Here is a 60,948-nt window from a genome sequence, read left to right as displayed (position 1 = left end):
AGTTCCCTCATCTGTAAAATGGGGATGAAGACTGAGCCCCACGAGGGACAACCTGATCACCTTGTATCCCCCCAGTGCTTAAGACAGTGCTTGGCACATAGTAAGTGCTTAACAAATACCAAGCTCTGCCAATTGTCAGCTGTGTGACTTTGGGCAAGTCACTTCACTTCTCTGGGCCTCAGTTCCCTCATCTGGAAAATGGGGATGGAGACTGAGCCCCATGAGGGACAACCTGATCACCTTGTATCCCCCCAGTGCTTAAGACGGTGCTTAGCACGTAGTAAGCGCTTAACAAATACCAAGCTCTGCCACTTGTCAGCTGTGTGACTTTGGGTAAGTCATTTCTCTGTGCCTCTGTTACCTCATCTGTAAAATTCATTCGTATTTATTGAGCGCTTACTGTGTGCAGAGCACTGTACTAAGCGCTTGGGAAGTACAAGTTACCAACATAAAGAGACGGTCCCTACCCAACAGTGGGCTCACAGTCTAGAAGGGGGAGACAACAAAACATATTAACAAAATAAAATAAATAGAATAAATATGTACAAATAAAATAGAGTAAAATGGTGATGAAGACTTGTGTGAGGCCCCCGTGGGACAACCTGATCACCTTGTATCCCCCCAGAACAGTGCTTTGCATATAGTAAAAGTTTAGTAAATGCCATCAATCAATCAATTGTATTTATTGAGCGCTTACTGTGTGCAGAGCACTGTACTAAGCGCTTGGGAAGTACAAGTTGGCAACATAAAGAGACGGTCCCTACCCAGCAGCGGGCTCGCAGTCTAGAAGGGGGAGACAGACAACAAAACATATTAACAAAATAAAATAAATAGAATAAATATGTACAAATAGAGTAAAATGGTGATGAAGACTTGTGAGCCCCCCGTGGGACAACCTGATCACCTTGTATCCCCCCAGAACAGTGCTTTGCATATAGTAAAAGTTTAATAAATGCAATCAATCGTATTTATTGAGCGCTTACTGTGTGCAGAGCACTGTACTAAGCACTTGGGAAGTACAAGTTGGCAACATATAGAGACGGTCCCCAGTGGGCTCACAGTCTAGAAGGGGGAGACAGAGAACAAACCAAAACATATTAACAAAATAAAAATAATAGAATAGATATGTAAAAGTAAAATAATTATCATTATTATTATTATCCACCTCTGGAGGGCTTCGAGGGGAAAGCAGGCCCGCGAACGGCCACCGCGCGCGCGCCTCCAGCCCTCGCCCTCTAGGGGGCGTTAGAGAGGGAGACAAAGGCGCCTTCTGATTGGCTGCCGTCCGCACGAGCCACGCCCACCGCGCCCCTTCCTGGGAGAGCGGGCGGGCGGGCAAAAGGGATGGCGTGGCTGATTTGACGTGCGCGCCTGACGTGACGTGCGTGCTGGCGTGACGTCCGGCGCCGCGTGACCCGGATGTGGCTGGCCAATCGGCGGGCGGGAGTTCAGGCCTGTGGCCCGCAGCGGCCCGTCAGTCAGGCCAGTCAGGCCACTCAGTCAGGCAGGCCAGTCAGTCAGTCAGGCCAGTCAGTCAGTCAGGCCAGGCAGTCAGTCAGGCCAGTCAGTCAAGGCAGGCAGTCAGTCAAGGCAGTCAGTCGGTCAGGCCAGGCAGTCAGTCAGTCAGTCAAGGCAGTCAGTCAGGCCAGGCAGTAAGTCAGGCCAGTCAGTCAGTTAGACCGGTCAGTCAGTCAGTCAGTCAGGCCAGTCAGTCAGTCAGGCCAGTCAGTCAAGGCAGGCAGTCAGTCAGGCCAGTCAGTCAGTCAGGCCAGGCAGTCAGTCCAGTCAGTCAGTCAGTCAAGGCAGTCAGTCAGTTAGGCCAGTCAGTCAGTTAGGCCAGTCAGTCAGGTCAGTCAGTCAGGCCAGTCAGTCAAGGCAGGCAGTCAGGCCAGGCAGTCAGTCAGGCCAGTCAGTCAAGGCAGGCAGTCAGTCAAGGCAGTCAGGCAGTCAGTCCAGTCAGTCAAGGCAGTCAGTCAGTCAGGCCAGGCAGTCAGTTAGGCCAGTCAGTCAGTTAGGCCAGTCAGTCAGGTCAGTCAGGCCAGTCAGTCAGTCAGTCCAGGCTGTCAGTCCAGGCTGTCAGCCCAGTCAGTCAGTTAGTCCATTCAGTTCAGTCAGTCAGCCCAGTCAGTCAGTCAGTCCAGTCAGTCCTGTCAGTCAGTCAGTCGGGGCCATGGCCGCCGTCCTGTCCTACGAGAGCCTGGTCCACGCCGTGGCCGGCGCTGTGGTGAGGAAGAGGGAACCGACGCGGTGGGGCGGGAAGAGGCGGAGTTATTTAACTTGTACATAGTCACTATTCTATTTATTTTATTTTGTTAATATATTTTGTTTGGTTGTCTGTCTCCTCCCCATCTCCTCTCCCTCCCCATCCCCCCCCGCCTTACCTCCTTCCCCTCCCCACAGCACCTGTATATATGTTTGTACAGATTTATTACACTATTTTACTTGTACATATTTACTATTCTATTTATTTTATTTTGTTAATATATTTTGTTTGGTTGTCTGTCTCCTCCCCATCTCCTCTCCCTCCCCATCCCCTCCGCCTTACCTCCTTCCCCTCCCCACAGCACCTGTATATATGTTTGTACAGATTTATTACCCTATTTTACTTGTACATATTTACTATTCTATTTATTTTATTTCGTTAACATATTTTGTTTGGTTGTCTGTCTCCTCCCCATCTCCTCTCCCTCCCCATCACCCCCGCCTTACCTCCTTCCCCTCCCCACAGCACCTGTATATATGTTTGTACAGATTTATTACTCTATTTATTTTACTTGTACATATTTACTATTCTATTTATTTTATCTCGTTAATATATTTTTTGTTGTCTGTCTCCTCCTCCTCCCCATCTCCTCTCCCTCTCCATCCCCCCCGCCTTACCTCCTTCCCATCCCCACAGCACCTGTATATGTTTGTACAGATTTATTACTCTATTTTACTTGTACATATTTACTATTCTATTTATTTTATTTCGTTAATATATTTTGTTTTGTTGTCTGTCTCCTCCTCCCCATCTCCTCTCCCTCCCCATGCCCCCCGCCTTACCTCCTTCCCCTCCCCACAGCACCTGTATATATGTTTGTACAGATTTATTACTCTATTTTACTTGTACATATTTACTATTCTGTTTATTTTATTTTGTTAATATATTTTGTTTTGTTGTCTCTCCTCCCCCTCCCCATCCCCTCGGCCCCACCTCTTTCCCCTCCCCACAGCACCTGTATGTATGTTTGTACAGATTTATTACTCTGTTCATTTTACTTGTACATATTTGCTATTCTATTTATTTTATTTCGTTAATATAGTTTGTTTTGTTGTATGTCTTCTCCCTCTCCCCATCTCCTCCCCCTTCCCATCCCCCCCGCCTTACCTCCTTCCCCTCCCCACAGCACCTGTATATATGTTTGTACAGATTTATTACTGTATTTATTTTACTTGTACATATTTACAATTCTATTTTATCTTGTTAATATATTTTATTTTGTTCATTCATTCATCCAATCGTATTTATTGAGCGCTTACTGTGTGCAGAGCACTGTACTAAGCGCTTGGGAAGTACAAGTTGGGAACATATTGTCTGTCTGCTCCCCCTCCCCCATCTCCTCCCCCACCCCATCCCTACCCACAAAGAACTTACACTCTAGTGGGAGAGACAAACATAAAAGATCTATGAAGAGGGTAATCAGAACAAATAATTGTACTTCTATGCCCAAGAGAGGGCTTTGAATGCAGAGAGAGCTACGGTCTGTCACATTAGGGTGGGGAGGGATTTCTGGACTGATGGAAGTAGGAGCAAAAACATGGAATCAGGAGGGTTGAGAGCGAGTTGGTTAGGTGAGTTTGGGTGGAATAAAGCCAGCTGCGGAGCTAAGGGTAAGGAGGCCTGATGAGGAGGGTTGGTGGAGAGCCTTGAAGCAGATTCTGCAAATCAATCAATCAATCGTATTTATTGAGCGCTTACTGTGTGCAGAGCACTGTACTAAGCGCTTGGGAAGTACAAGTTGGCAACATATAGAGACAGTCCCTACCCAACAGTGGGCTCACAGTCTAGAAGGGGGAGACAGAGAACAAAACCAAACATACTAATAAAATAAATAGAATAGATATGTACAAGTAAAATAAATAGAGTAATAAATACGTACAAACATAAATACAGGTGCTGTGGGGAAGGGAAAGAGGTAAGATGGGGGGATGGAGGGGGGGTGAGGGGGAGAGGAAGGAAGGGGCTCAGTCTGGGAAGGCCTCCTGGAGGAGGTCTGAAAAGTACCTTTCCCCCTCCCTCACCTCCGTACTCTCCTACACAGTTTGTTCCACTAATACCAAAGTACTCACTGTACCTAGATTTTGTCTATTTCGCCACCGACCTCTCGCCCACATCCTGCCTTTGGCCTGGAACTCCCACCCTTTTCATATCCGACAGACGATTACTCTCCCTACCTTCAAACCTCAGTGAAGGCATATCTTCTCCAAGAGGCTTTCCCTAAGCTCTCATTTCCTCTTTTCCCGTTCCCTTCTGCTTCACCCTGACTTGTTCCCTTTATTCACCACCTCTGTCCCCAGCCCCACAGCACTTACATATATAATGATGGCATTTATTAAGCGCTTACTATGTGCAAAGCACTGTTCTAAGCGCGGGGAAGGATGCAAGGTGATCAGATTGTCCCACAGGGGGCTTACAGTCTTAATCCCCATTTTACAGATGAGGGAAGTGAGGCACAGAGAAGTTAAGTGACTTGCCCAAAGTCACACAGCTGACAATTGGCAGAGCTGGGATTCGAACCCATGACCTCTGACTCCAAAGCCCGTGCTCTTTTCGCTGAGCCATGCTGCTTCTCTGTATATATCTGTAATTTATTTATAGTGATTTCTGTCTCCCCTCCTTGACTGTAAGCTTGTTATGAGCAGGGAACGTTTCTGATATATTGTTGTTTGTACTCTCCCAAGCATTTAGTACAGTGCCCTGCACACAGTAAGCACTCAAAAAATGCTGTTGATTGGTGTGGAGGGATATTGCAGGTGTAGTGGTTGGCAAAGTAGTCATATTTTTTGAGCATTTAATGAGTGTCCTGCACTGTACTAAGCTCTTAGGAGATTCAGTGGAAACACAGGACTTGTTCCCTGCAGAGTCAGAGGAACTAATTATTTTTATAATAGTCATGTATTTTGTTAAGCGCTTAATCTGGCCAAGCACTGGAGTAGATACAAAATAATCAGGTCCCACGTGGAGCTCCCAGCCTAATTAGAAAGGAGAACAGGTATTAAATCCCCATTTTGCAGATGAGGGAACTGAGGCACAGAGAAATTAAGTGACTTGCCCAAGATCACACAGCAGACAAGTGGCAGAGTCAGAATTAGAACCCAGGTATACACTGAGTCTTCAGTGACCTTTAAGATTAGTCTACTATAAGGGATCCAAGACAAAGTGGAATCTTGATTTAATTCTCTAAACCTCAAAAGCTCCTTTATTAGAAATCTCCATTTTCTTTTTAAGTTTACATTTTCCATATAACCATTTTGGTAACAGGATGAGTGCAATTGCACTTTTCTGTGGGGCCCATTTTTTCTTAACAGAGATTCCCTAGGCTCTCTCTGTGGAGGTTTAGACCCCAAATCCAGTTCATTTCCATTTCGAGCCCACTGTTGGGTAGGGACTGTCTCTATGTGCTGCCAATTTGTACTTCCCAAGCGCTTAGTACAGTGCTCTGCACATAGTAAGCGCTCAATAAATACGATTGATTGATTGATTGATTGATTGATTTCCTTTTTACTGTGCTGGCCAGTCTGAACAGTAGGCTTTTTAGGTCTCTGATGTCCCAATAGGAGTGACACACCCAGGGATAAAACAAAACTCCCTTTCTTCTTAGCATGTGCAAACTAGAATGTGCTTGTAAGACAGACCCGGAATATAAGTTTGGGAAACTATTCCTCTTCAACTAAGCCAATTTTGAACAGCTTATTTCTGAGACATTGACCCCGGCACAATTTAAAAAAAAAAAACGAAACTTCTAATGTGACTGTAATTTTGGTTCAGTCTTCTTCCTGCTCTTTAGCTCACTGCCACTGGGATTCAGCTGCCCTTTATGATTGCCGACCAGCCTTCCCATCAACACTTAAAAAAAAATAAAACTAAGCCCTTACACAAATACATCTCAGCATCAGTTCAGTCCAGAAGCCTAAATAAAAGCACCCAGCTCCCTTTATTCATTCAGTCGTATTTATTGAGCGCTTACTGTGTGCAGAGCACTGTACTAAGCGCTTGGGAGTACAAGTTACACAGGCATTTCAGTCCTGAATATTACCTTCAACAACCCTCCCCGCATCTCTCAGGGGCCCATTTTAAACCCTCAGAGCCGGAACAAAATAACCTGTTGCTGGCACATGGGCTCTGATCGCTTTCCTGGAATTAAGTTTTAAACCAGTCTCTCTCTGACATTTATTGAGATCTTAGTGAGTGTTCAGGACTGTACTAGGTGCTATAGAGTGGAGGAGCATCAGGAGCAATTGGGTAGGTGGGAGGTGGTATAGCTGTGAAGGAGGCAGAGCTTACCATCAAGTTTAAAGAAGACAATTCAATCAATCAATCGTATTTATTGAGCGCTTAAAGAAAACCACGCAGCAGATAAACAGCCGCAGAGATTTAATAACTGTATTTACTATTTGGCTGCAAAACTAATAATAGTTTAAATGTAGTGAATTCATCTGATAGGTCTATTTATTTTATTTTGTTAGTATGTTTGGTTTTGTTCTCTGTCTCCCCCTTTTAGACTGTGAGCCCACTGTTGGGTAGGGACTGTCTCTATATGTTGCCAATTTGTACTTCCCAAGTGCTTAGTACAGTGCTCTGCACATAGTAAGCGCTCAATAAATACGATTGATGTTGTTGTTGATAGGTCGGATTGTTAATGAAAATTTTAAGCACTCTGTAGGGTGCCATCATCATCATCATCATCATCATTATTATTATTATCATTATTATTATTATTATTATTATTATTGTTACACAATGTTCTGAGCACTGGAATCATTACAACAAAATCAGATTGGAATTGGACACAGTCCGAGGCCTACACAGGGCTCACAAGTCTGAAAGAGAGAGAGAACAGGAGTCGTATTCCCATTTCACAAATAAGGAAACTGAGGTACACAGATGTTAGGTGACTTGGTCAAGTTCTCACAATTGGTAAACGGTGGAGTCAGGATGAGATTCCAGGTCTTGTGACTCCCAATCCCGGGTTCTTTCCACTAGGCCACACCACTTCATCAACCTTCTCAGAAAATATAGGTTTTTTGGTGTGAACAGAAGTGTCACTTGTGAGATTAATTGTACAATCTGTGCCTTTCCCAAAGGGTGTCCCTTTCTTTGATCAGAGGGTTTTCCTTCTGGAAAAAGATGTTTGAGATTCTTATGCTGTGTTCAGCCGCAGAACCCGTGCTCAGAGTGTTAGAATTCCTGGGTAAGTGCTCTGCACACAGTAAGTGCTCAATAAATCATCAATTGTATTTATTGAGCACTCACCATGTGCAGAGCACTGTACTAAGTGCTTGGGAAGTACAAATTGGCAACATATAGAGACAGTCCCTACCCAACAGTGGGCTCACAGTCTAAAAGGGGGAGACAGAGAACAAAACCAAACATACTAACAAAATAAAATAAATAGAATAGATATGTACAAATAAAATAAATAGAATAAAAAATATGTACAAACATATATCCATATATACAGGTGCTGTGGGGAAGGGAAGGAGGTAAGATGGGATGGAGAGGGGGACGAGGGGGAGAGGAAGGAAGGAAGGAAGGAATAAATATGATTGAATGAATGAAGAATGGGTGTATTTTTATAGTTTTTACTAGAATATGTGTGGTATAGATTGCTGTCAGATAATGTGCTTTTATACCTTACTAGCAGCTGTGTGGTCTCTGCCAATGTGAGAAAGGTGGCTTCCACCTCCTGGCAAGTCTGCCCTGGCTGGTCCTCCTCTGACCCTAATCCCACCCCCTCCACCTTGCCTTTCCTACTGTCCCTTGGGTGGGGGACTCCCAGGGAGGGATCAATCAATCAATCGTATTTATTGAGCGCTTACTGTGTGCAGAGCACTGTACTAAGCGCTTGGGAAGTCCAAGTTGGCAACATAAAGAGACAGTCCCTACCCAACAGTGGGATCACAGCCTAGAAGACTAGGGATGTTGGTGGCAGTGGCAATAAATTCCCTTGAGAAGCGTGAAAAGCAGCATTGCCCAGTGAATAGAGCACAAGCCTCGGGGTCAGAAGGTCCTGACTTCTATACCTGGCTCTTCCACTCGTCTGCTCTGCGACCTTGGCCAAGTCACTTCGCTTCTCTGTGCCTCAGTTAACTCATCTGTAAAATGGGGATTAAGACTTGTGAACCCCACGTGGGAGAGGGACTGGGTCCAACCCGATTAGCTCGTACGTATTCCAGCACTGAGTACAGTGCCTGGCACATAGTCAGCACTTAAGCACACAGTAAGCGCTCCATAAATACGATTGAATGAGATACCTTTAAAAAAAATGAGTGGCAGCAGCAGCTCAGGGGGCCAGTCCTCAGCTGCACCCCACATTTGACCTCAGGATCCTCTCCTCTGGGGCCCCAGATGGGGTGCATTGCTTCGGGAGCCGCGGTGCAGTCTGGATTGCTTAGTACAGTGCTCTGCACACAGTAAGCGCTCAATAAATACGATTGATTGATTGATTGATTGGATTGGCTGGTTGACTCTGGGAGAACACACTGGTCTTGGGCTAGGGCTTGGAGCCAGCCACCTTGATGGCAGCGTGTCTTATTTTTCCTATGTGCATATAATGTTTACCATCTAAATGCGTACATTTATGGGAACAGATAATAATCTGGAAAAACCCAAGACATGCATTTTAACCAGTGCTCGTGTTTAGCCTGTGGGGTTTTTTTTGTTTTGTTTTTTTTCGGAGGGGTCTTTTAGCTTTAGCGGGCACAAGACTAGCGTGGATAATCTGGACACTTTGAAGCAATAATGCAGCAGTCACTATCAGAATTCAGCAACTGTTCTGATGCATTTGTTTTTTAAAGCAGGCATAATGTGTTCCAATCAATCAGTTAATCAGTGATATTTATGTTCACTGATCCTTATTGGAAAGGGGGTTTTGAGCAAGCGTTATGAAGGAAGAGAGATCTCACAACAAGCTTCTTTTTAGGTTAGGAGTTTCTTACGTTTCTTTTATTCTCTTCTTTTTTGTCCTTACTCTGTTTCCTGTCTTGAGCGCTTTGCACATAGTAAGCGCTTAGCAAATACCAACATATTATATTATTACAGTACTTGGCACATAGTAAGCATTTAACAAACACCATGAAAGAATGCCGCAATTATTATTCCCCCTTCTAGACTGTGAGCCCGTTGTTGGGGAAGGACCATCTCTATATGTTGCCAACTAGTACTTCTCAAGCGCTTACTACAGTGCTCTGCACACAGTAAGCACTCAATAAATACGATTGAATGAATGAATATTCGTAGGCTGCTTTTGCATAGATATGTTGGGTAGTCTGCGCGACTGAGGCCCGGAAATACTTGTTTTTAGGAGCTACATAGGAAAACACAACAGGCTGGATTTGTTTTTCTTTCTTTTTGGTGGCCTTATATATTTTTCATCTGCAAAGTTGTTTTACCCCTCAAGCAGAAAACATCAGTGTGCGGTAAATACTGTGTCAGGTGGGCTCCAATGTTAATTACCTAAAACCTTTATCTGTGATTGCGAACTTGCTGAAGCACAGCAATCGATCAGTGGTATTTATCGAGCGCTTACTGTTTGCATAGTACTGTGCAGCACTTGGGAGAAAGCAGTTCAACAGAATTGGTAGGTACATTCCCTGCCCACAGGGAGTTTACAGAAGGAGAGGACAATTTGATCCATATATAAGTGCTGCTTGTCTTGGTGTTCGGTTGGAGCACCTCTGAGCTGTGTGGGACGTTCACGGAAATAACTTCCTTGAAGTTCTCGCTCACCTCAGAGTGAATGTTTTGTCAAGCCGTTGAAGCTTTAGTGGGTATATGGGGCAGGGGGCTTTTTTGACATTTTTGTGGAGGGTTACGGTGTGGTCTGTATTTTGGGAAAGTGGATTCTTGTGCATAAATAGAACTAGAGGGGCCTGCTCCCCTTTGTAAAATAAAAAATAGATTTTATGGAACAAGTTGACTTTTTAATGTTCCTTCCAGTGGCGTGGCTCTATATACTAAGGCTGCAATTGCAGCGCTGGTAGTCTGCTCAGTTATGCTCAACATCCGTGAGCCCATTGTTGGGTAGGGACCGTCTCTGTATGTTACCAACTTGTACTTCCCAAGCACTTAGTACAGTGCTGCGTACACAGTAAGCGCTCAATCAATAACGATTGAATGAATGAATCTGACTTGAGACCAGTGTACATGGAAATGACTGGATTTCTTTTTTATAAATGCTTCTCTCCACAGCTGAAGTTTAACTGACGCTAGTCATCTCATCCTAAAAGGTGCCTAGAGAGCCGCTGGAGGAATGGTTTACGGGGAAGCAAGTCTTGACCCGTCTTTAATAAGGAACTCCTGTTTGAGGGAAGCTCCACTCTTGGTTTACGTGACCAGGTAATAACTGAATGTTCTCTTAACTCTTGCAGGGAAGTGTGACCGCAATGACGGTGTTTTTTCCTTTGGATACAGCAAGACTTCGACTCCAAGGTAAGAATTGTATTCTTTTGTGGCTCTTATGCTCTTGATCTCTGGGGAGTCTGTCAGTTTGCTTGTTGGGCCAATAAGTGGCCCTTGGTAAATTCCCGAAACTCTCTCAGCTTAAGACAAGGCGAAGGCCTTCTCACGTGAGTGGATGAAGGTGTGGGGTCTGGGACAGTGGAAAAGGACAAGGAAGAGGAGAGAAGCAACGTGGAAAGGACATGGGCTTGGGAATCAGTTGTGCTGAGTTCTAATCCTGTCTCTCCTATGTGTCCTCGGGCAAGTCACTTAACTTCTCTGTGCCTCAGTTACCTTGTCTGTAAAATGGGGATTAAATTCTTCTCCCTCTTAGACCGTGGGCCCTGTGTGGTTCAGGGACTGTGTCCAACATGATAAGCGCGTATCTACCCAAGCGCTTAGAGCAGTGCATGACATAAAGTGAGCGTTTAACAGATACCATGGAAAAGGTAGGGGAGAGTGCAGGAATCTTGGTGAGGATGGCAGGAGTCATGGCTTTACCTCAAGACAGATTGGCAGGAACAGCAGCATGGGTGGGTGGAGAGACAGGGGTTGGGTAATGTTTTAGAGCACCTCTTCCCTGGCCCCCTCAAACAAGTCTTCCTTCCAGAGCCCCCCAGCTGTCTATCTCCAGCTGCGATATTACTGTTTAAGTGACCGGCATCCATTCCACATTAATAATAATATAATAATTATAATAATAATATAATATAATAATTGAGAGAGGATAGTAGAGCAAGTAGAGATGAACCCTGCCCTCAATGTTAGCCATTGATTCCATTTCTTAATTAGAAGGCGTCAGTTGTTTCTAAGTTAGAGGGAAGTAGATTATGGTTGTATTAATTTCATGTTGCTGGTCTTGCCAATGCAAAAGGAACAAAACTGACAGAGTCTTCCCAGGGGGAAAGCCCTCCTCAGAGCAAAAGGAGAAACAGAGAAAGAAAATTACAAAGCAAAATTCGTTCATAGAATTGTCTAATCCTCTCATATAAATGTAACCGCCTCAGGTGGCTCTGAAATGGCACCCTGTCCTTTTGCAGTCCCTCTGATTTTCTTCACTGAGTGTTCCCAACTAGACACCCTAAAAGCTGGTAGTCCACTTGGGTTGTGGTTGGACTAATAAGAAGGCCTCAGTGAGACTACTGAATTTATTTTTTGGTGGTTAGCTCCAACTTTAATTCCAAGGTTTGTAATGCTCTCAAGTGGTTTTTAAAGAATGGGGCAGGAAAAGGCAGAGAAATTAGGGATGCTAGAAGGGTTTCTTCCTATGGGAAAGGCTGGCAAGCACAGAATTCCTCATCGTTGAGCTATTAAATGACCTACCTCCTATTACTAGGTGATACTTAGAGAAGCAGCATGGTCTAGTGGAAAGAGCACAGCCTGGGAGTGAGAAGACTTGAATCCTAATTGCAAGTCCACCAAATTGATTTCTGGGTAACTTTGGGCAACTCACTTAATTTCCCTGTGCCTCAGTTTCCTCATCTTGTACAGTGGGGATTCAGTACCTTTTCTCCCTCCTCCTTAGACTACGAGCCCCTTGTGAGACAGGGACTGTGCCTGACCTGATGAACTGGTATTTACCCCAGCGCTTAGAACAGCGCTTGACACATAGTAAATGCTGAACAATGTAATAGTGATAATAATAATGCACCTTGTAAGCATTGACATTCTCAGTTGTTAAACTGGTTGATGTTCTTCAAGACTGAGTGTGAGGACTTGGGTACTAATCTCAACTGCCGTGTGATCTAGGGCATGTCACGTAACTTCTCTGGACTTCAGTTCCCTCATCTGTAAAATGGAGATTTGATGTCCGTTCTGCCTCCTGGGGCGTAAACAGTCATCGGAGGAAATTCCGTGAGCTGAGTTCCCGACTCGTTGCGCTCTTGAGCATCAGGGCCCAGGAAGAGGGCTTAGTACATTATCTCAAATCCCGTCTTCATTGGCACATTAGAGTGGAAGCTCCGTGTAGGCAGGGAACGTGTCTTGGACTGCAGTTTTACTTTCCCAAAATGCCCAGTACAGTGCGTTGTACCCGGTGGGCGCTCAATAAATACTCCTCCTCCTCCTACTTAGGCTGCGGGACAGGGACTGTATCCAATATCTTTTATCTACCCCAGCACATAGTTCAGTGTTTGGCACATAGGAAATGCTTAACAAATGCAATTATCACTTATTATTTCTGAGTCTGCTATTATAACTCATAAATAATTTGGGGAATCAATCAGTAGTATTATTGCGAGCCTATTATGTGCAGGGCACTGTACTAAGTGCTTGAGAGAGGATAGTAGAGCAAGTAGAGATGAACCCTGCCCTCAAGAAGCTTACCGTCTAACAATAATAATGGTATTTAAGTGTTTACTATGTTCCAGGCACTGTACTAAGCAAGAGGGTGGAGACAAGGAAACTGGATTGGACACAATCCCTGTCCCACATAGGGCTCACAGTCACAATCCCCATTTTACAGATGAGGCGACTGAGGCACAGAGAAGTGAAGTGACACAGTTACACAACAGACACGTGGCGGTGCCAGGATTAGAACCCGTGACCTTTTTACTCCCAGGCCCTTCCTCTATCCATTACGCCATGTTGCTTCTCTAGCAGGGGAGACAGGTACTAAATTTTACAGCTAGGAGGAAAGAAAAAAGAGGGTTCTGTACATGAATGAGAACTTTAATGATGGATGTAAGGTATTTGCAAAAATGGGAGGTTGTGAGTTTACAAGTGCTCAGAAAGTGCTGAGGTGGCAGTTGGGGAAGCTGCAACCTCAGAAGGGGAGAAGCGGGGTGGTCTACTGAAAAGACCTCAGTGGGAGGACCTGGGTTTTAATCCTAGCTCTGCCACGTACCTGTTGTGTGACCTCGGGCAAGTCACTTAACTCCTCAGTGCCTCAGTTACCTCATTTGCAAAATGGGGGTTCAGTACATGTCCTCTCTCCTTTTTAGACCGTGAGCCCAGTGTGGGACCCAGTTATCTCTTACGTACCCCAGTGCTTAGTACAGTGATTTGACACTTAAAAAATACTACAGTTATTATTAGGAGAAAGTAACCGGGGAAAACCTCCTGGAGATGTCATTTCAGTAAGACTTTGAAGATGGGGAGATTTGTAAGATTGGAAGAGGAAGGTAGCTCCAGGCCAGGGGAAGGATGTGGGCTGGAGAGGCAAGAATTAGGCCTAGTGAGTGGGCTAGCTCGAGAGGAGCCAAGAATGCCAACTCGGAGAAGAGGGTGAAAGAATAGGAAGCAGAAAGTTGATTGAGTGATGTCAAGCCAATGGGTTATGAATTTTGACTATGGAGAAAGAAAAGAAACATGCGGAGAGCTATGTGCAGAACAGCGTTTTAGATGAAGCAACCAGGCAGCAGAATGGAGTGGGGGAACTCGGGGCAGGGAGATCAGCAAGGAAGCTGATTCATTCATTTGTTCAATTGTATCTATTGAGCGCTTACTGTTTGCAAAGCACTGTACTAAGCGCTTGAAGCAATAGGCAGTCTGGGGTATGACGAATACCGGGACCAGGGTGCTGGCCCTCTGGGTGGAGGAGCAGAGGTGGATCCTGGAGATGTTTGGGAGGAGAAACTGACAGGATTTGACAGCAGATTCAATGTGGGGGCTGAGAGAGAGGGAAGATGATGCCAAGGTTGTGGGCTTTGGGAAGATGGTAGCAAGTTCCACTATGATGGGAAAATTAGGGAGAGGTGATAGGAAGGTGAGGATGTTTTGGGTAAGATGGTTTAGTTCTCACCGTGGCTGGTGTTCCTTGAAGATGAGGGCAGTTTGTCAATGTCTGTCTGCTCCTTGAGCACAGGGACCATGTCGCATCTGTTTTATTTTCCAAGATGATTAGTAGAGGGCTCTGCACTTAGTAAGTGCTCAATGACTAGTCAGAACCAAGAGCGGCGATTGGGTAAATGGCTCTTCAGTCAAATTTTCTGAAGTTGAGCGTTTTTCTACAGATTCGCTAATTGTAAATACCTCTTCTTTGATCTTGCAGTGGATGAGAAACGTAAATCCAAGACCACGCATACAGTGTTACTGGAGATAATTAAAGAAGAAGGCCTGTAAGAATTACTTCAGTTAATTTGAAACTAAGTGAAACAGCCATTTTGGAGTAGTATTTACCCGCATGATTCACCATCATCTTTATCCCATCAATCTATAAAGCCCCAGAGACGTGACTTGTTAATAATCTGACCCCATTATACATTTTCACTACTTAGGGCCCGTGTAAATAGCTGTGATTGCTCATTTCAGCCAGCAATTTCTTTTAGATCCCACAGACAGCCATGGTAGACCACTGGAACTATGAAACACATTTCTCTGTTATATAAACCTCCAGCTGAAGTGCCTTCTCTGTGATTAAGGATTTTATTTTCCTCACTGGTATCCTGACCTTGCTTAAAGCTTCTCATTAAGATGGATTTCCAACTTCTTAGTCAAAGCAAGGGTTTAGATGAGGGCTTCACAACAGAGGAAGAGTGAAGTAGTTAAAAATCATTTGCATCAGTTGCACTGCAGTTCATTTCTGTATCTTAGCTACGTCTCTCCCGCACTGGGCTCTCCGCTTCAGTGGGCTCATTGTGGGAATGACACCACCATCTTGGCAATTGCTATTAAAATGCTTGCGGTGACTCCTTAATAAAATGAAATTGACAGTCAAGACGCTGGCACAGTCTTCGGGGTCAGAAAGTTATTTTCGTGCGCTCCTTTTTCCTTATTGAGGAGCAAGCCACTTGGCAGTTAGGATGCATTGGTATGGGATTTCATCTGTCAGTTACGTTTGGGTGTCGTGAAGATGGGAGGGCTGGGACCTATCAGAGAGGCTTGATTCCAGGTTCTGGGGAGCACTTGGAATCGATTTTAATCACTTTTGACTTTGGCTCTGTCTTTTATTTTCCCTCAGCCTGGCCCCCTACCGAGGGTGGTTTCCAGTCATTTCCAGCCTCTGCTGTTCAAACTTTGTCTATTTCTACACTTTCAACAGCCTCAAAGCGGTCTGGGTCAAAGGTAAACGTTCGACCACGGGAAAGGATCTAGTTGTTGGATTTGTTGCAGGTAAGAAGACTTTCTGAATGTTTCTACAGCTCCTGTCAATGTAGTACTTTGGCATTTCAATAAGGCGATTATGTAATGACCAGCTAGTGGTTGAGGTGATTGCTGTTTGGTTCATCAAGTTACTTCCCATTATATAGTTGTAAAACCTGAAGGCGGAAGCTAAAGGGTGGTCAAGTATAGTTCTTTAAACGGTAGTTTCTTTTCTTCTTGAGGTCCAAGAAGAATATGTCATCTTGCATATGTCATCTTATTTATCTTTGCTATCTTTGGGAAGTGGGTAGGAGCACACTGCTGGCCTAAGGGGCTACCAAGGTGGCATCTCCCAAGGCCACTGAAGTTGGCAGGTGTCAGAGAATGGGGGTCTCTGCCCATGATCCTTCAACCTGTATTCTTAGGGCGAGAGCCAGTCCAGTTACTTAGAATAAGAGCAGGGCTTTTCTGGGTCAAACCCATGGTTAAACAAGCTAGTTTCCAGGAACCGGGTTTGTGTTTTGGGAAAAAAAAAATGATACACCCCAACAACCAAAGTGGCCTGCTCCTCAGTCAGAAACAGTTATCTTTTGGAGAAGAAGGGAGGTCACAGAAATCACATTCAAACCCAAAAGATAGTGCCAGTGTCTTTATTGTAAATTTTGTTGATGGCAGCCCAGTAAGGAGTCACCTCAAGCGTTTCAGTAGCAGTTGCCAAGACGGTGGCCTCATTTCCTCACTAAGCCATTGAAGCAGAAGTGAATGCAGGTGAAAGATGTTGGAACAGCCAGAAATGGTACATTAAAGCCATCAGGAAAGGAAAAAAAGCATCCGGGGCAATCCAGGCTACACTGAACAATGATTACCCATCGAGAACCAGCTGCAGCCCACACTCTCATGGGTGAAAGTATGCCATCTTTGGTATTTATGAACGCTTAATGTGTGTGGAGCACTGTCCTGAGCATTTGTAAGCATACAGTAAAACAGAGATGGTCATCCTATTCCCTGCCCACAGGGAGCCTATAATCAAGAGGGGGAGACAGACATTAATAATAATAATAATGATGGTATTTGTTAAGCGCTTACTATGTGCAAAGCACTGTCCTAAGCACTGGGGAGGTTACAAGGTGATCAGGTTGTCCCACGGGGAGGCTCACAGTCTTAATCCCCATTTGACAGATGAGGGAACTGAGGCCCGGAGAAGTTAAGTGACTTGCCCAAAGTCACACAGCTGACAGTTGGTGGAGCCGGGATTTGAACCCATGACCTCTGACTCCAAAGCCCGGGCTCTTTCCACTGAGCCACACTGCTTCTCTTTTTATACATTAGTATAAAAAGAAATTATATAAGCACTGTGCAGTTGCAGGTGGGGTGAATAAAGGATGCAGATGGGTGTGAGGGTGATAAATAATAATAATAATGATGGTATTTGTTAAGCGCTTACTATGTGCAAAGCACTGTTCTGAGCGCTGGGGGATACAAGGTGATTCATTCATTCATTGTCGTATTGAGTGCTTACTGTGTGCAGAGCACTGTACTAAGCACTTGGGAAGTACAAGTTGGCAACATATAGAGAAGGTCCCTACCCAACAATGGGCTGACAGTCTAGAAGGTGATCAGGTTGTCCCACGTGGGGCTCACAGTCTTAGTCCCCATTTTACAGATGAGGAAACTGAGGCACAGAGAAGTGAAGTGACTTGCCCAAAGTCACACAGCCGATAAGTGGCGGAGCCGGGATTAGAGCCCATGACCTCTGACTCCCAAGCCTGTGCTCTTTCCACTGAGCCCCGCTGCTTCTCTGATGTAGATGTAGAAGGGGGGGGGATGTAGAAGGGGATGAGAGAAGAGGAAATGAGGGCTTAGTTGGGGAAGGCTTCTTGGAGGAGATGTGCCTTCAGTAAGGCTTTGAAGCAGGGGAGGGTCATTGTCCGTCAAATATGAGGAAGGAGGGGGTTCCAGGCCAGGGGCTGACGAGGGGTCAGCGGTGGGATAGATGAAATCAGGGTGAATTAAGCAGGTTGGCAGGTTAGAACAGTGTTTTGCACATAGTAAGCGCTTAACAAATGCCATCATTATTATTATATCTTGTATCTACCGCATCTTGTATGTATCTTGTATCTACCCCAGCGCATAGTACAACACTTGGCACCTAGTTAAGTGCTCGTGGCCTAGTGGATAGAGCATGGGCCTGGGAATCGGAAGGACTTGGGTTCTAATCCCGGCTCCGTCGCTTGTTTGCCGGGTGACCTCGGGCAAATTAGTTATCTCATCTGTTAACGGGGGATTAAGACTGTGAGCCCTACGTGGGACAGGGACCCAGGAGGCCTTCACCTCCTCCAGGAGGCCTTCCCAGACTGAGCCCCTTCCTTCCTCTCCCCCTTGTCCCCCTCTCCATCCCCCCCATCTTACCTCCTTCCCTTCCCCATAGCACCTGTATATATGTATAGATGTTTGTACATATTTATTACTCTATTTATTTTACTTGTACATATCTATTCTATGTATTTTATTTTGTTAGTATGTTTGGTTTTGTTCTCTGTCTCCCCCCTTTTAGACTGTGAGCCCACTGTTGGGTAGGGACTGTCTCTATATGTTGCCAATTTGTACTTCCCAAGCACTTAGTACAGTGCTCTGCACATAGTAAGCACTCAATAAATACGATTGATGATGATGTTGATGATGATGACAGGGACTGCGTCCAACCTGATTAAGTTGTATCTACCCCAGCATTGCAGAGAGGCAGCGTGGCTCAGTGGAAAGAGCACAGCCTTGGAAGTCAGAGGTCGTGGGTTGGAATCCCTGCTCTGCCACTTGCCAGCTGTGTGACCTTGGGCAAGTCACTTAACTTCTCTGTGCCTTAGTTACCTCATCTGTAAAATGGGGATTCAGACTATGAGCCTCACGTGGGACAGCCTGATCACCTTGTATCCCCCCAGTGCTTAGAACAGTGCTTTGCACACAGGAAGCGCTTAACAAATACCAACATATTATATTATTACAATACTTGGCACATAGCGTTTAACAAACACCATGAAAGAATGCCGCAATTATTATTCCCCCTTCTAGACTGTGAGCCTGTTGCTGGGAAAGGACCGTCTCTATATGTTGCCAACTTGTACTTCCCAAGCGCTAATCGCAGAGGAGCAGCGCAGCTCGGTGGAAAGAGCCCTGGCTTTGGAGTCAGAGGTCGTGGGTTCGAATCCCGGCCCCGCCAACTGTCAGTTGGGTGACTTCGGGCGAGTCACTTCACTTCTCTGGGCCTCAGTGACCTCATCTGGAAAACGGGGATTAAGACTGTGAGCCCCACGTGGGACAACCTGATCACCTTGTATCCTCCCCAGCGCTTAGAACAGTGCTTTGCACATAGTAAGCGCTTAACAAATGCCATCATTCTTATTATTCTCTGGGCCTCAGTGACCTCATCTGGAAAACGGGGATTTAGACTGTGAGCCCCCCGTGGGACCTGATCACCTTGTATCCCCCCCAGTGCTTAGAACAGTGCTTTGCACATAGTAAGCGCTTAATAAATGCCATCATTGTTGTTGCTCTGCACACAGTAAGCGCTCAATAAATACGATTGAATGAATGGATGAATTATCGTCAAATGGGAGCTGCTACATCCCACCTTGGATGCTTTCAGCTAGGTTCCAGCAAATTTCCCTTTACCTGAAGGATGACTCTTAGAAAGGAAAGGAAAGGAATTGTAATGGTGTGAAGAAGGAGAAGATTGATTGGCAACTTAATAATCAGCCAATAATAATGATAATAGTTGTAAAACACTTACTATGGGTGAAGCACTTTTCTAAGTTAAATACATTGAGCGAAGTCTCTATCCCACATGGGACTCAGTCTGAAGTAGGAGAGAGGACAGCTATTGAATGCCCATTTTACAGTTGAGGAAACTGAGGCATAGAGAAGTGACTTACCCAAGGTCACACAGCAGGCAGGTGCAGAGCTGGGTTTAGAACCCAAGTCCTCTGACCCCTAGGCCCGTGCTCTTTCTACTAGGTAACGCCACATCTCTATTGGTATTTATTGAGCGCTTACTTGTGCAGAGCACTGTACTAAGCACTTGGGAAAGAGTACAAACTTAAGTCTTCAAATCTGTGAAGGATTGGTAAGTGAAAACTCCAATGCCTAGCTGATCTCCAGGCACTCCACATTTACTTCTGTCTTGAGTAAATACACTAGGATTGCAACAGGTCCAGGACACGGTAGAACTTGTTAAACTGGGTTACTCAAGATGGTTGCGACCTATCTTTCTTGGAGATTTTACAGAATAGATCCCCGTCCGTTTAGAATAGTTATATGGCTCCTTTTATATATTTATAATGGCATTTATTAAGCGCTTACTATGTGCAAAGCAGTGTTCTAAGCGCTGGGGGAGGTTACAAGGTGATCAGGTTGTCCCACGGGGGGCTCACAGTCTTAATCCCCATTTTACAGATGAGGTAACTGAGGCCCAGAGAAGTGAAGTGACTTGCCCAAAGTCACACAGCTGACAATTGGCGGAGCCGGGATTCGAACCCCTGACCTCTGCCTCCAAAGCCCGGGCTCTTTCCACTGAGCCACGCTGCTTCTTGAACTCCCTTTCAGCCCCTGATCACCTGAAGAAGACAAGTTAGGGAAGAGGGACTTGAATATCTGCAGAATTGTATATGAGGAAACAAAGCCTTAAAGATTTAATTCCTTGTTTTTTAAATTATCTCCCAGCCCGAGTTATTTGTTTTCTGGGGACTCAAACTTGTGGGTCGCTTGAATAATCGGTATTTTAGAGGGGATACCCTATTTTCCTTTTTTTGCCAGAGTGATTGTTGAAATTACCTCTCCCGACAAATTTAAACACTGTTTTCCTTGTAATTTTGGAGAGTTTGAATGGCTGAAACATTGTGTTGAGAACTGTGGATCGCAGCACCTTCCCACTGCAAGTGTCTGAGCAGAAAAAGAAAATTATGGTACTTGTTAAGGGCTTACTATGTGCCAAGCAGTGTTCTAATCAATCAATCAATCAATCGTATTTATTGAGCGCTTACTATGTGCAGAGCACTGTACTAAGCACTTGGGAAGTACAAATTGGCATCACATAGAGACAGTCTCTACCCAACAGTGGGCTCACAGTCTAAAAGGGGGAGACAGAGAACAGAACCAAACATACCAACAAAATAAAATAAGTAGGATAGAAATGTACAAGTAAAATAAATAAATAAATAAATAAATAGAGTAATAAATATGTACAACCATATATACATATATACAGGTGCTGTGGGGAAGGGAAGGAGGTAAGTACTGGGGTAGTACAAGTTAATCAGGTTGGACATTGTCCCTGTCCCACATTGGGCTCACACTCTTAATCCCATTTTTTACAGATGAAGTAACTGAGGCCCAGGGAAGTTGTGACAGCGGACAAGTGGCGGAGCCAGGATGCTGCTCAGCCGGGAGGCCGTCTGAGCCCGGCCAAGTGCGGGGCCTAGTAGATAGAGCCTGGGAGTCAGAAAGACCTGGGTTCTAATTCCAGCTCCGCCACTTGTCTGCTGGGTGACCTTGGGAAAGTCATTTCACTTCCCTGTTCCTCAGCTACCTCATCTGGAAAATGGGGACTAAGACTGTGAGCCCAGTGTGGAATAGGGACTATGTCCAACCCTATTACTTTGTATCTGCCTCGGCGCTTAATACAGTGCCTGGCACATAGCGCTTAACGAACACCTTATCAATAATTATAATAATTATTATTATAAGAATGTAAATGGTAGGTGCTCAACTAAGCAGCAGGAGAGCAAAATAATAATAATGATGATATTCATACTAATGTCTGACTCCCCCCTCTAGACTGTAAACTTGTTACGGGCAGGGAACGTGAATGCTAATTCTGTTGTACTCTCCCAAGTGCTCAGTACAGTCTTCTACACATAGTGTTCAGTAAACACGATTGAGTGAGTGATTGATGTTCGTCCTTTCAGTTGGGGCATTTTGTTAACTCTGCTCAGATTATAACTAAGAATCATGCAAAAGAGAGGAAAAGAAAAGCCACAGGCACATTTCTACCCACTGAACATCTTAAACCGTAACTAAATTTATTCTGGAAGCGTTTCACGATGCTTTAGTAAATACATCTGCTACATAAATAAAGCACGGTACTATTAAACAGTACCTTTTGGGAGCCCTCCTCTGAATCGACGCTTTGCGGCAGGAGAGTTTGTGTACCCCAGTGGAGCTTAGAGCTACACCATTGCGAGATTTTCTCTTGCCAGGATTACCCATAATGGAAAGGTGTAAGCCAAAGCATGGAAAAGAATAAAAGGCAGATCATCAATCGTATTTATTGAGCGCTTACTATGTGCAGAGCACTGTACTAAGCGCTTGGGAAGTACAAATTGGGAACATATAGAGACAGTCCCTACCCAACAGTGGGCTCACAGTCTAAAGGGGGAGACAGAGAACAAAACCAAACATACTAACAAAATAAAATAAATAGAATAGCTATGTACAAGTAGAATAAATAAATAAATAAATAAATAGAGTAATAAATATGTACAAACATATATACATATATACAGGTGCTGTGGGGAAGGGAAGGAGGTAAGATGGGGGGGATGGAGAGGGGGACGAGGGGCAGATGATCAAGTGATCAAAATGTTGATCAAAGACAATGGCAAAGACTTAAGTTTTTACTGCACGAAAGACGACAATGGTAAACTACTTCCATATTTTCTACCAAGAAAACTCTATGGATAAAGTCCAGAAGGTCATTATGAATCGGAAACGACTCAACAGCATTTGATGATGACCTTTTGAAAGAGCAACTCAGACCATTTACCAAAAGGCTTATAAGCAGTCCCCTTAGTCTCCCGGATGTCCTTAGGCAGAAGGAATCAAGAATTCTGCCTTCCAAATAGAGGCAATAAAAATAAGAACTGAATTTGAGTATCCTTTTCTCTCAAAATGGTGACCAGAACTTGCTGCCCTTAAATAGAAGCATTCTATACCCACGTGTCATTCAGTATTTCTGGAGAAATGAATCTTTTTGTTCTCCATTAGAGAACCTGTTGTTCAGATTAAACATAAATATTCCCAATTGTATTTTCTCGGTTTAGTGCTAGTGAGGGTTACTTTCCTGGAGCCTGATGTTTGGGACTGTTACTGGATGACATTTTAAAATCTAATGGTTTTAGGACTCTGGATACTAGACCTAAAGCTATTAACATTTTTTTTTTAAGGCAAATCTATAAGGTCAGAGTCTCCTAGCTAAAGCCTGGAAGGATCTCCCACCTTTTAACAGTGCTCCAGTTTTCTGTGGCAGCTCACAAGGCCTGCTTTCAGGCTCCCTCAGAGAGAGAGAAAGAGAGAATGAGAACAAACAGGAGAACACACACATTCTGCCTGCTGGAGTCTTGATATATAGCCATGAGTTAAATTATTAATAATAATGCTAATAATTAAAGCAGTTTAATAAAGCACTTGACTGGGAACGAGAAGCTCACAAATTCTACCCCTTGCACTGCTATTGACTTCTTGGGAGACTACATCCCGCTTATTTGCCTCATGAGGAAATGAAGCCAGTGGAATGGATATTGCCTTACAAAAGAAAGCTGTGGGGAGGAGTGATTAAAAAGAACAAATCAGAAGTGCTTGGAAAGCATGAAGTGCTTTGATAAATAATGTAAAAGATGTCTAGTTTCTTTGGGTGCCATAGAAAACGCTGCGTAGGTCGTTTCTGTGAACTGGCTTTTTGTGTGTTTTATATTTTATAGGTCAGGCATATCATTGTTGACAGGGCTGACGATTGGTTTCATTAGTCATGCCATGTGTTGCACCACCTTGAAAGTCTCCTCTAGATACAAAGAGATGACACACCCCAGGACTCTTATGTACATTAGTGCATATTTATTACGCTATTTTATTAATGATGTGTATATAGCTATAATTCTATTTATCTACTCTGATGGTATTGACTCCTGTTTACTTGTTTTGTTTGGTTGTCTGTCTCCCCCTTGTAGACTGTGAGCCCGTTGTTGGGTAAGGGCCGTCTGTATATGTTGCCCATTTGTACTTCCCAAGCGCTTAGTACAGTGCTCTGCACTCAGTAAGCACTCCATAAGTACGATTGAATGAATAAATAGGCTGGGCAAAGCTATACAGAGAAGGTAGAACTCTCTCTGCGGCTGATGGGGGTCTCGAAGACTTGGTGGGGCTGACAACCCGTGTGAAGGAATTGATTACATTGTTAGTGGTGTGCACGGCTCCTCTCGTCCCCGACCGTCACGTTTTGGCCGGGACGTTGGCCACAGCGAGCAGGTGGGCAGGCAGAAGGGCAGGACTTTGCCCAGGGCATACAAGAATTTCAACTTTAAAACCCATTTAGAGCCAAAGACCTGCTGACTGGTGCCACTGCGGGGCCACAGCACCACAGACCGGGAGGCAGTTGCCAGGGTAGCTGCCTCGGGAGCCGCCGCAGCCTTTGCCGCCCAAGTTTGCCAGTTGGTGTTTTTTTTAAATGGTATGCGTTAAGCGCTTACTCTGGGCCAGGCGCTGTACTAAGCACTGGGGTAATAATGACAATAATAATAATAATAATAATAATGACATTTATTGAGCACTTACTATATGCAAAGCACCGTTCTAAGCGCTGGATAGGAACAAGCTCTTCAAGTTGGACACAGTTCATGTCCCACAGTTACTTTCAGGGTTCGAGCTGAGCCTTCCCAATTTGGCAAATGCCCTAGGTGGTTTTTCCATCAGACCATCACTACCGGGGGCGTAATCCCAGTGGGCATTCCCTCTTTCTCCCTGTTCCCCACCACTGCAGTGGGGTTGGCCTAGGGCAGGACTTTTATCTACTCTGGAGCAACACAGTTGACTTAAATTGTCTTCCCTTTTCTCTCTCTCTCTCTCTCACGCTCTGTCTCTTCATTTTTCTTGTTTTGTTTTGTTTTTTAAGGGGTGGTAAATGTACTCCTGACCACTCCGCTATGGGTGGTAAACACCCGCCTGAAACTCCAGGGCGCAAAGTTCAGGAATGAAGACATTGTGCCAACAAACTACAAAGGCATTATGGGTGAGCATTGCACAGCACTTTCCTGGTTACTTGTTTCCATCCCTGGAATTTTATCTGTGCCTTAGGGAGGCCCAAAAAAAACTGGACCTGATTTTTGAAGTAAAATAAAAATTCTGTGGTTTGGGAACGAGAGCAACTTTAGACCAGTAACCCCTCCAGGCCCCTAGTCTGTCTCTCATAATGGTATCAAGGAATGATTAAGGGAAGTATGAAGTTGCCCTCCTTTGGAAAAGCAGCGTGGCTCAGTGGAAAGAACCCGGACTTTGGAGTCAGAGGTCATGGGTTCAAATCCCAGCTCCGCCAACTGTCAGCTGTGTGACTTTGGGCAAGTCACTTAACTTCTCTGAGCCTCAGTTCCCTCCTCTGTAAAATGGGGATTAAAACTGTGAGCCCCCCGTGGGACAACCTGATCACCTTGTAACCTCCCCAGTGCTTAGAACAGTGCTTTGCACATAGTAAGCGCTTAACAAGTACCATAATTATTATTATTATTGTTTAACATGCTATTTCAGGATTAGTTTTCAAACATCCCTTCTCTCTTGAAATCCTGAAACCATCACCCCAAACTTAAACCCCTCTAAACCCCTTTAGACCCCTTTAAACCCCTTTAGAGAAGCAACGTGGCTCAGTGGAAAGAGCCCGGGCTTTGGAGTCAGGGGTCATGGGTTCGAATCCTGCCTCTGCCAATTGTCAGCTGTGTGACTTTGGGCAAGTCACTTCACTTCTCTGGGCCTCAGTTACCTCATCTGTAAAATGGGGATGAAGACTGTGAGCCCCCCCGTGGAACAACCTGATCACCTTGTAACCTCCCCAGCGCTTAGAACAGTGCTTTGCACATAGTAAGCGCTTAATAAATGCCATCATTATTATTACTATTATTATTATAGAGCCCTCTACCTTTGTTTAATTTTCCCTCTAGTGATCTGTTACAAATCTCTCATCTATGATATTAATGTACGATGAAAACTGAAAAGTTGGGGTAACTCAACTTTGATTTTGAAACCAGTGCTAGTTTTGAAGAGCATCTAATCAATCAGCGGTATTTTTTAATAGTAATAATTATGATATTTGTTACGCACTTACTATGTGCCAAGCACTGTTCTAAGTACTGGGGTAGATACAGGGTAATCAGCTTGGACACAGTCCCTGTCCCACATGGGCCTCACAGTCTTAATCCCCATTGTACAGATGAGGTAACAGGCACCGAGAAGTTAAGTGACTTTCCCGAAGTCACACAGCAGACAAGTGGCGTGGCCAGTATTAGAACCAACATCCCTAACTCCCAAGCTCATGTGCTTGCTAATAGGCCATCCTATGAGTAGAGCACTGTACAAAGTGCTCGGGAGAGTGTGATATTTAAGCACTTACTTTGTGCCAAACATTGTTTTAAGTGCTGGGGTACATACGGGACAATCAGGCGGGCCACAGTCCCGTTCCCATATTGGGGCTCACAGTCTAAGCAGGAAGGAAGGATTTAGTTCCCATTTTACAGAAGAGGAAACTGAGGCAGAGGAAAATATAGTGACTTGCCCCAGGTCACATACCAGTTTTGTAAACTTGTCTTACAGCAGTCTGTGCACAGTAAATGCTCAATAAATTTCATTGATTGTTGGAAAAGGAACTTCCTCTAATAATGAGAATAGTTTTCTTAGGTTGTTGCGTAGCCTTCTCAGATAAAATTCCCCTGGAAACACTATTAAGTGATACCCGATGCCTAGAGAAGCAGCGTGGCTCAGTGGAAAGAGCCCGGGCTTTGGAGTCAGAGGTCATGGGTTCAAATCCCGGCTCCAGCAATTGTCAGCTGTGTGACTTTGGGCAAGTCACTTCTCTGTGCCTCAGTGACCTCATCTGTAAAATGGGGATTAAGACTGTGAGCCCCCCATGGGACAACCTTATCACTTTGTAACCTCCCCAGCGCTTAGAACAGTGCTTTGCACATAGTGAGCGCTTAATAAATGCCATTATTATTATTATTATTTGTCACTTACTGATGTGGCCATATCCTAAATTGTTCAAAAGCATCTTGTGGAAACAAACAAGGCCAACCCCTAGCTGCTAGGAAGAGTCAAACCTGGGTTGGTGAGAAATACGGTACTAAGCATTGGGGTACATAATACCCCATACGTAATAATAATGATGGCATGATAATCAGATGAGACATAGTCCGTATCCCACTCAGAGCTCACAGTCTAAGTAGGAGGGAGTATAGGTTTTGAATCCCCATTTTACAGATGAGGGAACTGAGGCTCAGAGAAGTGAAGTGATTTGCCCAAGGTCATCCAGCCGGCAAGTGGCAGAACTGGGATTAGAACCAAGGTTCTCAAACTCCCAGGACCCTGCTGTTTCCTCTAAACTACGCTGCCGCCTCTCTCAGAAATGCCCAGACTTCTCGTTTAAATGAATAGTAGTATTTTTTTTAAAAAAAAGATTTCTTTTTCTCGTACCTCAGATGCATTTCATCAGATCGTGCGAGATGAAGGGGTCCTGGCTTTGTGGAATGGAACATTCCCGTCATTACTCTTGGTCTTTAATCCTGCCATCCAGTTCATGTTCTACGAAGGATTAAAGCGACAGCTTTTAAAGAGGCGGATGCAGGTGAGACGGGCCGGAAAGCAGAGAGTTAAGAGCAATTTCCATCATCTCTCTAACTTATAGACTTGGCTGTGTCATCTTTTGGGGGATTATCGTAAATGCTCTAAATTTTTTTTCCCCTTCCCTTTTTTCAACAGCTTTCTTCTTTAGATGTGTTCATCATTGGAGCGATAGCCAAAGCAATTGCTACTACAGTCACGTATCCCATGCAGACAGTGCAGTCAATCCTGAGGGTAAGCATTAGTTTTGTTAGAAATAAACAATGCGGACAATGGCAGAGGGTATTTTTTTTACAGAGCAAACAGGATTCCTCCATTCCCTCCCTGATGAAGCCTTCCTCTTCTCCCACTATCTTCTGGGTCGCCTTGACTTGCTCCCTTTATTCATCCCCCCCCCCCCCCCCACCAGTCCCACAGCACTTATCTGTAATTTTATTTATGTTAATGTCTGCCTCCTGCTCTAGATTGTAAGCTCCTTGTGGCCAGGGAATGGGTCTGTTATATTGGACTCTCCCAAGCGCTTAGTACAGTGCTGTGCACCCAGTAAGCGCTCAGTCATCATCATCATCATCAGTCGTATTTATTGAGCGCTTACTATGTGCAGAGCAATACAATTGACTGACTGATTTCAAAGCACATGACTTTTTCCAAGCATTTCACCCAGTCTCAGTTCCTTTCACAGTACAGGCAAACCTGCAATAGAATGTTGCTCAAAATAATAATAATAATGATAGCATGTATTAAACGCTTATTATGTGCAAAGCACTGTTCTAAGCGCTGCGGAGGTTACAAGGCGATCAGGTTGTCCCACGGGGGGCTCACAACTTCATCCTTATTTTCCAGATGAGGGAACTGAGGCACAGAGAAGTGACTTGCCCAGAGTCACACAGCTGACAATTGGTGAAGCCAGGATTTGAACCCATGACCTCTGACTCCAAAGCCCGGGCTCTTTCCACTGAGCCACGCTGCTTTTCTTATATGGGGCAAAAGAATGTATTTGCCCTATCTTGACTCTGAGGATGCCCCAGTTCACTCTCTTGTCAGAGGACATGGAAGCTGACCCCTCTAAGAGAAAGTCTGATGCAGGGCCCCCAGCTACAGTGATTTGTAGTAGATAATGATAACGATAATTATTGTGTTATTATTTGTCAAGCGCTTACTATGTGCCAAGAACTGTACTGAGCGCTGGGGCAGATACAAGATAACCAGGTCCCACATGGGGCTCACAATCTAAATAGGAGGGTGAGCAGATACTGAATCCCCATCTTACAGTTGAGGAAACAGAGGCTTAAAGAAAGTGAAGTGACTTGCCCAGGATCACACAGCAGACAGGTGGTGGAGCTGGGATTAGAACCCAGGTCCTCTGACTCCCAAACCCGGGCTCTTTCCAGTAGGCCACGCTGGTGATGGGATGCTTTCAGCTCCTCTTCCACCTAATGTCAGCAGGGTGGGAGGTTTCTGGCTACCCAGCGTAGATTAAATGTCCCATGTTGAATTTGGCTACTTCTGAACCGGAGATAGATGTGCAGGGGAGCTGGGACCTCATACCGCGCTCTGTGAAATCGTGTCTTCGGAGTGGAGTAGTTGGGAAGCCATTAGTCATTTGTTCTGCAAGCACAGTTTCAAAAGACCTCCACCCTTTGCAAGAAAGCAGCTGCTATCTCTGTGGGTGTTTTCTAACCTAGCAGGTGGCTTATCAGTATATACGTTTGCACATATTTATTACTCTATTTATTTACTTGTACATACCTATTCTATTTATTTAATTTGGTTAGTATGTTTGGTTTTGTTCTCTGTCTCCCCCTTTTAGACTGTGAGCCCACTGTTGGGTAGGGACTGTCTCTCTATGTTGCCAACTTGGACTTCCCAAGCGCTTAGTACAGTGCTCTGCACACAGTAAGCGCTCAATAAATATGATTGAGTGATTGATTGATTGATCATCAGAGAGCACCTGAAACTTTAGGAAAGATTCCTATCTAATCATTCTCTCATTTTTTCCCTTTGAGAGGGAAACAGTGTTGGCCTGTGAGCATTCTTTAACTTGGTCCCCTACTGTGGTTCTAAGACTCTCCCCAGCCCAAGTTTTGTGGGGTTTTTTTTAGGTTTTCTTGATTTGAGGATCCCAGCAAAAGGGTATAATTGGCAAAAGAGTCAAAAGAGCCCTTAATCCTAGTTCTCCAGTTGGTCAGGTAAAGGACATGGAGCAAATCAGGTTTTCTGTGCCTCTGGAAGTGTGTAAGATTTAGTGAATTGGTCCATGAAAACACATACACACACATACACGAGTTGGTGGAGCACTTCACGTGTGTGTTTGTGTGTGGGTCCTCAGAGTACATAAGTGCAACAATCAAGCAGGGTTGTGTTGTTCACACAGCCATCTTTTAAGCCATACTAGTACACGTAGATAGGATCTTGCCATCAGACGTCTCATCTCTGAAAGCAGCAACTGTTTAAGAAACATAACACTTTTCTAAAGTACTGCTATATCCCACTTAGCACTCTTAATTGGACCCTTGAAAATGTTAGACGAAAGTGTGTTAAAGAATAGTTTCCCATAGGAAATAACTTAGAAGTGCATTAGTGCCCTCCAAGATCATAAAAATTGACCAAAACTTATACGTATATTAAAGTATAATGAAACAAAATTCCTCATAATTGAATGAGAGGTTCATATATAAATATTTGATTTTCAGTTATCTTTTGGTCCTATTCGGTGAAAAGTGGCCTGTGCTAGCCCAGTAGAAATCTATTTGCCCTGCTAAATAGATCTACCATCATCTACTGGTATGTTTAAATGGGCTTTAATCATTCTTGGTTGGTTGTAATACTTCAGAGGTTGAGAAGAGGGAGGGAGATGTTTCCGCCAATACGAACATTGGATTATCTCTGAAATAGGAAATATTAAAAGTCAACATTGAGACCATGAAAACATGCTAATAGAAGTGCTGTGTGGTTCCAAAAGCCTTTTTGAGTTTGGTGCATGAAAGATGCTGCTTAAATGTAAATAATTAGTACTATTTGTATGACATCTTCATAGTGGTATGACTTTTTTTAAACAGATTCTTGGAACAAGAATTGATAAGCATAAAGGGGAAACGATTTAAACACTTTATATGTTTGAATCAATCATATTTAGCATGAGTTTAGTCTGTGGAGGTCTGAATTGATTATAGCTTTTCAATAGCACCAAACCTGAAGAGCTGACAGTGGTGAAATATATTCATCATCTTGCCAGTGGAGATGGGATGTCCACTCGGTGTTCTACAAAGTGAAAACAACCTATTTTTTTACATGTTGAAGATTAATGCGGACACAGCAACTGAATAAAGCACTTGAGGAAAGGTGTATTTAAATCACTCCATTGTTAATTGTTATGAAGATACTACCCTTGCTTTATTCACCTTTGGTCAGAAGTTAGGCTGAATAAACCAATAAATAAATAAGTTTTTCTTCTCTTCCATAGTTCGGGCATCACAGACTAAATCCAGAGAATCGAAGATTAGGAAGGCTTCGGAACATTCTGTATCTACTGCATCAGCGTGTGAGGTGAGCTTTCTTTTTTCCTTCCTGAGTCCTGATTTTGATTTCCCACACTCCAGCCCTCTGCTGGGGTGGGTTGCCTTTCTGAGTTTTCTTTCCTTCACACTTCAAAGACCCCAAAAAACCGCTCCGGTTCCCTTGGCCCTTTTTCATCCTTCCTCTCTTCCACTTTCCCCAGATTTGAATTCTTGAATTCCACAACCTCTGTTGAAGATGATGGATCAAGCAATCGGAAGTATTTATCGAGTGCCTTCTGTGTACAGAGAATACTATATTAAATGCTTGAGAGAATAGACTAGAGGTCCAAGACCTTTTTGCTACCTACAAGTAGCTTTTTATCTAGCAGAAACTACATAAATAGAAGTTAGCACTTAGATCAGTGCTTAACACCTAGTAAGCACTTAAATATCATACTGGCCACCTTCAACCCCACAGCACTTATAAACATATTTTAAAATTATATATTATAAATGAAGGATGGATGTTAATGTCTGTCTCCTCGTCTAGGCAGTTAGCTAATTGTTGGCAGGGAACGTGACTGCCAATTCTGTTGTATTGTACTCTCCCAAGCACATAACAGTGCCCTGCACGTAGTAAGTGCTTGTGTATTTCTTTACCAGCTGTGTAAAGAAGATGTTTTCTCTGTTGCCTTCTTCCCCGGGTGCTGCCTTGTCCTGGAATTTAATGAAAGTCAGTTCGGTTATTCACCCTGTCCTCATGTTTTTGAAGACTTAAGGCCCTGCTCAGCCACCTTCTTTCCAGACTGAAGAGTCCTACCTTTTCAGCGTGTCCTCAAATACAGAAAGAGGTTGCTCCGACATTAACAGACCTTATTCTTTTTCTTTGAATGTCACAAAATTAAACTACAGGGCTTGGGCTGTATGACACTGTGGGCAGAGCACAGAACCTTAAATTCAGGGGCTCTGCGTTCCAACCCTCATTTTGTGTCCGGCTTCACTGAGGTCCCGCGCCTCGCCCCGGGGCTCACAGTAAACGGCCTCGGTTTCTTCCGCCGATGAAAGGGAAAAGGTGTGGTCTTCTGGGACGTCCGGAGGATCCTGACAATCCCGGCCACAGTGGCTTTGAACCGGCCGATAGGAGTCACGGACTCGCGAGAGTTGGCGTGGGGAAATTGGAGAGAGCCCTTCCCCTTGGGAGTCGCTGGTTCCAGTCTAATCTCAGGTCAGGGTAGCTCATGATTGAGGAATTTTGGAACATGTCACTGGACTTTCTGTAACCATCACTTTCCCCTATTAGCTCCAGTTCGTCCCATTTGACACACAACCGGAGCAGCAGGTCATCATCTCTTCAAGGGCTGTAATTGAACTCTGTCACATACCATTAATAACTCTGGGTAGTAGCCTCCAAAACAAGACCAGAGAAGGAGATCTTTGTTTCTTGCCTTTAAAGGAGTGCCCGACAAAGCTGAGGAACTTTTATTCCTTATTTTGTTTGGCGGGGGGGAGGGGGCGGAGAGAGAGGGAGACTGACTTGCTTCTGTCCTTTGAGTAACCCTGGAACCCCATCCTTTAAAATCATAAAGGAGCCCACTTCACTGGGGCGAAAACGGTTTTTCCCGAAAGCATTTCAATTTAATTGAACCTGTCTCTCCTCAGGCGATTTGGAATAATGGGACTCTACAAGGGCCTGGAAGCCAAACTCCTGCAGACGGTCCTCACTGCTGCGCTCATGTTCCTTGTGTATGAGAAACTGAGTGCAGCTACCTTCACAGTTATGGGACTGAAGAGCGGGCACAAGCGCTGAGCGAGCCCCCTGGCATTCTCGAAATACGCAGAGGAACAGTCTGAAGTTTCCATACCCGAGGGAAGGTAGCTGGGCTGAAAAGGAAGATGCGTGCTTGTACCTTCTTCCTCTTTCTGCTTCCATCCCAGATTGCCGCATGTATCGGCTCGATAAGCACTCTATGGGAGACTTGCAGGCCGGCGGACGCGTTGTCAACCCTCCCGGGATGCTTTGTTTGCCTTGTTGACTTTTGTGGACTGAGGGTCTTAAGTAATGGAAAACCTTATTAAAAACCCGTAAATCTGTTTGCTATTCGTGACGGTTGTTGGGCTTTTTATTTGCAGGGAACTGGGACCAGGGGCTTGGGGCACAGGTCCACTTTCCAGCAACTGAGGGTGGCATGGGAGAAAAGGGTCGCTGCAGTACTCACCCTAAAACCTTCCATTGTTGCCAGCTACTTTGCAGACGCCTCTTCCAGGTGAGAAGCACAAAGCAGGGGGAGAATTGCATCTTTCCTGCTATCTTTCCCCTACTGGCTGGGATTTTGGCAATGCCCTTTTGTATTTCTGCCACCTGAGTTGCCCTAGCTTAATCATCTTCTTCCTTTTATCTGTTTGTCCTTCTTGAATTTAAGGCGCCCCTCTCTGTTCCCATTCCCGGGACTTCCCGTCAGCCGCCGGGTGGGATTTGGAAACGGCGTAATCCTTCCCCCTCCACAGCTGAAAGAATTCCTCATCCCCGCGATTTTGTTTTCTAAAAAGAATCCGAGTTTAGACGACACCTGAGGCATGGCGTATTTGACTCTTGATGCTCCTTCTAGGAGAGAGATGACTCTATGACTCAGGGACTTTGCCGAAAAGAGGGTGGGTAGTTCTGAGGATCTATCTCATAGTGAGTCTATTTGCAGTATGATTCAACAGGTGTCAGTACTGTTCTTAATAATAATAATAATTTTGGTATTTGTTAAGCGTTGACTATGTGCCAAGCACTGTTCTAAGCACTGGGGGAGATACAAGGTAATCAGGTTGTCCCACGTGGTGAGTTCCTATTCGGTAAGGATTTTGTAAGATCCAAAGTTTCAATCCCAGAGGCTCTTAATCAGATCTGCGTCTTCCTCTCCCCTTCCCGAGACTTGATCCTCCTTTACCCCTGCAAAGGAGATGGGAAACAGATGCCTGCATGGAGCTGAAGCGGTGATTTTGTTCTCCTCCCCCTCCCTTCCCATCGCTCCCGCTCTCCCCTCCGCCTCGGGAGCCGCAAATGTATAAACCAGCGATTGTGGGCCTGCTGCAACGCAAATTGGCGATTGGGCGCCTAGGGTAGGGCGCAGAGACCGCCCGGTCACTAATGGGAAAAAAAAAAACCCTTCGAAAGGAGGAAAGTCGTAAAAGGAAAATGAAAATGTTCACGCCAGCCCCCAGGCTCGTTAGATTTTTCGCCGAAGACCGATCTGCCCCAAAGGGGCTCCGACGGAGTTTGGTGGGGAAAACATTAAAGTCCCGTAGCTTAAGCCCAAGGGACTCACCGACGGCCGGGATCGGACCCCGCAGGTGTATTTATTTATTTATTTCTATTTATTTATTTATTTATTATACTTGTACCTATCCTATTTATTTTATTTTGTTAGTATGTTTGCTTTTGTTCTCTGTCTCCCCCTTTTACACTGTGAGCCCACTGTTGGGTAGGGACCGTCTCTATATGTTGCCAACTTGTACTTCCCAAGCGCTTAGTACAGTGCTCTGCACACAGTAAGCGCTCAATAAATACAATTGATTGATTGATTAATGGCCTTAGGGGCGTAAGTTCATTTGAGCCCCATTTTCCCTCTGACTCACTGTGCTGGAACGGGCTGCCTCCGAAACGGCAATACCGAGAAGTCATCTTGAAGTAGAGGAAAAGTTCAAATGACGTAACCGTGGGTCTTGGCTGAGAGCGAAGAGCTTGAAATAAAGAGCGGTCGTTCGCTGGTGTAGGCAATGAAGTATTTTCTTCATTTGGAAACTTGCATTGGCCCGGCCCTTTGGGAAATCATCTAGTTCTCTTCCCCCAGTATTGGCCCGCCTCAAAAGAAGCTCCTGCTTGCCTTTTGGCCCCTAGGACCAGTGACATCATCTTCACGGTCCCAGGAATTTACAGGGAACGGTGCCATTTTAAACCAGTTTTAACTCCATCCTGCAGTTTTGAGGTTTTTGAGGGCTCCTGCAAAACCTCTGTTGCTGGAATGCAAGGAAAAGCGGCTGTGGATTTTACTTCTGTGCCTCCGGGATGTTAATTACCAGGCAGGTGGTGAGCCTGTGATTTTGTGGGAGTTAATAGGTATTATGATGAGTGAGCTAGGGTCCTCATCAATTTGTGCAGATTGGGGGTGGAAATCTGTGAAAAAGGCACCTTTCGTTCCCTCTGCTTTTGTTCTCCTGATGACTCCAATATGTGTAATTATCAAACTAGTAATTGGGGGAGAGAATTTTATCTTTATGGAAAATAAGAATTGTGTGACCCTAGTGATCTGGCAGGCAAAGTTAGGAGCTCCCCACATTAGCTAAGTGATCCATTCCTCTCTGCATTTACTTGGAAATGAGCTTGTGGGGAAAGAGATCCTCCTCCTTTCTTGTCTCCTGTTGAGAGAAAGGAATTGAGTCGTAAATGTGCGGTGTGAAAGCACCTGCTTCAAAGATTGCCGGTTTTTTTGGTAAGAGGGATTTTTGAATTGGATTTTTGTATACGTGAGTCGGTGGAAACTAAGGGAATCATTTATTGGCCGGTTAGTGACCTTCGAGGTCTGTCTAAGCCGCCGCTTCAGACTTTCTGCTACCTGTGAATTCCTTTCTTTCATCCTGGCCCCATGGAGGGTGGCTTTATATTAGGTCAACTGGGTGACCCCCAGTATGGAGGCATGGAATAATAGCTTCTAGAGTTGGCTATTCCAGAACAGACTAGGGGTTCATTTTACCCTGTATCTTGTGTCTGAAGGTGGTCAATGGTGAGGTGTTTCAGAGGAAGGTAAAACTCACAAGCTACAGTGCTTCATTATGGAGGTGGAAATTTTCCCCGTGGTGATTTATCCCTTGAAGTGAGGATTGATAAGCTCAGAACTCACCTCTGTGTCTCTGCAGATGAAAACTCGATGTCTTTAAGGACCTAATCTTGTTTTGAGGTGTTTTCTGCACTACCAGAATCCTTATCTGTTTAGAGTTCCAAGCTCTGAAGGACAGCAATTTGATTTTTTTTTTTCTGGTAGGGAAGGACATCATATTCTACTAGAATATAGACCCTCCTAGAGACCCCCATCTCCTCAGCACTTCATTTCCTCGTCCTCTTCACATAGGCAGGGATGAGGGTTAGGGAAGTTTGGTGAGTGGCTGTGGGATGGCAACCTCCCCTTTCTAGACTGTGAGCCCGCTGTTGGGTAGGGACCGTCTCTATATGTTGCCAACTTGTACTTCCCAAGCGCTTAGTACAGTGCTCTGCACACAGTAAGCGCTCAATAAATACGATTGAATGAATGAATGAACAGGGGGGAAGGAAGAGGGATTGGAGGTGATGTCTGTGATGATAACTCCTGGGGTCACCACCTTAGGAGGATAGGCTGAGCTGGCCTGCAAGGCATTTGGGCCGGTTGGAAACTGCAAATCAGTCTCCTTTCACATATCCCACTCAACACTATTCTGTGTACACACCCACCCACCCACACACGATTGACTTACCTAATAATAATTGTGGTATTTAAGCACTTACTGTGCGCCAGGCACTAGTTAGTAAGCGCTGGGGTAGGTAGGTGCAAGATTCGCCGGGTCAGACGTGGTCCCTGTCACACAGGGTTCACAGCCTTAATAGGAGGGAGAACATGCTTTGAATCCCCGTTTTACAGATGAGGAAACTGAGGTACAGAGAAGCGAAGTAACTTGACCAAAAGTCACAGAGCAGGCAAGAGGCCAAATCAGGATTAGAACCCAGGTCCTTTTGACTCTCAGGCCGGTGGTCTTGCCTCTAGGTCACACTGCTTCTTTTCTCAAAATGCCCTGTTCATTTATGGCAAACCTCTCCTGCTAAGCCTTCTTCTCTGCACGAGATACCACCTTGGCACTCTTTGCCTCCCTTTCCTTCTTCACATCTGATCCCTGAGCGGGAGCTGTGGGCCATAATGGGGAAGAGCCTGCAACTGGAGGAAGGCACTGCAGTAGAAGGAGGAGAATCTGGTTGGTTTTCTTCCCCATGTGTGGATGCAAAGAATGAAAGAACCTCAGTTCCTACTCCCCTTTCCCCTACACCCATGATCTGAGACTTGGCTGTGTTCTGTGTTCTGCTACCATTTTTATCAGGGTGAAAAAAATCCCAAGAGAGTGGGAGTCAGGAATCCTGATGGGCATGTTCATACTCATACTTCAGTTTCTTCAGGTGTAAAGAGGTAAAAATACTAGCCAGCTTCCTCGCCAATACTATGAGTTAATGATATGGAAAGGAAAGGAAAAGAAAACTGAAAGAAAAGAAAGTCGGGACGCGGAACCTTCCAACCGCCCTGTTCCCCCTTCTCTTTTTCTTTTAATTTTCCTTTGGTGGCGTACCTCGTTCTCGCCTGTCCCGCCATCGGCTCCGGGCCTGGAATGGCCTCCCTCTGCCCATCCGCCAAGCTAGCTCTCTTCCTCCCTTCAAAGCCCTACTGAAGCCTCACCTCCTCCGGTAGGCTTTCCCAGACTCAACCACCCGCTTTCCTCGGCTCCTCCTGCCCTCCCCATCGCCCCAACTCGCTCCCTTTATCATCATCATCATCATCATCAATCGTATTTATTGAGCGCTTACTATGTGCAGAGCACTGTACTAAGCGCTTGGGAAGTACAAATTGGCAACATATAAAGACAGTCCCTACCCAACAGTGGGCTCACAGTCTAAAAGGGGGAGACAGAGAACAAAACCAAACATACTAACAAAATAAAATAAATAGAATAGATACGTACTAGTAAAATACTCTTCCCGTCCCACAGCACTTATGTATACATGTACATATTTATAATTCTGTTTATATTAATGCTTGTTTACTTGTTTTGATATATATATATATCATCATCAATGATATTTATTGAGCGCTTACTGTGTGCAGAGCACTGTACTAAGCGCTTGGGAAGTACAAATTGGCAACATATAGAGACAGTCCCTACCCAACAGTGGGCTCACAGTCTAAAAGGGGGAGACAGAACAAAACCAAACATACTAACAAAATAAAATAAATAGAATAGATATGTACAAGTAAAATAAATAAATAAATAAATAGAGTAATAAATATGTACAAACATATACATATATACAGGTGCTGTGGGGAAGGGAACGAGGTAAGATGTGGGGGATGGAGAGGGGGACGAGGAAGGAAGGGGCTCAGTCTGGGAAGGCCTCCTGGAGTAGGTGAACTCTCAGTAGGGCCTTGAAGGGAGGAAGAGAGCTAGCTTGGCTAGCTAATATAAATAAATAATAAATAAATAATCCTATTTATTTATATTGATGCTATTGATGCCTGTTTACTTGTTTTGATGCCTGTCTCCCCGCTTCTAGACTGTGAGCCCGTTGTGGGCAGGAGTTGTCTCTCTTTGTTGCTGAATTGTACTTTCTAAGCACTCAGTACATTGCTCTGCACCCAGTAAGCGCTCAATAAATGCGATTGGATGAATGAATAAGCTCCTCTGAGGACTTGGTGTGGGGAAATGCTCACAATGAAAATAATGCCTTAAATTTATATATTGATTTCTTCCAAAGAGTGCTGACAGTTTAATTTTCTCTCCCAACTTCCTTGTGAAATAGGGTAACGGGAGGAAAAAGAAAAGGTATTAAGCATTTACTACTTGCCAAATGCTGGGCCAGATACAAAATAATCAGATCAGGCACGGTCCCTGTCCCATAGGGGGTTCACAGTCCAAGGGGAAGAGGGTAACAGACATTAAATCCTCTTTTTTCAGGAAGCAGAGGCACAGAGCAGATAAGAGACTTGCCCAGGGTTACACAGCAGGCAAGTAGTGGAGACGAGGTTAAAACTCAGGTCCTCTGACCTCCAGGCCTGTGCTTTTCCCAGCAGGCAGCACCATCACCATTTTTCAGAGGGAAAAATTAGGATCCCGATTGGAGAGGCAGCGTGGCTCAGTGGAAAGAGCCCGGGCTTTGGAGTCAGAAGTCATGGGTTCAAATCCTGACTCCGCCAACTGTCAGCTGTGTGACTTTGGGCAAGTCACTTAACTTCTCTGTGCCTCAGTTACCTCATCTGGGAAATGGGGATTAGAACTGTGAGCCCCCCGTGGGACAACCTGATCACCTTGTAACCTCCTCAGCGCTTAGAACAGTGCTTTGTGCGTAGTAAGTGCTTAACAAATACCATTATTATTATCATTATTATTATTAAACTGCCCAAGGTCACAGCGTTTTACCAGAGGTAGTCAGTAATCCCGATTCCTAATCCAGGGTTTTATCATCCTTTTTGGGAAGTTTATATTGACTCCTTCCTCACTGTCCTTCTTGGAGAATGTTTTATGGAGGAGGCTAACTAGGCCTCACTATTTCTTTCTCCCCATCTAGTTTTAGTTCTTTAAACACATCCTTACCTGCAGACCTTCTTCCCCAGTTTATTTATAAAAGCACTGTCACCCTGGATCCATCCCTCCACCCGTCCATCCATCCACCCTGTCTCCCCCTTCTAGACTGTGAGCCCAATGTTGCGTAGGGACAGTCTCTATATGTTGCCAACTTGTACTTCCCAAGCGCTCAGTACAGTGCTCTGCACACAGTAAGCGCTCAATAAATACGATTGAATGAATGAATGAATCCAGCCCAACCACCTGACTCTGGCAGGGTCAGTGGGCTACTTGAAGGGACTGTGTGATGGTACCTTTGTTGACATTTTTTTATGGTATTTAAGCACTTACTATGTGCCAGGCACTGTACTAAGTACTGGAGTAAATACAAGCTAATCAGATTGGAAGTGGTCCCTGTCCCGCTTGGGACTCCCAAGCTTAATCGCCATTTTACAGATGAGTTAACCGAGGCAAAGAGAAGCGACTTGCCAGAGGTCACAGAGACGACATGTGGTTGATCTAGGATTAGAACCCAGGTCGTCTGACTCGGAGGCCCATGCTCTTTACTAGAGCTTTTTATCATCATCATCAATCGTATTTTTTGAGCGCTTACTATGTGCAGAGCACTGTACTAAGCGCTTGGGAATTACAAATTGGCAACATATAGAGACAGTCCCTACCCAACAGTGGGCTCACAGTCTAAAGGGGGAGACAGGTTAGCCTGCATAACTTCCTGAGGGAACAAACTCTTTATGTTCAAAAGTAAAGAGGTGTTTCCTTCTGTTTTGTTTTGACCCTAAAACCTGAAGCACTTCTAAGAGATGCCCAATCCAGGGTCCTATGTTTTATTCATCTTTTAAATTTTAAATTATCTTTTATTCATCTTTTTATTCGCCTTCAGTCCTGCCAGCTTTCATCGGTGAAATATAAGCTAATTCAGTTGCCCGAAAAGAAAGCCGCTTGTCCCCTCTGGGCCAATGACTCACATTATCGTCGTGGCTGTTATTCATGTCACCCCTCCAGTTTCCCCACTTGGACTGGGTGGAAAAGGTACCTGGTAAAGAGCGAAGATTGCAGGAAGTCAAGTGCGATTCCTAGACTAGACACCCCCGTATCGCCCGCGGCGGACTGAACTACAGACCGATGTCGAGGGGCGTTAGACTTCTTCCGTCTGGTGATGTGTGTAATGTAAGATATTTTAAATATATACAGGCACACACATGCAGCGCAGCTGGCAAAGCCCCTGCGGTGCTGTCTTAATTATGTTTAAAAAAAAAAGGCAACATGGTTTCGTTAGCAAAAAAACTTGAACTACTCTAAATGTAGAGATCTGGACACAGAATGTAATTAAAATGAATCCTGGCTTTAAAAACTTCCTGTAATCAATCAATCGTATTTATTGAGCACTTACTGTGTGCAGAGCACTGGACTAAGCGCTTGGGAAGTACAAGCTGGCAACATCTAGAGACGGTCCCTACCCAACAGTGGGCTCACGGTCTAGAAGGGGGAGACAGAGAACAAAACCAAACATATTAACAAAATAAAAAACATTAGATATGTACAAGTAAAATAAATAAATAAATGGAGTAATAAGTATGTACCTACATATATACATATATACAGGTGCTGTGGGGAAGGGAAGGAGGTAAGACGGGGGGATGGAGAGGGGGATGAGGGGGAGAGGAAGGAGGGGGCTCAGTTTGGAGAAGAACAGGGTCAGTAGATTTGGGCGGGCTTTGGAGTCAGAGGTCATAGGTTCAAATCCCGGCTCCGCCAATTGTCAGCTGTGTGACTTTGGGCAAGTCACTTCTCTGTGCCTCAGTTCCCTCATCTGTAAAATGGGGATTAAGACTGTGAGCCCCCCGTGGGACAACCTGATCACCTTGTAACCTCCCCAGTGCTTAGAACAGTGCTCTGCACATAGTAAGCACTTAATAAATGCTATTATTATTATTATTATTATTATTATTATTATTATTTGGGATAGGCTACTTTTCTCCGTGGGACAGAAAAGTTGTTTCAGGCCGGCAAGAGGCTTGGAGCACAACAGGGACTCGAGGAGGAAGAGGGAAGGACCAGGCACACAGACGAAGCGAAGGATAAAGATCTCTTACAGGTTAGAACAAGCCTCACCTACATGCAAAACATGCCAGGGATGGCAATGCAAAGTTTTGAGAAGGGAGAGACAGAGAGCGTGATGAGTTTTGATATGTTCTGAGCAGTCTCTGCGTCCGGTGCCAATTCCACAAGGCGGCCGTCAAGAGGAGAAGCCTGACATTGCTTCTTCATCCTGAGAATTTGTTTTGCATCTAGACTGTCTCTATATGTTGCCAACTTGTACTTCCCAAGCGCTTAGTACAGTGCTCTGCACACAGTAAGCGCTCAATAAATACGATTGATGATGATGATGATGAGGCAACAAACTGTCCTTTATTGATCACCAAAAGGGTGCATTCAGTTCTCCTTTAGAGCCACATAGCTTGCCAACCCTCCATCCCATTTTTTAATGGTACTACTACTACTAATAATAATGGCATTCATTAAGCGCTTACTATGTGCAAAGCACTGTTCTAAGTTTTGTTCTCTGTCTCCCCCTTTTAGACTGTGAGCCCACTGTTGGGTAGGGACTGTCTCTATATGTTGCCAATTTGTACTTCCCAAGCACTTAGTACAGTGCTCTGCACATAGTAAGCGCTCAATAAATACGATTGATGATGATGGGGAGGTTACAAGGTGATCAGGTTGTCCCACGGGGGGCTCACAGTCTTCATCCTCATTTTACAGATGAGGTAGCTGAGGCCCAGAGAAGTGAAGCGACTTGCTCAAAGTCACCCAGCTGACAATTGGCGGAGCCGGGATTTGAACCCATGACCTCGGACTCCAAAGCTCGTGCCCTTTCCACTGAGCCACGCTGCTTCTTGTATTTGTTAAATGCTTACTGTGTGCCAGGCACTTGGGTCAGTCAGTTGTATTTATTGAGAGCTATCTGTGTGCAGAGCACTGTACTAAGTGCTTGACAGAGTACAATATAACACTATGGCAGACACATTCCCTGTCCATAGGGAGCTCACATTCTAGAGGGGGAGACGGTCATTAATGTAAATAAATAAATTAGGGATATGTACATAAGTGCAATGGGGCTGGGAGGGGAGATGAATAATGGGAGCGAGTCAAGGCGATGATCAGGTGGTCCCACGGGGGGCTCACAAGTCTTCATCACCATTTTACTCTTTTATTTGTACATATTTATTCTATTTATTTTATTTTGTTAATATGTTTTGTTGTCTGTCTCCCCCTCCTAGACTGTGAGCCCGCTGTTGGGTAGGGACTGTCTCTTTATGTTGCTAACTTGTACTTCCCAAGCGCTTAGTACAGTGCTCTGCACACAGTAAGCGCTCAATAAATATGATGGATTGATTGATTGATTGTAATAATCTCTGGGGAGGATGCTGGCTAATTGAATTGGACCCATCCCATGGGTCCCACGTGGGATGCCTAGTATTGATCCCCGTTGTAGAGATGAGGTAACTGAGGCACAGAGAAGTGAAGGGACTTGCCCGAGGTCACACAGTAGACAAGTGGCAGGGGCAGGATTAGAACCCAGGTCTTTCAGAGTCCTGGGCCCCTGCTCTGTCCTCTAAGTCACGCTGCCTCAATCCCAATCGGTGGTATTTATTGAGTGCAATCTGTGTGCAGAGCACTGTTCCAGGAGCTTGGAGAGTACAATAAAATAGATGTGGTAGACAAGATCCCTGCCCTCAAGGAGGTTTCCAACCAGAGGGGTTAGTTGGAAATGATCCCTCCCTGTTGACCACCCGTTGGGATCGATCAATCAATCAATCAATTGTATTTATTGAGCGCTTACTGTGTGCAGAGCACTGGACTAAGCGCTTGGGAAGTACAAGTTGGCAACACATAGAGGCAGTCCCTACCCAACAGTGGGCTCACGGTCTAGAAAGGGGGACGATGAAGCAACGTGGCTTAGTGGAAAGAGCCCGGGCTTGGGAGTCAGAGGTGCTGGGTTCTAATCCAGGCTCTGACACTTGTCAGCTGTGTGATTTTGGGCAAGTCACTTCACTTCTCTGTGCCTCAGTTACCTCATCTGTAAAATGAGGATGAAGACTGTGAGCGATTATTAATCGTATTATTAATCGTACGATTGATTAATCGTATTTATTGAGCGCTTACTGTGTGCAGAGCACTGTATTAAGCGCTTGGGAAGTACAAGTTGGCAACTTATAGAGACGGTCCCTACCCAACAGTGGGCTCACAGTCTGAAAAGGGGGCGACAGACAACAAAACCAAAACATACTAACAAAATAAAATAGAATAGATATGTACAAGTAAAATAAATAGAGTAATAAATGTGTACAAACATATATCCATATATACAGGTGCTGTGGGGAAGGGAAGGAGGTAAGATGGGGGGGATGGAGAGGGGGACGAGGGGGAGAGGAAGGAAGGGGCTCAGTCTGGGAAGGCCTCCTGGAGGAGGTGAGCTCTCAGTAGGGCCCTGAAGGGAGGAAGAGATCTTCTCTGGACCTCAGTTCCCTCATCTGTAAAATGGGGATTAAGACGGTGAGCCCCACATGGGACAACCTGCTGACCTTGTACCTACCCCAGCGCTTCGAACAGTGCTTGGCACATAGTAAGAGCTTAACAAATACCATTATTATTATTATTATGAATGCCCAACTCATGGATCAGGTGGGTAAAAGCCGTGCATCGACTGCAGCCCGAGAGCTGGAGATGCCCATAACCAACACAGGGCAGGAAGACACCGTCTCCGGACCATAAAGCTGTAGTTGATATTCTGTTCAGCTTCCTGCTACAGATGAGGGACAAGAGTCTTTTCTTACCAAAATAGGAAGAGGGGAACTTTTCACCTCGAAAACTCGAACCCCAGACCCAGCCGGAACCATCGACTTCGATCCTGAGTCAAAAAGGAAACGGCATGTTGAGCCGGGGAGGAGGGAGATAGGCCTTTTGTTCCGGCCGGCACGCTATCGATCCTAAATTCCTTCCCTTTTAATATCTCCAGTTCCCCTGCGGGGTTGTTCGTTAATCCAGTTTAGCAGCGAAGAGAAATAACCTAAGTAAACTGTAGTCTCAGTCAATCGTATTTAACGATGGCATTAAATACCATCTTCCCTCCCAGCCCCACAGGACGCACGCACGTATTTGTAATTTATTTATATTAATGTTTGCCTCTCCCTCTAGACTGTAAGCTCGTTGTGGGTGGGAAATATGTCTGTTTATTGGGTTTTTTTAAATGGCATTTATTAAGCTCTTACTATGTGCAAAGCACTAAGTGCTGGGGAGGTTACAAGGTGATCAGATTGTCCCACGGGGGGCACACAGTCTTAATCCCCATTTTACAGATGAGGTAACTGAGGCTCAGAGAAGTTAAGTGGCTTGCCCAAAGTCACACAGCTGACAAGTGGTGGAGTCGGGATTTGAACCCATGACCTCTGACTCCAAAGCCTGGGCTCTTTTCCACTGAGCCACGCTGCTTCTCATATTTATTCTCTATTCTCTATTTATTCTAGACTGTGAGCCCACTGTTGGGTAGGGACCATCTCTATATGTTGCCAACTTGTACTTCCCAAGCGCTTAGTACAGTGCTCTGCACACATTAAGTGCTCAATAAATACGATTGAATGAATTGAGCTCTTACTGTTTGCAGAGCATTGTACTAAGCTCTTGGGAGAGTACAATATAACAATATTGTGAGAAGCAGCGAGGCTCAGTGGAAAGAGCCTGGGCTTTGGAGTCAGAGGTCACGGGTTCAAATCCAGACTCTGCCATTTGTCAGCTGTGTGACCTTGGGCAAGTCACTTCACTTCTCTGGGCCTCAGTTACCTCATCTGTAAAATGGGGATTACGACTGTGAGCCCCCTGTGGGACAACCTGATCACCTTGTCACCTCCCCAGTGCTTAGAACAGTGCTTTGCACATAGTAAGCACTTAATAAATGCCATTTTTTTTAAAAACCAATAAACAGACACATTTCCCGCCCACAACAAGCTTACAGTCTAGAGGGAGAGACAAGCATTAATATAAATAAATTACAAATATGTGCATGCGTCCTGTGGGGCTGGGAGGGAAGATCAATCAATCAATCGTATTGAGCGCTTGCTGTGTGCAGAGCACTGTACTAAGTGCTTGGGAAGTCCAAGTTGGCAACATCTAGAGACAGTCCCTACCCAACAGTAGGCTCACAGTCTAAAAGGGGGAGACATAGAACAAAACCAAACATACTAACAAAATAAAATAAATAGAATAGATATGTACAAGTAAAATAAATAAATAGAGTAATAAATATGTACAAACATATATACAGGTGCTGTGGTGCTTTTAGACTGTGAGCCCACTGCTGGGTAGGGGACTGTCTCTATATGTTGCCAACTTGTACTTCCCAAGCGCTTAGTACAGTGCTCTGCACGCAGTAAGCGCTCAGTAAATTCGATTGATGATGATGATGATGAAGGGAAGGAGGTAAGATGGGGGGATGGAGAAGCAGCGTGGCTCAATGGAAAGAGCCCGGGCTTTGGAGTCAGAGGTCATGGGTTCGAATCCTGCCTCCACCACATGTCTGCTGTGTGACCTTGGGCACGTCACTTAACTTCTCTGAGCCTCAGTTCCCTCATCTGTAAAATGGGGATTAAGACTGTGAGCCCCACGTGGGACAACTTGATCACCTTGTATCCCCCCCAGCGCTTAGAACAGTGCTCTGCACATAGTAAGCGCTTAACAAATGCCATCATCATCATCATCATGGAGAGGGGGACGAGGGGGAGAGGAAGGAAGGGGCTCAGTCTGGGAAGATGAATAAAGGGAGCAAGTCTGAGCAATGCAGAAGGGAGTGGGAGAAGGGGAAAGTAGGGCTTAGAGAAGGCCTCTTGGAGGAGATGTGCTTTCACTTAGAACAGTGCTTTATACATAGTAAGCGCTTAATAAATGCCATTAAAAAAAATAATGCTTTGAAGGGTGGAAGAGTCATTGCCAGATATGAGGAGAGGAGGGTATTCCAGGTAAGAGGCAGGACATGGGCAAGAAGTCGGGTGTGAGATAGATTGAGATGGAGGTACAATGAGAAGGTAAGCACCAGAGGAGTGAAGTGCACAGGCTTAATTGTAGTGAGAGTAGCGAGTTGAGGTAGGAGAGGGCAAGGTGATTGAGTGCTTTAAAGAGAAAATCCAGGAGCCTCATTTTATCCAGTAGTCACCTTTCCCCTGGCCACATCTTGTATTCTGTCTGCCAACAAGCAGCAATATTGACTGAGTTCATCTTATTTCCCTTTTCCTTTTCACTGTTGAAAGGAGAACTGGATAATCAGCGCTCAACAAATACGAATGAATGAATGAATTTAGCTTTAATTCTGCCTGTTCTGATGTCTTGACACCCGTCCACGTGTTTTGTTGTCTGTCTCCCCTGACTGTGAGCCCATTGTTGGGTAGGGACTGTCTTTACATGTTGCCAACTTGGACTTCCCAAGCGCTTAGTACAGTGCTTTGCACACAGTAAATGCTTAACAAATATGAATGAATGAATGAATAGTTAGCATAAGGTGCTTGAGTACCTTAGAACAGTGCTTTGCACATAGTAAGCGCTTAATAAATGCCATTATCATTATTATTATTACCCAAGGAATAAAATAAAGTGGTATGGTATTTCTTTTTAGGGTGTTTTTAAGCACTTACTATATTCCAGGCACTGGGGGAGCTACAAGTTAATCAGGTTGGATACAGTCCCTGTCCCACATGGGACTCAGTCTTAATCCCCATTTTGTGGATGAAGTAACTGAGACCCAGAGAACTGAAATGACTTGTCCAAGGTCAACAGCAGACAAGTGGCAGAGCAGGGAGTAGAATCCAGGTCCTTTTGATTCCCAGGCCTCCACTACAAGGTTGGATACAGTCCCTGTCCCACATGGGACTCAGTCTTAATCCCCATTTTGTGGATGAAGTAACTGAGACCCAGAGAACTGAAATGACTTGTCCAAGGTCAACAGCAGACAAGTGGCAGAGCAGGGAGTAGAATCCAGCTCCTTTTGATTCCCAGGCCTCTGCTACAAGGTTGGATACAGTCCCTGTCCCATATGGGACTCAGTCTTAATCCCCATTTTGTGGATGAAGTAACTGAGACCCAGAGAACTGAAGTGACTTGTCCAAGGTCAACAGCAGACAAGTGGCAGAGCAGGGAGTAGAATCCAGCTCCTTTTGATTCCCAGGCCTCCGCTCTACCCACTAGGCAACACTGCTTCTCCTCCTGCCCCCAGTTGCTAGTTGTCAGTTTCCCCCACATTAGACTGTAAACTCCCTGGGGGCAAGGAGTGTGCCCTTTCCATATGTGTGCATATATATATTATATACATACATATACATATATATACATATATATATATACATACATATATATATATATATATATATATTGCCCCAAAATTCAGTACAATGCTCTGCATACAGTAGGAGCTTTACTGATGCCGACAGTGATTCATTCATTCATTCAATCGTATTTATTGAGCGCTTACTGTGTTCAGAGCACTGTACTAAGCGCTTGGGAAGTCCAAGTTGGCAACGTATAGAGACGGTCCTTCCCCAACAACGGGCTCACAGTCTAGAAGGGGGAATAATGATTGCGGCATTCTTTCATGGCGTTTGTTAAGCTCTTACTGTGTGCCAAGTATTGTAATAATATAATATGTTGGTATTTGTTAAGCGCTTACTACGTGCAAAGCACTGTTCTAAGCACTGGGGGGATACAAGGTGATCAGACTGTCCCATGTGAGGCTCATGGTCTGAATCCCCATTTTACAGAGGTAACCGAGGCACAGTGATGTGTGTTGTGTGCTTTGTCGTCATCATCATCATCAATCGTATTTATTGAGTGCTTACTATGTGCAGAGCACTGTACTAAGCGCTTGGGAAGTACAAATTGGAAACATATAGAGACAGTCCCTATTGTCCCCTGGCCTGCATCTTACAAGCAGACTTGCGTGCAAAGGTAAGCTCATCTCTAGCCTTTAAGTTTGTGTGGACAGAGAATGTGTGTCTTATATTGTCAACTCTCAAGTACAGTGATCTGCGCATAGTAAGCACTCAGTTAATATAATTGGTTGACTGACTTCCACAATTAATCAGTCAATCATAGTTATTGAGCACTTACTGTACACAGAGCACCATCCTAAGCGCTCGGGAGAGTACAGCGGAGTTGGTAGACACCATCCCTACCTGCAAGGTGTTTACAGCCTATCAGTCAATCAATCAATCGTATTTATTGAGCGCTCACTGTGTGTAGAGCACTGTACTAAGCGCTTGGGAAGTACAAGTTGGGAACATATAGAGACAGTCAATCAATCAATCAATCAATGGTATTTATTGAGCGCTCACTGTGTGCAGAGCACTGGACGAAGCGCTTGGGAAGTCCAAGTTGGCAACATCTAGAGACAGTCCCTACTCAACAGTGGGCTCACAGTCTAAAAGGGGGAGACAGAGAACAAAACCAAGCATACCAACAAAATAAAATAAATAGAATAGATATGTACAAGTAAAATAAATAAATGGAGTAATAAATAGGTACAAACATATATGCATATGATTATTATTGCATATATGATTATTAATTATAATAATCATAATTAGAGTCAGTAAGTGACTTGCCCAAGTCAGTAAGTGACTTGCCCAAGGTCACACAGCTTACACGTGACAGAGCCGGGAGTAGAGCCCACCTTACTCCAGGCCAAGACTCGTAATAATAATGGCATTTATTAAGCGCTTACTATGCACAAAGCACTGTTCGAAGTGCTGGGGAGTTTACAAGATGATCAGGTTGTCCCACAGGGGGCTCACAGTCTTAATCCCCGTTTTCCAGATGAGGCAACTGAGGCCCAGAGAAGTGAAGTGACTTGCCCAAAGTCACACAGCTGCCAACTGGCAGAGCTGGGATTTGAACCCACGACCTCTGACTCCAAAGCCTGGGCTCTTTCCACTGAGCCATGTGACCAGGTTGCAGGCCAGCCCCAGCCTGTGCAGGACTCATCTTCCTCTCCGAATAAATCCTTTCTCACTGGGTGATGATGTAGCACCTTCTCCAGCCCAGCCCGCACCCTCCGCTCCTCTGCCACCGCTAATCTCCTCACCGTTAGGCCTCGTTCTCGCCTGTCCCGCCATCGACCCCCGGCCCACGTCATCCCCCCTTTTAGACCGTGAGCCCACTGTTGGGTAGGGACTGTCTCTATATGTTGCCAATTTGTACTTCCCAAGCACTTAGTACAGTGCTCTGCACATAGTAAGTGCTCAATAAATACGATTGATGATGATGATGGAATGCCCTCCCTCTGCCCATCCGCCAAGCTAGCTCTCTTCCTCCCTTCAAGGCCCTCCTGAGGGCTCACCTCCTCCAGGAGGCCTTCCCAGACTGAGCCCCTTCCTTCCTCTCCCCCTCGTCCCCCTCTCCACCCCCCCCCCATTTTACCTCCTTCCCTTCCCCACAGCACCTGTATATATGTATATATGTTTGTACATATTTATTACTCTATTTATTTTACTTGTACATATCTATTCTATTTATTTTATTTTGTTAGTGTGTTTGCTTTTGTTCTCTGTCTCCCCGTTTTAGACTGTGAGCCCACTGTTGGGTAGGGACTGTCTCTATATGTTGCCAACTTGGACTTCCCAAGCGCTTAGTACAGTGCTCTGCACACAGTAAGCGCTCAGTAAATACGATTGATGATGATGATGATGGAGCAGGTCGTATCCACGCAGGCTTCCCGTCTTCCCCTCCCCACCCCGCACCCCTAAATCTACCGCCGGAAGATTTAGTCGAGGCTGAGGCTCTGAGCACACACCCTGCAATGCGGTAAATCCGCGGAAACAAAAAGAGCGCGGCCGCCTCCGTCTCTGTCACTTCCCTTTCCCAGATCGGAGCCGTGAGGGAGCCCGAAGTGTTAACAGGAGAGGTGATGATCCAGGGCCTGGGACCTTTTTGGGGGGAGCACAGAGGTGGGACAGGAACGAAAAGCCGGGGTAGCAGAAATAATAATAATAATAATAATAATAATAATAATGGCATTTATTAAGCACTTACTATGTGCAGAGCACTGTTCTAAGCGCTGGGGAGGTTTCAAGGTGATCAGGTTGTCCCACAGGGGCCTCACAGTCTTCATCCCCATTTTACAGATGAGGGAACTGAGGCCCGGAGAAGCAAAGTGACTTGCCCAAAGTCACCCAGCTGACAAGTGGCGGAGCCGGGATTTGAACCCATGACCTCTGACTCCAAAGCCCGGGCTCTTCTCCACTGAACCACGCTGCTTCTCAGCGCAGAAATGTTACGGTAGAGGCCCGGTAACGGGGATGCATTGTGTGGGCCAGGCCCCTTCCCCCTGGAGGGAAGAGCCCGGGCTTTGGAGTCAGAGGTCACGGGTTCGAATCCCGGCTCCGCCAATTGTCAGCTGTGTGACTTTGGGCAAGTCACTTCACTTCTCTGGGCCTCAGTTCCCTCATCTGTAAAATGGGGATTAAGACTGTGATTTTCTGTCTCCCCCTTTTAGACTGTGAGCCCACTGTTGGGTGGGGACTGTCTCTATATGTTGCCAACTTGGACTTCCCAAGCGCTTAGTACAGTGCTCTGCACACAGTAAGCGCTCAATAAATACGATTGATGATGATGAGGAGGGGAGGCCAAGGGCCCCTTCCGGTCCGTTTGAGGTTTAGGACAGATTGGGGAACAGCTTGGTTGAGCTGAAAATCTGGGGCCTGGGTAGGATCCTCTGGTGATAGATCTGAAGGCGTCCTGCTACAGAGAAGCAGCGTGGCTCAGTGGAAGGAGCCCGGGCTTTGGAGTCAGAGGTCATGGGTTCGAATCCCTGCCCCGCCACTTGTCTGCTGTGTGACCTTGGGCAAGTCACTTCACTTCTCTGAGCCTCAGTGACCTCATCTGTAAAACGGGGATGAAGACTGTGAGCCCCACGTGGGACAACCTGATCACCTTGTATCCCCCCCAGCGCTTAGAACAGTGCTCTGCACATAGTAAGCACTTAACAAATGCCATATGGGGATTAAGACTGTGAGCCCCACGTGGGACAACTTGATCACCTTGTATCCCCCCCAGCGCTTAGAACAGTGCTCTGCACATAGTAAGCGCTTAACAAATGCCATATGAGGATTAAGACTGTGAGCCCCACGTGGGACAACTTGATCACCTTCATCAATCGTATTTATTGAGCGCTTACTGTGTGCAGAGCACTGTACTAAGCATATCCCTCCCAGCGCTTAGAACAGTGCTCTGCACATAGTAAGCACTTAACAAACGCCATATGAGGATTAAGACTGTGAGCCCCATGTGGGACAACTTGATCACCTTGTATCCCCCCCAGCGCTTAGAACAGTGCTCTGCACATAGTAAGCGCTTAACAAATGCCATATGAGGATTAAGACTGTGAGCCCCACGTGGGACAACTTGATCACCTTCATCAATCGTATTTATTGAGCGCTTACTGTGTGCAGAGCACTGTACTAAGCGTATCCCTCCCAGCGCTTAGAACAGTGCTCTGCACATAGTAAGCGCTTAACAAATGCCATATGAGGATTAAGACTCTGAGCCCCACGTGGGACAACTTGATCACCTTGTATCCCCCCCAGCACTTAGAACAGTGCTCTGCACATAGTAAGCACTTAACAAATGCCATATGAGGATTAAGACTGTGAGCCCCACGTGGGACAACTTGATCACCTTCATCAATCGTATTTATTGAGCGCTTACTGTGTGCAGAGCACTGTACTAAGCGTATCCCTCCCAGCGCTTAGAACAGTGCTCTGCACATAGTAAGCGTTTAACAAACGCCATATGGGGATTAAGACTGTGAGCCCCACGTGGGACAACTTGATCACCTTGTATCCCCCCCAGCGCTTAGAACAGTGCTCTGCACATAGTAAGCGCTTAACAAATGCCATTATTATTATTATTATTATTATTATGTAAGGGCAGCAGACTTTTCAAGGTAACCCGTCCAACCAGTCTCCATGTGCATTGTCCTTTTCACAGCTTATCTCTAGAAAAGTGAAGGCCTTTCTCTTGCCCTGTCAGTGCAGATCCTTGGATTCTGGGGTTTCGTTCATTCGTTCAATCATATTTATTGAGCACTTATTGTGTGCAAAGCATTGTACTAATAATAATGATGGTATTTGTTTAAGCGCTGACTACGTGTCAAGTGCTGTATTTATTCTATTTATTTTATTTTGTGAATATGTTTTGTTTTGTCGTCTGTCTCCCCCTTCTAGACTGTGAGCCCGCTGTTGGGTAGGGACCGTCTCTATAGGTTGCCAACTTGGACTTCCCAAGCGCTTAGTCCAGTGCTCTGCACACAGTAAGCGCTCAGTAAATACAATTGAATGAATGAATAGGGACCGTCTCTATACGTTGCCAACTTGGACTTCCCAAGCGCTTAGTCCAGTGCTCTGCACACAGTAAGCGCTCAGTAAATACGATTGAATGAATGAATAGGGACCGTCTCTATATGTTGCCAACTTGGACTTCCCAAGCGCTTAGTCCAGTGCTCTGCACACAGTGAGCGCTCAGTAAATACAATTGAATGAATGAATAGGGACCGTCTCTATATGTTGCCAACTTGGACTTCCCAAGCGCTTAGTACAGTGCTCTGCACACAGTAAGCGCTCAATAAATACGAATGAATGAAAGAATGAAAGGTCATGGGTTCAAATCCCGGCTCCGTCAACCGTCAGCTGTGTGACTTTGGGCAAGTCACTTAACTTCTCTGTGCCTCAGTTACCTCATCTGTAAAATGGGGATTAAAACTGTGAGCCCCCGGTGGGACAACCTGATCACCTTGTAACCTCCCCAGCGCTTAGAACAGTGCTTTGCACATGGTAAGCGCTTAATAAATACCATCATCATTATTATTACTATTATTCCCTTAAGCGCTTAGTACAATCAATCAATCAATCATATTGAGCGCTTACTGTGTGCAGAGCACTGTACTAAGCGCTTGGGAAGTCCAAGTTGGCAACATCTAGAGACAGTCCCTACCCAACAGTGGGCTCACAGTCTAAAAGGGGGAGACAGAGAACAAAACCAAACACAGTAACAAAATAAAATAAATAGAATAGATATGTACAAGTAAAATAGAGTAATAAATGTGTACAAACATATCTACAGTGCTCTGCACACAGTAAGTGCTCAATAAATTTGATTAAATGAATGCCCACAACAACATTACAGTCTAGTCTAAAGTCTTCTATGTAACAGGGAAAAGGGGGGGCCTCTTCCTGAATCCCAAGAATAAAATAATGTCCCTCTGTGCGATGGTCCTCTCAGCCAGAAATCCCAAAGCCTTTTTTAGACATGACATCATCCATCTTTTCCCCACCCTGATGTGGTTGGTAGTGTTCTGTTTTTTTCACCCCTACGTGGTAAGTAGTGTTTTTGTTTTTTTTTTAAATGGTATTTGTTATGCTCTCACTATATGCCCGGCACTGTACAAACTGCTGGGGTACCTGCAGGCAAATCAAGTTGGACGTTCTTAATCCCCATTTTACAGATGAGGTAACTGAGGCACAGAAAAGTGAAGCGACTTGCCCAAGGTCACATAGCAGACAAGTAGAACCCAGATAGTTGTCAGGTAGTGCTTTGGTCCCTGTTTTCCACACGAGGAACCTGGAGCCCGCAGAGGTTGAGAGCACCCAGATGAGTGAGAGCACTGTTAGTATAATGCTCTGCATATAGTAAGCGCTCGTTAAATACCATCGATTGACAGTCAAGGTTTAGCACTTTGTTAGTATGTTTGGTTTTGTTCTCTGTCTCCCCCTTTTATATATCAATCGGATTTATTGAGCGCTTACTATGTGCAGAGCACTGTACTAAGCTCTTGGGAAGTACAAATTGGCAACATGTAGAGATTAAAGATTACAGATTACAGAAAATTAAAGATAAAAGATTAGACTTTTAGACTGTGAGCCCACTGTTGGGTAGGGACTGTCTCTCTATGTTGCCAACTTGGACTTCCCAAGCGCTTAGTCCAGTGCTCTGCACACAGTAAGCGCTCGATAAATACGATTGATTGATTGATGATGGGATCGTGACCCCTGCTGACCATTAATTAATTCAGTAATTCATTCATTCAGTCGTATTTATCGAGCGCTTACTGTGTGCAGAGCACTGTACTAAGCGCTTGGGAAGTGCAATTTGGCAACGTATAGAGACGGCCCCTACCCAACAGTGGGCTCACAGTCTAGAAGGGGGAGACAGATGACAAAACAAAACATATTAGCAAAATAAAATAAATAGAATAGTAAATAGGTACAAGTAAAATAAATAGTGTAATGAATCTGTATAAACATATATATAGGTGCTGTGGGGAGGGGAAGGGGAGCAATTGTTATCGACAAGTAGGGTGCAAAATAGGTTAATCGGTGTAAATCGGCCGCAGGGTTCTTGTACCCAGGGTGGTGACGCAGAGAGGAAAAATGACTCGGAGACATGAGTTCAGATGGACCAGTAAAGAAGGAAAGTGGCTACCTGCCCGTTCACCTCCCGGGAGAGGGATGAGTGACAAGCAGCCCCGATCCCGTTCTCACTGTGTCTTTTATTGAGTTACAGCAACATGGGAGCGGAGCAATTGGGAATTTCAGGAATCCGATTAGGACCGACAGGATGTTACAAATTCTCATTATTCTCTGTTCTCACTGCCTTGTGCAGGTTGTTGTTATCTGCCTTATGGCCTTTCATAGGTACTTGTTACTGGCCTTGAAGACATCTGTTGCTGAGCCTTGCATAAAATGCAAAAAGGAGTTGTTCTCTCGGCCTGCACAAAATGGAGGGTTCTACTGCCCAGCCCGCACCCTCCGCTCCTCCACCGCTAATCTCCTCACTGTACCTCGTTCTCGCCTGTCCCGCCATCGACCCCCGGCCCACGTCATCCCCCGGGCCCGGAATGCCCCCAATCCCTCTGCCCATCCGCCAAGCTAGCTCTCTTCCTCCCTTCAAGGCCCTGCTGAGAGCTCACCTCCTCCAGGAGGCCTTCCCACACTGAGCCCCTTCCTTCCTCTCCCCCTCGTCCCCCTCTCCATCCCCCCGTCTTACCTCCTTCCCTTCCCCACAGCACCTGTATATATGTATATATGGTTGTACATATTTATTACTCTATTTATTTCTTTCTTTATTTATTTTAGTTGTACATTTCTATCCTATTTATTTTATTTTGTTGGTATGTTTGGTTTTGTTCTCTGTCTCCCCCTTTTAGACTGTGAGCCCACTGTTGGGTAGGGACTGTCTCTATGTGTTGCCAATTTGTACTTCCCAAGCGCTTAGTACAGTGCTCTGCACATAGTAAGCGCTCAATAAATACGATTGATTGATTGATTGATTGATTGAGGGTTACTGTCAGCATACACAAAATGGAGTCAGTCATGTCAAGTCCACTAGTGGACAACACAATAGACCCATAAACTTTTGATCCATCTCCTGACAAAGAACTGTCAAAAGAAGCAGCGTGGTCTAGGGGATAGAGCAGAGGCATGGGAAGGTCATAGGTTCTAATTCTAGCTCCGCCACTTGTTTGCTGTGTGACCTTGGGCAAGTCACTCATCTCCTTTGGGCCCCAGTTACATCATCTGGAAATTGGGGGTTAAGATTGTGAGCCCCATGTGGGACAGGGAATGTGTCCAACCTGGTTAGGTTGGGTCTACCCCAGCGCTTAGAGCAAATACCATCGTTGTTATTAAAGACTGGGAAGGGAGGAGGAGGTGGAGGAGACAGGCAGAGCATGAAACCGGGCCATTGAGAGAAATAGAGTCCAATTTGTACTTCCCAAGCGCTTAGTACAGTGCTCTGCACATAGTAAGCGCTCAATAAATACGATTGATGATGATAGAGTCAGGTTCGACCTTCCTCGGGGCTCCCAGACTAAAACCCTGAGCATAGTTAGAAACAGGGAGGTAAACTCCCTGTTTTAGAAAAGCAGCGTGGCTCAGTGGAAAAGAGCCCAGGATTTGGAGTCAGAGGTCATGGGTTCAAATCCCCGCTCCGCCAATTGTTAGCTGTGTGACTTTGGGCAAGTCACTTCACTTCTCTGGGCCTCAGTTGCCTCATCTGTAAAATGGGGATTAAGACTGTGAGCCCCCTGTGGTACAACCTGATCACCTTGTAACCCACCCAGCGCTTAGAACAGTGCTTTGCACATAGTAAGCGCTTAATAATATGCCATTACATCTAGAGACGGTCCCTACCCAACAGCGGGCTCACGGTCTAGAAGGGGGAGACAGATAATGAAACAAAACAGATTAACAAAATAAAATAAATAGAATAGATATAGACGGAGAAGCAGCGTGGTTCAATGGAAAGAGCACGGGCTTGGGAGTCAGAGGTCATGGGTTCAAATCCCCGCTCCGCCAATTGTCAGCTGTGTGACTTTGGGGAAGTCACCTAACTTCTCTGGGCCTCAGTTGCCTCATCTGTAAAATGGGGATTAATCAATCAATCAATCAATCGTATTTATTGATTAAGACTGTGAGCCCCCTGTGGTACAACCTGATCACCTTGTAACCTCCCCAGCGCTTAGAACAGTGCTTTGCACATAGTAAGCGCTTAATAAATGCCATTATTATTATTATTATTATAAACTAAGAGATGGACGTGGACAGTCCGGTAGCAGTGGTTGAAACGTGAGACTTCTATGAGCTCCCAAGAGGGAGAGAACTGTGGTCTGGTGTGGAGCAGTTTCAGATCATTATCACCTAATTATTCTTGAAGTCCTCCTTTTTGGCTGCCTCTGGTTCTAGTTAAGAAGGAAGATCTATGTATGAAAGGAAGATCAAAGAGAAGATGAAAACCCTTTCAGAGTTCAGTTCTTGGCAGAAGGCTTGTGTGTGATCTGCATATCCAACTCTCCCGGAAAAAAGAAGGTAAGAATGCAGGCTTCCTCTTGTCAGGTGGATATACGGGCTCTGACAGTTGCAAGAGGAATATGAGAGCGTAATAAGGATAATAATATTTAATGGAGTAATTTAATTGATTAGTGCCTCAGCTTCTTTGCCGACTTCCCTGCCTCTTGTCTCCCCCAATTGCAGTCTTCCCTCAGCTGCCTGGATCATTTTTCTATAAAGCTATTTAGTCCGGGTTTCCACGCGCGTCAAAAAGTCCCATTGATTGCCCATCCACCGCCATATCAAACAGAAACTCCTTACCGTCAGCTTTAAAGCACTCAATCACCTTGCCCCCTCCTACCAAACTTTGCCGCTTTCCTACTACACCACAACCCAGCCTGCGCATTTCACTCCTTCAATGCTAACGTACTCACTGTCTCTCAATAATAATAATAATAACAATAATAATAGCATTTGTTAAGTGTTTACTCTGTGCACTGTTCTAAGCGCTGGGGAGGATACAAGGTGATCAGGTTGTCCCACGGGGGGCTCACGGTCTTACTCCCCATTTTACAGACGAGGTCGCTGAGGCTCAGAGAAGCTAAGTGACTTGCTTGTAGTCACCCAGCAGACATGTGGGGGAGCCAGGATTAGAACCCATGACCTCTGACTCCCAAGCCTGGGCTCTTTCCACTGAGCCACGCTCCATTCCCCTTCCCCCCTCCCCTCCTTCCTCCTCCATCCCCCTCCCAATCCCCCCTCCCCATCAGTAGTATTTATTGAGCACCTACTGTGTGCAGAGCACTATACTAAGTGCCTGGGAGAGTACAGTAGAGTTAGTAGACAGGATCCTTGCCCTCAGGAAGCTTACAGTCTAGCAAGTGAGGATGAAGCGGAGCCTCCAGGCCTGCCTCCTCCCCCTCTTTCTCTCTTCTGTCTTGCTTGAAGCCCAGAGCCAAGACCCCAGTGCCCAGCGTGGGCCCAACCCCGGCTCTGCCAGCCCGCGGTTCCAGCAAGTTGCATTCAGTGCTTTCAAAATCTTAGAAATGAGGCAACTCAATCAATCAATCGTATTTATTGAGTGCTTACTGTGTGCAGAGCACTGTACTAAGCGCTTGGGAAGTACAAGCTGGCAACATATAGAGACAGTCCCTACCCAACAGTGGGCTCACAGTCTAGAAGGGGGAGACAGAGAACAAAACCAAACATACTAACAAAATAAAATAAATAGAATAGATAGGTACAAGTAAAATAAATAAATAAATAGAGTAATAAATATGTACAAACATATATACATATATACAGGTGCTGTGGGGAAGGGAAGGAAGCAAAGAAGACTATGAGGCCATGACTTAGAGAAACATTTCTTTTTTAAATGAGTGTTTTGGCTGAGGGCAGCCAGGAGGCTGTGAATTTACTCCCACACTCTCCTTTTAATAACCTACAGAAAGTACCGGTTTCTTAGAACTTCAGGAGGCGACTGCCAGGCTCCTCTGTTTTCTCTCTGAAAGGTGAAAATGATTTTGATTCTGCCGTTTACCACTTGGAATCATTTTCTGTAGCTTAGCCGCACTATAGATGCCAGTGGTCTCCGGCAGCAAACGATCGGGAACCCCCTCCTGATTGATTGGCTCGCATGATGCTCGATGTTCGGACAAGGAACATCACCATCATCAATCGTATTTATTGAGCGCTTACTATGTGCAGAGCACTGTACTAAGCACTTGGGAAGTACAAATTGGTAACATATAGAGACAGTCCCATAAAAGCTGAAGATTAGTAGGCCTGTGTCTACTGAGCCAGGGGGACTTTATGGAACCCGTTTAGGAGAGAACTCGGGTGGGTGGCCTGGGGAAATGATGGTCACTGTCTCCCGGTAAATGCTCTCAGCCCTTCAGATGGAAATGGACTCCTCGCCTTCCATCTTGGGGTAGCCAGGCTTAGCCCTCCACTTTAGCCCTAGGAGATGAGACAGCCTCCCGGAATAATCCTAATTATTATGATATTCAGTGCTTACTCCCTGCCTAAACACCGGGGAAGAGACCAGATAAATAAAATCAAAACCCAGGCTCTGTTTCACATCATCATCATCAATCGTATTTATTGAGCGCTTACTATGTGCAGAGCACTGTACTAAGCGCTTGGGAAGTACAAATTGGCAACATATAGAGACAGTCCCTACCCAACAGTGGGCTCACAGTCTAAAAGTCCCCCCCTCGTCCCCCTCTCCATCCCCCCATCTTACCTCCTTCCCTTCCCCACAGCACCTGTATATATGTATATATGGTTGTACATATTTATTACTCTATTTATTTATTTATTTATTTATTTTACTTGTACATTTCTATCCTATTTATTTTATTTTGTTGGTATGTTTGGTTCTGTTCTCTGTCTCCCCCTTTTAGACTGTGAGCCCACTGTTGGGTAGGGACTGTCTCTATGTGTTGCCAATTTGTACTTCCCAAGCGCTTAGTACAGTGCTCTGCACATAGTAAGCGCTCAATAAATACGATTGATTGATTGATTGATTGATTAAAAGGGTGAGCCCCTTTTAGATCGTGAGCACATGGAGCTCACGATCTAAGAGATGGGAGAGGGGGAGGTTTGATTTCTGTTTCTCTATTTTGGGGCCCCTTTCCATTCTCCTTAGATACCTTGACCAATTGATCCAGAGTCCCCCTCACCGTTTTACCTCAATCAGTCGATCGATGGCATTTATTTAGTGTTTGCTGTGTGCAGAGCAGAGCGCTAAGCATAAGCTAAAGTAGATACAATCCCTGCCCTCAAGGAGCTTACAACCGAGTGGGGGTGACAGCTATTAAAATAAATTACAGGTAGAGGATATAAGGATATGCATATAAGTGCTGTGGGGAATTGGATTTAAGTGCATAGGAGATGCAGAAGGGAGGGAAAATAGGGTGGGGAAGTGAGAAATTAGTCAGGGAAAGCTTCCTGAAAAAGGTGCATTTTTAAGAGGGCTTTGAAGACGGGGAGAGTGGTGGACTGTTGGATATGAAGGGGAAAGGATATGAAGGGCCCTTCAAGGCCCTACTGAGAGCTCACCTCCTCCAGGAGGCCTTCCCAGACTGAGCTCCTTCCTTCCTCTCCCCCTTGTCCCCCTCTCCATCCCCCCATCTTACCTCCTTCCCTTCCCCACAGCACCTGTATATATGTATATATGCTTGTACATATTCATTACTCTATTTATTTATTTATTTATTTATTTATTTATTTTACTTGTCCATATCTATTCTATTTATTTTATTTTGTTAGTATGTTTGGTTTTATCTCCCCTTTTAGACTGTGAGCCCACTGTTGGGTAGGGACTGTTTCTATATATTGCCAATTTGTACTTCCCAAGCGCTTAGTACAGTGCTCTGCACACAGTAAGCGCTCAACAAATGCGATTGATGATGATGATGAAAGGAGTACTACAGCCTGCTGGTTAGAACACGGGCCTGGAGTCAGAAAGAACTGGGTTCTAATCCTAGCTCCGACACTTGTCTGTTGTGTGTCCTTAGGCAAGTCTCATCTCTGTGCCTCTGTTTTCTCATCTGTAAAATGGGGGTGAAAACTGTGAGCCCCATAAGGGACAGGGGCATCCAGCCTGATTTGCTTGTATCCTTCCTAGTTCTTAGTACAGTGACTAGCATATAATAGGCACTTAACACATACCACAATTATTATTGTTATTATTATTGCTACGCAGGTGGGAAGGAGTGAGGAAGGTGTTGGCAACAAGAGACCAAGGCACTTGAGCTGCTCTGCCAGAGGCTAAAATAATTCTGCTCCTTGCTGCCTTATGTTGCCAACTTGTACTTCCCAAGTGCTTAGTACAGTGCTCTGCACACAGTAAGCGCTCAATAAA

At 45.1% G+C, this 60,948-nt stretch overlaps 1 protein-coding gene across 2 annotated transcripts; it reads left to right on the top strand.

The window, feature by feature from the left end:
- The first annotated feature begins 2,093 nt into the window (after positions 1-2,093).
- Positions 2,094-32,969, top strand: SLC25A17 (solute carrier family 25 member 17). 2 transcript variants are annotated; one of them, XM_038756772.1, is made up of 9 exons: positions 2,094-2,224; positions 10,633-10,693; positions 14,694-14,760; positions 15,603-15,754; positions 24,660-24,776; positions 27,226-27,371; positions 27,506-27,601; positions 30,831-30,913; positions 32,524-32,969. In XM_038756772.1, the coding sequence occupies exons 1-9, from the start codon at positions 2,171-2,173 to the stop codon at positions 32,669-32,671; spliced, it is 924 nt and encodes a 307-aa protein (XP_038612700.1). In that variant the 5' UTR covers positions 2,094-2,170; the 3' UTR covers positions 32,672-32,969. The 2 variants fall into 2 exon arrangements, with proteins under 2 accessions (XP_038612700.1, XP_038612701.1); XM_038756773.1 differs by lacking the exon at positions 32,524-32,969 and adding an exon at positions 31,086-31,342.
- The last annotated feature ends 27,979 nt before the right edge of the window (positions 32,970-60,948 follow it).

Source organism: Tachyglossus aculeatus, chromosome 14 (assembly GCF_015852505.1).
Source record: "Tachyglossus aculeatus isolate mTacAcu1 chromosome 14, mTacAcu1.pri, whole genome shotgun sequence".
Lineage (NCBI taxonomy): Eukaryota > Metazoa > Chordata > Mammalia > Monotremata > Tachyglossidae > Tachyglossus > Tachyglossus aculeatus.
The sequence above is the reverse complement of the archived record's forward strand: the minus strand, read 5'-3'. Positions and strand labels throughout refer to the sequence as shown.

Coding starts and splice junctions, on each gene's coding strand:
- SLC25A17 (XM_038756772.1), top strand. CDS start 2,171: ATGGCCGCCGTCCTGTCCTACGAGAGCCTGGTCCACGCCGTGGCCGGC. Junction 10,694..14,693: donor AGCAAGACTTCGACTCCAAG/GTAAGAATTGTA, acceptor TTGATCTTGCAG/TGGATGAGAAACGTAAATCC. Junction 27,372..27,505: donor TTTTAAAGAGGCGGATGCAG/GTGAGACGGGCC, acceptor TTTTTTCAACAG/CTTTCTTCTTTAGATGTGTT.